The sequence below is a fragment of the Psittacula echo genome, assembly GCF_963264785.1.
Source record: "Psittacula echo genome assembly, chromosome: 5".
NCBI lineage: Eukaryota > Metazoa > Chordata > Aves > Psittaciformes > Psittacidae > Psittacula > Psittacula echo.
In genome coordinates this window covers 14,254,413-14,326,501 of record NC_137739.1, presented here as the reverse complement: position 1 = coordinate 14,326,501, position 72,089 = coordinate 14,254,413, and positions in this window count along the sequence as shown.

The following is a 72,089-nucleotide window of genomic DNA, read 5'->3' as shown; positions in this document are numbered from 1 at the left end:
TCTACAGTAACCATCATCAGGAGGACTGTGTACATGTTTACTCTAGCTGAGGTTCATGTTTAGTGTTTCAAGACTGCATGGCTACGGAGGCAAAGCAGTCTATGCATGTCACGTACAGAGCACTGCTGCCTTTGCATTGAACTTTTCAAAGCTCAGAGCGATCAGACAGTGGGCAGTGAAGTGATGAGTTAACACCTGAAGGAGATCACTTGTGAAACAGAAATTGGCTTTGAATTTACATCTGCCTCTGGCCAGTGATGGTGTGTTGGATGGGGGCCACCCATGCTGCCTGCAAGTGATTCGTGCAGCCTCTTCTGCTCACGAACTTCCTATGAATAGCTTTGTGTGCAGAAGGCAGTGTGTTACATGCCCAGGAAACATGCCGTGCTCAAAGTCAGCAGCTCGTGTCTGTATAGAAAGCAGAAATATCCTGGTGGTGGTGGGCAAAAGGTTTAGGTTCAGCTCTGAGCTTCTTTGAGAAAGGGGTTCATCTCATTCAGTGCATATAAAAGACTTGGGTCTGTCACCCCCCCCAAAGGGGGGTGCAAGGTGCCACTGCCCTCCACCACTCCAAACCCTTAGAAAAAAGTAATTTCTATGAATATCCATCACAAAAACCCAACACGCTTAGGGACTAGAATCTGGTTAAGTAGTGATTAGGGAGACAATAAATACGAGTGCATGGGGCATTGTCAAAGCCAGGCAGGAACAGTTCTGCTCCACTAGCAAATAGACCTGCAATATCTTCACCTTAAATGAGCTATGAAGTTGTCTGCCTCTCCTTCACTGTTTATTTTGTGTTACCATTTTCTGCACATGGTGCACTATTTTGCTCCTGAAGAGGTGTGTGTGATAAGCTCATGAATAACAAATGAGGATTTATGTTTGTGGATTGTGAAATAATATTAACGTGACTATTACTTTTAATCCTTGCTTTTGAATGATGTATTGAGCTGCAGGTAATCCCAGAGGGATATTATTAGGGTCTGAGTATTAAAAACGTCTCCTTCCTTTGTCTTCGCTGCTATTAAATGTGGAATTGAAAGCAGAAAAGTGAAGAAAGTAGGACAAACACAAGCTCTCTGATTTAATGTCATATTTTACAGTCTAAGAGCCCCACAAGCTGTATAACATAATGGGAGGTGGGGGCGGAAGAACGATGAGAAATTCTGAGAATCTGAACACAAGCTACCTTTTTTCAGGTAAATGATGAAAGTCTCTTCATGCTAAAGCTTGATCTCCAGTAATGAAGACTGAAATCAGCCGTTTCCAAGAAACTTTCACTCATTAAAGCCCCAAATCTTCCTTGCTCTTTGGAAATGAATAAATAAGTTTTCTTTGAAGCTTCTGGGTATCAGAATTGGAAGCTGAACTGAATTTTGCAGCCCAACACGTGAAATAATAGTAGAAAAATGTAAAGTGCTTGCAATTCTGTTGGAACAAAATTCAATAGAGTGTCTCTTCAGGTTTACCCTTTTTTACCTGACTGTGATAGGATGGTATTTCTTTAAGAGGATGGATCTCTGAAAACATTCTCCAGGACTGTAAGTATGAGAGGAAATACACAATGTCTGGGATGGTTTCATTCAAATACCACCCCCATCCTCCCCATATGTATTTGTAAGTAAATAGAAAATCTTTCTAACTCTGTAAATCTACTGTTCATTTTGCAGCATCAAACAAATATTGTTTGTTATGTTTGTATATTGGTAATGCTGCTAATAACTTCTATCTGTACATCATTGTGCCATCTCTGCCAGTAGATCTGGCTGGACAGAAGAGGAAATCAGAAGGCACAAGACAAAACACTTGATACTATTTTAATTCTCATTTCTCATTTGGATACACTTCTACTGAATATCTTTCCAGGCTGTCCATCAAAACCAGCTCCAGCCAGCCTGCAGGGGTGTTTCAAACTTCCTAGCTATAGGAATTGTACCAGGGGGTTATACTGGGCCACAGGCAGCCTTCTGTAGACACCAGCAGTGGTGGACATGCTCTCATGCATCTGCCCCGGGGGGAGCAAGGCTGCTCCTGGAGAAGGACAGGGAGTAGAACAGCTGCCCTCCTATGCACAGCCTGACACAGGGCTGGGCAGGGAAAGCAGGGGGATGAAAGCAGAGCAACAGCCATGGGTGCGCTACAGGTACTTGAAAGGACCAACCCCCCTCCTTTTCCAGAGCCAACTGCTGTCCCCTGTCCATGTCATGGCAGCAGCCTGTGGGCAAGAAGAAGGTGTTCAACTGTCAGGATAAGCTTCTCTGACTGGTGGGTTCCTGTTGTCTCTGGGGAAATGCTGGCTGCAGGGAAGCCTTCTGCAGGCTTCATCTAACTGATCCAAGCAGTACCATACTCCATCAACCTGCTCTTAATCCCACTAATGACAAACATAGAGGCCCCCCAAGTTCAACTACCCACTCTGACTTGCACAGTATCGCAATGCAAAATCCATCATTGAAAAAGTGAGCACAGACTCCTACCTGAGGGGTCTTCTAGCAAAAAGGTTGTAGATGGCTCAGCTGAAGGCAATGCTGGTTTGCAAAAAAACCGCATGAAAAGCCTACAGCACTTGAGAAGCTTGAAGTGTGTGGACACTTAAATCTGGTGTCTCGTAAAGGGCAGATCAGAACTGAAAAAACTGTGGTGCAAGGTGGGCTGGGAGGGAGCAGTGTTCATTGTTCAGGAGCAAAGTGACTGCAGGTCTGCAGCTCTTAGGTACTCAGGGCTCTGAGGCCAATAAAAATGACAGGTGGATAAGGGGTGAAGATTAGATCCCTTTGTCCTTTCTAACTTTACTCTGGGAAACAGTTTAAATTTCAGTGGGAATTCTTGTACTTAACGCTAAGGCAGTCCTGTCCTTGAAAGCTGGTAGACCTAATTATGAGAGGCTTACAGGGATGGTGAATAGTTCATCTTTGCTTCTTCAGTTAATCTTGCTGTATAATGCATGGCAAATATTGTCTTGTTTCTTTTAAAAACTGTCAGCGAGAGGAAATTCCAGAGATGGGAAATGCAATCTTTCAAAGGATTAAGAGAGAGCTAACTAACATGAACCAGATCATTAGCTTTGTATTTTCTGTTCCACCTTCTGATGCCCATATTTCACTCATGAGGATAAGTTGGAGCGACTCCAAAAACTAAGTGGAAATTAATTTCTCAGAGGCTGATCTGGATGTTAAGATGCATTTCAAAATCACTTGCTTTACAGTACCCATCCATTTGCCCTGAAGAAAGAAAAAATAGTGCTTTATTGTAGCAACATGAAGTACAAGTTAAAATTTATATGGGTGAGCCACTACAGGAGGCTTAGGGGGAACCAGCCAGCAACCCAGCACTGCTGTGAAATGCTGCGTCCACTATTGTGAGGGTGCATTCAACAGGGTTGAAAGAGATCCTTAAAATGAGGATTTTTAAAGGAAGCTGGGAGGACAATGCAAGGAGGATTGTGCACACTGTGAGTTCATGGAAGATTTTAAGATATCAAAATCAGGTTTTTTGAAGAGAGACCCTCTGTATTATGAAAAAAATCCAAGGTTTGACTTTGCTTTCAATGTTAAATAGGCTATTTAAGAACCTAATATAGGCTATTTAAGAACCTATTTTCAAAATGGAAGTAACATTGATAAAATGTTAAAGCTCTTTTCTTTCTCTAAAGCCTGAGTTTTATGATATATAAATTGTAATGAATCTAAAATTTCATACTTATGGAAGATTTAATTACTGAAAATAATTTTTTCTTGACAGAGAACTGCTTTGCAGAAGGTTCTGCAGAGCTGTTTTGCAGCTAGATTTAACCTAAGCAATTTCAATTGCTAACGAAAAAAGAGAGAGCAAATTAATCAGGTGTCCTTCGTTGTTAGAAAACATTCTCTTCTGAACATATCCTAGCTCCAGATAAACACAGCAGAATTAGGGAAAATTAGGGCTGTTATGAGATCAGATCCTAGGCTGAGCCTTAAATTATTTCCCTAATTTTAAGGCTGAGAAGTAAAGGGTAAAATACTGGTGCTTTGAGTTATGAATACACTTAGTGTCTTTGCTGAACTATGATATGAGACTAATGATGATAAATATTGTGAAAGTGATTAAAGCATGATTGCACAGAAATGCATTTCTATCATTAATATTAGGTAATTAAGGTCCTTACAATCTTCCTAGCTCCACTTACAGATAGGTAAGACAAATCACAGTGGAACTGATACCTTCATTTTCGGAGGTGCTGAAATCCTCTCTTCTGCCACTCTCTTCTGCGTGCTGTGATTATATTTAGCACCTTCAGATGTCTTGCTTAAAATCACAGGGCAGCTGAGCAGTGGCACAAGTCATCTGGTTTCATATCTAACCTGCAGATCATTTTGGAAGGGATTTCTTCTGGCATAGGACAGGGAAGAAAGGATCAAGTACTGCAAATACGGTACAGATCACTTAGTCCCCACACTTTGTCCCTTGATTCACATTGCAAGTAAAAGTATGCCTTGGGGTAAGCAACATGCTGACTCTGCAAAAGGAAGTGTCAAAATCGGTATGGATTTTAGCACTGACATTTCAGTGTGATGGACCTGTGAGAGGAGGTGCAAACCTAACTCAGAAAAATGCCCACTAAATAAGAGCTAAAGACTGAATGGGAGTGACTTGTTCCTTCCTGCTCTGGAGAGCAAGAAGGCAAGGTGGCTGAACTCCATGGAGAAATCATTAGCATGAATGCAGGACTGAAGTTTCCAAAGCTGCTATGTAAACCTTGTTCCTAAGGTTTAAGTTAATTTAAAACAGAAAACACAGTACCCATGAAAAAGCTTCCCTTTGTTCCGTCTTAAAATGTGCCTTTTCATTCAGATAAATCTATTTGCACTGGCTTAAAGCAGTAATTGCCTCTCTTCTGGTTCAGTGTTATTCTGGATAAGTTATGGCAATTATCTAGATCACAAATATATCTAACAGTCTTTTATATTTTCTGTAATTGTGCTTGAAGTTCAAATGCCTGATGTTTAATAAGGTCTATTTAATTTGTTCTAAGTAAAGTCAATGTCAAAAGTCCTCGTGACTTCAGTGATGAAGTTTCACTCCCTTAGACATGGTTCATCTTACTTCAGAGGAAGATTTTGTTTTTTCTTAATTCACTAGATGGTAGCAGTGTACAAATTGTGTGTTGTTGGGTTTCTTTAAATTCTAATCAGACTTGCATTCAGAACCTTCCTTCATTTCCCAACTCATCCTTTCTCAGTCTTGTACTGGGGTCTTGAAGGGAAAGAAGGCAAAAGATTTTAAACATCCTTCTGAAGGGATGCCAACATTGGTGCTGTCCTGCAGATGTCTTCTTGTGATGGCAGAAACCAGACGACATTGGAAAAGCACAGCTACTGGTGGTAAGGGAATGACATCAACATCTGAAGCTGAGCTTAAATGCTTTAGTCCAGCCAAAATATACAAAAATTGAAAAAGAAACATTACCTCTTCAATAGTTCTGTATCCCTCCCACCAGTTTCTACAGAATTCTCTGCACCATGTCAGGCAGCATGATTAAATGAATGTCCATTATGGCAGTAGTCTGTCTGGGGAAAGTCATGGTGTTTAGCAAGGGACCATCTAGTTGTCAAAAGGCAAGAGGACTTGGGCTTCCAAACTACTAACATGGGGTAGGATTGTTGCTGAGTGTAATCCATTTTTGTCAGCAGTGGATGTGCTGATAAACAAGAAACAGTCATTTGAAACCAATGTGGCAGTTTTGTACACTTCTGTCCTACCTGATACACTGCATGTGCTAGGGTTGACCTCCTGATCTACATGTTCCTACAGAAGTATTACCCATTTCCTGGGAGGGAGGAAGGGAAATTCGAACAAAATATTGGCAGTCTTTCTCCAGGAACAAGAAAGTGCTTTCAGACAGGTTGGTACTAACCCACGGCATTTCACTTTTATCACTAGCATGCCCTGTGCTTCAAATGATCATGGCCAGTTCTGGCTGGTGTTCTTAGGGAGCTGGTCACAGCCAAACATGCCACTGAAAGGGCTGCTTCCTGCCAAAGTGCTTCTCAGCATCTCTCTGGAAAGTCTGTATCCCTCTGGTTTCCCATCTATTACTCCCCACCTCTCTTCTCACAGTTTACTCCACTGTTCAGGATCTTTTGGTGTGGGGAGTTTATTAAAGTTATCAAGCTGCTAAGTTTAGTCAAAAAATAATTCCAGAGAAGGTGCTGTGCTCTTATGGCTTACTTCTTGATTGGTATTACACCTTGTCATCCACACAGGCAGCTCCTTTCCAAGGTTGCTTATTCCTGCCTGTGTGTGTCTTGAACAATCATTGTCAAGCAAGTCGACTGTCCTGGCTACTGCAGCAGCTGGAAGCTAGCTCAGTGTTTAAAAAACTATGCAGCACTCATAGCTCCATAGCTCTTAATTTCATTCCTGATAGCTCTACTACAATATATCAGAGGTGAACAATGGAGATGTGAAGTGGTCTATTAGAGGAACTTTTTAAGCCTAAAAATATATGATGCTAAAAAAGATGAAGATATCTGTGAACTGGTAGATAATGGCCAGAAGTAGAAGAGAGATGAAAAATACAACCCTTCAGTGAGTAGCTAGAACTGACTGTAGTTATCCCATATTCCCATGTGATCCTAGTGGGATGCAGATAGGAGCCGTATCACTAACTAAACCAGAGTCCTCCTGACTGAATCAGACAGGCTGGCACTGAGATCACTGTGCAGAAGTTGCTCTATAAAAAGCTTGCAGCAAACATTATTTTCTGGTGGTACGATGAAATAAATCCAGGGGACGTTTGCAGGAGAGTTTTCAGAAATTCCTTCAGGCAATGACTGTGAAAGAGAGGCTGTAATGTAAGTACACTGGCTTTGTGCAAAGCATGGTGAGATAGGCAGATTAACACTGAGGGGAGAAAGCACACTCAGTTTTCATGAAGATGCTTAAGTATCTGATATAATTTTGCCAATTTGAGTGGTTGAGTGGCAGGAATATACTGGGGTTTATACTTTATTTTTGGCAGCAACTGAGATACTTCATTTTAAAATGTCACGTAGATGCAAAAAAAAAATCCCACAACCAAAATCATTGTAAATGGATGTCATACCTCAACAGCTTGTCCATTTTATAGTCTTTGTATAATACCTTGGGTAATATGAAACAATGTCCTAGTCAGGGCCAAAAAAACCATCCTAAAATACGATAAAGATGATAAAAAGAAGTTAAGATCAGATTTCCATTTTTCTTTGCATTCTTATTTCATAATTGCTAACAAAACTTTCAAAATGAGGGTCCCAATCTAAAATTACATCAAGGAAATGATTCAGACCTGGAAAACAACAGGCTGTGCTGAAAATAGCAAACAGCGTATGCCTGTTCATGATGCAAGTATGTGAATGAGAGGCAAGCAGGGTATATGCTGATTCCTTGTCATACTAATTCTACAGCTATCAATTAGGAATTAATAAAATGTATAACACGGCTCTCTTGCAGCTATATTCCTGCTGGCTGCTGCTGTGGTGATACATTGCAATAATATGCCAGCGATGATATTCCAGTAATAAATGATGGTAATGCACCATCAGATTGTCATCACTCCAGTGATGTACTATTGCAATACATCATGAGGCAATGGAGTTTAGGCATTAGCGAAAGAGGCAAACTTCAGTATACGTACACTGAACACAGCGTATGACGGACTGCATGCACGTCATATGTGTGTTCAGCAGGAGCTGTATGTGAAATGCATACTGCAAATACAGGTTTTTCTTACTCATTTGAATACTTAAAGTCTAAAGTCTAAAGTGAATATGTGTGTGTGTGTGTGTGTGTGTGTGTGTGTTCAAACAATCAGAGAATAGAATCACTGAAGTTGGAAAAGACCCTTAAGACCACTGAGTGATGGAGCTGTTTGGGAATTCAGCTCTCCACATTTTCATCATCCTGCATTGCAATGTGAGTGTGTTGGGTGATTGCCTCTTGTAGTACTTATACACCAAAATGATATGTAGAGCCTTGGCATGATAGGCCAGGGTCAGCAGGCTTTCTATTTAATTTGTGACCGCTTCTTAGCTTGTTCCTAACATGGTGATTACTGCCAGAGGGCTCTCAAACTATTTTGTGAGTACCAACAAACTCTTCTGCAATAATGGTATAGTATTACACCTGATATGCATGCAGATGGACCAAGTAATTGGAGGGAAAAATACAAGATAGTTCTCATGCCTTATTATTACTTCTTATTTCTTTCATTTGGCACCTGTCTTCATGGGAAGCTTATACAGATGTAAGGCATCACAGCGGTGACATTCTCGCCGAAGTCTTCTCAGATGACATAATTCATAGATTAATCTCCAGTGAAAGTTCCTGAAGAACTGATGCATCCTAGCTCCCAAACAGTGATGTGAGTTTGGGGAGTCACACTGGGTCACCTGCATACACATAGGTTTAAAAAGAAGGTAAGATTTTACTTTGGAAGCCAAAGTGACAATACCAAGACATTAGGGTCAAGGGAAGAGACTCCTTCTTAGTTAGTAAAGTGCAGTTTCAGAGGTTCAGTTTTGATGACAACAGACCAGAGAATTAAGCTATGCACTTTAAAGATTTTTCTTAGCCTTTCTGATACTGAATTTCTCCAGAGGAATGCAGCACCAGCCAGCTCTGTGATCAATAAATATGCTACTGATGGAAAATGAGGGAAGGGCTTAAAGAATCATTAAAGGTCAGCCGATTAGTCCCTAAAGCTCATATGCTCAGCATCTGTTTACTATTTAAGAGTCACAGTTTGATACAGTAAAAATTCACCTGGGAAAAAAGGTTTGATTTTGTGGTTGGCTGAAATTTGTATCTCTGGAGAACATTGATTTCTCCAAATAACATTGTTCTCCAAATAACACTGGAGAACATTAATTTCTAGGAGCAGGGGTGAATAGCTTCTGCAAGAACAATCAAATTAGTCACTTCTGCTTCCACTGTTCTTTGATGTAAAATAAGTAAGATCTATTTAAGCTCAAATAAAAACCCCCAAACCAAGTAAAGCATGACTTGCAAAGCTTGGAGCACTGCAGTTTCATCACCCAAAATGCTGCTACTGTAAATTTGGTTCAGCTACAAAGACTGCATCTTTTAGTACATTATAAATAAACTTTTTAGGGTACTATTGCAAAAATCAATGCCATATGCTGGAAAAAAAAGCAATTAGAAGAGAAAGCTGGGAGAGGTGAGGGTCTCCAAGTGTAATATACATGTTGTAACCCAACAGAGCATCCAGAGCCACAGGGGCAAACTACGTATCCTGCTGGTCTTGAAACACTTTGTCTGCTTTATTAACTTCCAGTAGTGATAGTGGAACTGTAGCCTCAGATGGAATAAATATCCACCTTTAATATAAAGATTCCTAGTGATGAAAACTATCACAACCTTCATTAAATTGTTCTGCTTAGGAAGTGTCAATGTTAGCAACTTGAAATATATGTCTGGAATATACACGGTTTCGGTTGCTTAAAGTTGAGGGAATTTGGGTTCTGCCATAGATTACTTTGTGCAGCAGAGGTTCCTGCTTTCTTGTGGCTTTTACCTTTCTAGTTATATACTCTGTAGCCAAGTTATTGTGTATCTTTCTGTTGTGTTTGACCTTTTAGTACACCTATTGATTTATTTTGTTTTAAACTTTCTAAGTTCATAGTTTTATTTTGCAAGCCGTATAGCAATGTTTTCTTGAAGCTGAAGCATATTTATGAAATGCTCTTCCTATATCAACCAGGTTAATAATCTCTCTAAAAGATTAAAGTTACTTCAAGAAGATCTATTTTCCATACTTTGTTGATCAGCATGAGCAGTAGCATGTACCTTACAGCCTCTCTTAATTGAATTAAATATGAGGTTTTCCTTTGTTTTCCCAGCCTGATGTCAGCCTGACAGCCTCTGTTACCCCAGCCATCCTGCCCGTACTTTGTGATGAACTAAAAGGAGCTCGCATTCTTTAAGTTTTCTGGAACTCTCCCCTGTCCACGGGTTACTGAAAAATCAACATCAGCTGCCAGAAAAGCCCCTCAGCCAGCTGCTTTAAAATTCCTCAATGCAAATTACCCAGAACTTTTGATTTAAGTATGTCTAACTACAGTAGCTGTTGATTAATACCCTCTTTAGTTACAGTAGGAATAGAAAGTATATTACCATAATCATATAACTAATGCATCATCCTTCCTCCCCAGTACAGAACAGACATCTTTATTGAATTCTCTTGCATTGTTACTAAATAAAAAAGAAATATCTGTTGTTTCTGTTTGGGAACAGACCTATTGGTCTGTTTCAAGGCTTTGGGTTTTTTCACTCCAGAAATGCTTTGCTAAAACTGCTTTCTTATTAACGATCTCAACTGTACATTTTTGTTGTCAATTATCTGTCCTCTTTTCCTATCAAATTCATTTTTTACCTCCTTATCGGCAAGACTTACTTCAATGGCTGCATTCCCTTCCTGCTGTGGAGGTTTTTGATTTATTATGCTGAGCTTCTGTTGTGTTTTTACACAGATCCAACCTCCTTTCTCCTGTTAAAGTAAGATATCCTTAAGTAGTTCTTACAAAGCTCTCGTGTTTTCTGTCTTACTTCCTTTTTCCAATTGATTTTTCTTATAGTGGTGTTTTGCTTTATAAAGCCAACTTTCTTGAGGCCCCCCTGTGTACTGTACTGGTTCAGACTGCATTTTGCTTGCATACAGCTGGATTATTACCACTCATATATCAATAGTGAAGTCAAGGCTGGTCCTTGATGTAGGTATTTCCCCTTTATTCAAGAGCACATTAAAGATAAGCAAAAATCGCCATGGAAGAGATTCATTCACTCCTGGCACTCAAGTCTTCCTTTCTGATAAAGGTTCCTCGTCTTTCCTAGAGGGGAAGAACTGGCTGCTGAGTTAAACCAGGAGAAATGCCAGCCTCACCAGGGGAGTTTTACAGCTCCCTGTGGGATATGGCAACTCACTCCAGCTGGGCTCAAGCACAAATCTCCCCTTCCTCCTCCTTCCCCCATGGCAGGGCTCCCTGGCAGTCCCCAAAATGAGGACAGGCTGCTGTGAGCTGTCCTTTGCAAAGGCGAAGACTGCTAACCTTCTTCTTACCACCCATCAGATGGGGCCTGTAGGGTTTATGAAGGCATCATTCAGATCATGTGGGCTCTCCCCCGAAGTTGCTGGTGTTAAGGGGAAGCTCTCCCCAGCGAATTCTGTGCTGGGCTGGCTCCAAGCCTGTGCTGATGTTGGAGGCAAAGGATCAGAGCATTTTGCAAGTTTCTTTGCAGCACCCCTATTCACTCAGCTGCTGGCCGAGGGAACAAGCTGCTTTGAGTATTTGTGTCTGTGGAGCAGGTTCAGGCTGCTTGCTGTTTCAGTTCAAGGAAGAGAATGAGCTGATACTCCTCACTGCTCCCTCTCCTTAAAGACTAATGTTGTGCTCTCAAAACAATACCCCTATTTAGTTTGGTTTCCTGGACTGAAATGTCTGCACACTGTTTTCCTCACTTGTACTTGTGGATCTGGATCTTTACTCCTAGGTGCTGTAATTGAAAATGGTTCATGTGCAGCACCTTCACTAGGCGGTTAACGGGTCCAATGAGGGCTGAGGTCAGTACCTGTTCTCTTGCTTTGCAGAAGACCAAATCTGGCTTACATCTTAACTTCAAACCTGATCAGAGGAAAAAGGCTCTCAGAAGTTCTTTCCCAGTGTATAATCTCCTCTGTCTCTGAAAGTACTTTATGTGTGTATCTCCAGCAGTTGAACAGCAACTCAGGCAAGCAGAACAGCCAGCACAGGCGAAGTGCTTTTGCACAGGGACAGCTCAAACTTCCCATCCCACAGAAAGTCTGAAGGCAGGCTGTGCATCCAAATAGGACTGATGACATGGTATGTCAAGTACATTAACAAAGCTTCTTTAGAGCTGCTCTTCCCCCTCTTCATCCAAAAAAAGAAACAAAGAACTCCTATTTTGGAGCTTAGGCTGTAGGCTTAAGTACTATATATACATGAACTTTCCACATGTGATACTGTATTTTATAAAACCATGGCGAAGAAAATACCCTGAGTGCTTGCCAGATTCCTCCCCCTCAGTCCTGCTCCTGACACTAGGCACCTATTTTAGAGCTAGGAATATTCTGTCCCCATACCTAGGTTTTGACAGTAGCTTGCTTTTGTGATTGCAAGTGAGCCATAAAAAGAAAGAAAAGTTACAGCAAATTAATAAGGCTCCTCTGCTGAATATGGTATTTCTATTAAAATTTTAAAAGTTTGAAGTGACAGTAAATGCGGTCTTATTTTAGAATGGTTTCCATAACACTACACAACAGTTGCCAATGGCACTTATGCCTTCTCGTGCATACACACACAGCTATTTAGCTGACAACAGTGTTTAAGCCATTAAACAAGATAATATTGCAACTATTATGCAATGGTAAAGCTTGCTCTTGAAAGAAGTATTTGGTGTTTTAAGCTGAAAGTCGACATTTGTTCCATATTCATTTATATTTTCTTTATTAGAAATGTATAATTTAATGTAATATTCAAGGCCCTTAGGATATACACTCTGTTACCTATAAAACATTCATGCACACTGAACACTTTTTTTGGTGCCAGTTCTTGGCTTTGCGCATCTGCTATACAATACTGAGTATTCTAACTAACAACACGCCTTAATTGAGTTTAGGTGTTTGAGTCATTTATTTAAATTTAGTAGTGTGAATAATTTATTTCAATTTACATTTTAATTATTTTACCCACTTTTTGGGGAATAACCTCATTTTCTAGCTTCTAAAAAAATAATCGGCATATGTTTACTGCAGCAACATTCACACTTACTAAATTCTCTGAGAAGTTTAGTTCCAAACTGAGAAATACTAATGAATTATTCATACGTGAGGCATTAGTTGGAATTAAATTAGGATGTCCAGATCTAAAAGAAACCTGACCTTCTAGTACTCAACAGTCCTGAAAGCTCCCTAAGAAGTGATCATCTACCATGGCAAGCTGGACTAAGCCTCATTTAAGTATGGCAATATACAAATATTTCTGCAGTCAGTGTGGGTTTATATGGTTTTTATTTATTATTCTGTTATTATTTATTATCTGTAATTGAACAGTTTATTGGGACATCATGCATGGCATGGAGCTCCTTGTGCTCTTTGCCCAGGGATATTTATAACCTAAAAGAAACTTTTTTTGGTTTCCATGTATTAGTTTACTTTGAAAAATGGATTAAAAAAGGCAATTTTTCCCATGTAACTAATAGACAGTGAAGGTATGAGGCAGGCATTCCATTTTCAGCTGGTGCTCCTTGCACCCTGGAGCCTCAGGAGTGAGGAAATGGGTACTTACCTGTACATACAAGCATCCATGGGTACTTACCTGTACATAGAAGCATCCAACCTGTGGCACCCTCAGAAGGTCAACAGCGTGCCCAGAGCTCAGCTTCAGCTTACGCAAGCTGCCAGGCGGGGTGTTGGTTGTGTGTTTGCTGGGAGAACTGCAAGGATGTCCAAGCTCAAAGGACTTATGTCCTTAGAAACACATGGAGACTCTGGTGGGAAACCAGTGATGATTTATAAAGTATTGTTCACTGACAATGAGAGCCAACTGCTCATTCTCTGACAACTGTGCTTTCTTTAAAAGTGAGCCTGAAAAACAGAAGAACCCCAAAATAGACCAAAATAAATACAAGTGTCAAACTGATTAGAACTTGAAGTTTGCAGTGCCAAGCCTGCCCCTCATCAAGGCACACAGGTTGCCTGATCTGTTGCCCGCAGTGCCAAGGTAAGCAGCATGTTCCACCCCTGAGCCACTCAACATTTCCTTGTATTATGTGAATGACTCTGGAAGTGGCTAATTTTGTTTGCAGAATTATGTAAGACTTTAAAGGCTTCTGCTTGTATCTGAAATACAAGCCCTGAGCAGTTACCATGTAAAACCATAGGCAGGCATGGTTTTACCTCGTTCTCTTGCTGTTGCCTGAGCATTAGCCGCAGACCTTGTTCTTGCAACCACACCTGTCAATAGTTTAATTCAGTTCACTGGAGCTATTCATCAGCACAGGTACATCATCATTTGCATGGCACAGTCTTTAGGAGTCTTCAGTTTAACCCATGAAGTGCTGCTGCTGTTTTAACTGCTGCTCCCTTGCTGAACACAGAGACAAATCAAAGTTGCTTGTCTAGGGCACAGCTTGGTAACTTGCTTACAAAGAGCATCTGTAACAGTTGTCTCCAGTTTTTGCATGGGTTTCTAGTGCATTCAGCCTCAGGGTCTGATGAAGTCCTAATGTTAAGACATACAGTATCTGATTTTAAAGGAGCTCGGGATCTGAGAAAAGATTTAACATCTGAGTCCGGCTTTTACAGAACATCTCTCTCAGTGGTGGCTGCCTATATGGGTTTAAAGTGTTAACAAGAGAAACACTGTCCCATTTTATAGACAGCTGTTAGTGATTGAGATGGCTAAAACAAGAGTTTTATGACCAGAAAAAGATCTCTTCAACAAAGGGCAATGAAAACCACTCAGTATTAAATATGTGAGGATTTTTCTTTAGTGGCAAAGTCAATTTGTGACATTTTGTCATCTGTCCTGTGTGCAGGCATATATATATATATATATATATACACACCTCTGTTTCTCGAGTTGTCTTTTGTTATAAAATGTTGTTTTTCAAATACAGTGTAAATAGCAGCAAACATATGCATTGGTTTCAGCCTGAATGTCTTTGTTCCTTGACTTTCTATGTATACATATATACATATTATTCAGCACTGGTTGGTTTTGCTCATGCACACTTTTCACTCACACAAGTGATCTCCTTTTCCTGTCAGTCTATAGCTACACGAATGTTACTCTAGGTAAATAAATTTCACCACATTTTACTTTAAAATGTAATTTTTTCAAATTCACTTTGACTGCTAATTACAGTACATAATGGCCTGTCCACAAATGAACATCCTAAGAACAGAAAAAGGTAAGCTGGAAATATATCTTTATCTTTTAGCTTCAGCAAACTACAGCATATCTTTGTTTTGAATATCAACTGATTTGCTATTCAAAATAAGCCTTTTTTTTCAGCTGTAGAAAAATATCCCAGCTGAGCAGAAGTAGGCTGTGGAGGAGTCTGCAGTGATGCGGTGGGCTGTGATTCCGGTGCAGTGACAACCATCTTGGCTGAACCAAAGATTGGCAGCTTTCCAGAGCTAAAACCAGTCTGCAGCTTCAACCAAAGAGGTGGCAGTGCTGCTGAGAGCTGTGCAGCCTGGGACTTCTGTGCTGACCAGGTGGCTGCCACGGAGGTGACACAAAATCCATTTTGAGGTTGGCACGTTCTCTGCTTGGGAAAGGTTTGATGTTAGTTGTTGTGGGATGCGTCGAGTGCTCAGGCTGTTTTCTCTGCACATTCCGGCTGAGGGAACTGATTAATTCAGCAGATGGTTAAATACCTTGTTGAACCAGAGCCATATCGAGTCCCTACACACGGGGAAATAACTTGGGGACTGATTATGAAAAGCATGAGGCTGTGGACTTCTCAGAAGTGAGGTGTCCCAGAGCGACGTGCGGAGAATGATGGGGACAGAGCCAGCCTGGACACATGGCTGCTGCAGGATGGGCAGCCTGACTGGTGCTGCAGAACTGCTGGGAAGCACTGGCACACGGAGGACTGCAGCGTGTAAAGGGTGAGGGGTCCATCCGTGCTGCTGCAGCACCAGCAGGCAGCAGAGTAGGAGTACCCTGAAAGGCATCACACCACGAAATGAGCTACTGGGACCATGAGCTGCTGCAGATTCATGTCACTACAAAATTTCCTCCACAGTCATCTTTAAATGTCTGTTCCTCAAGCTATATGCTCTCTGACAAAGGAAGCTTTTCACTTGGATCCTTACAAACCCCTGTCCTAGAACACTCTGATCACAATAGATTTTGTGGATGTTGTAGTAATGATGGTGTGCAGCATGAGGCTATAGTGAATATGCAATACACATGGCTTTTCATAGGGCAAATCTACATGTATCCTAGAAGTAAGAGGATCAAAATAATTTTTGGACAACATGACCTCTGTTTTGAAGGTCACAAGCAAAAGACTTTCCTGAAAGCCTGACAGAACGTTTTGCAGATGAGGAGTAATTTTGGTCAGAAAAAAATCCATCTTTGGGCAAAGAGCTTAACAAAAATAAAATCAAAAGGTTTAAAACCAGCACCAGTTATTAGAAAAAAAAAAAGAAAAAGAAAAAAGAAAACACGCTCTTCTTTCACACAATGAATTTATAAATAAATACTTGTTTTTTATAGTCATCCAAGTTTTTAGGCATTTTGTGGACAACTCTGAAACTAGTTCTTTGTCCCATTGCTCTTACTGTCATATAATACTGCACGTGTGCAAGAAATGAACAAATGGTAAGACTGGGAGTGGTGGGCATAACAGTGCAGACAGTTTTGGCCTTGTTTTGAGTGTGAATGGCTTTTCATGTGCAGGTTTATTGGAAAAAGGGACTCATATGAGAAGATGTCTTCTTATTTGATGGCTCTGAACCTCCCACCTCTCCTCACCTTTGTTATGCTAGAGGCACAGTGGATATGCTGGGAGAAGGATCATGCCATACTTTTTCTCTAAGCTTCCACTGCCTGAAACAGGATATTAAATACTTGGCAATAAAGCAGGTTCTGCTTGTTGTTCAGTAACCTTGTAGCCTTCAGCTCTGCTCTAAAATCATACAGGAGCCGAGCATCTGAGCAGGGATCAATGATTTGTGTCAGAGAGGAAAGGAGGATATTAAAGATACCAGCGGAAACTAAAAAAAGATAAGCTGACCTTGGAGCAGCCAAATGTGTAGAGACCCATTGGTTCAACTTCTAACCCTCATTACTTGTCCCCTCCCATCACTGAATTTAATCCTTACACGACTCTTGCCAGCCTCTCCTTTGGTACTGCAAGCTGGTTCTTCATCTTGAGGAATGGCTCTTGTGCACAGGCTCTACTGGGTAGGGAGCAGAGGCTGGTGGTGAGATAAGACAGTTGGGGAAGTGCTGCTTTTCCATCTGGGCTCCAGCAGCCCTTGTTGGATGATACCTATCCATTGTGTGAAAAAGGTTTCCTAGCACTACTACAGCCAAGGAAAGTGTATATTTCTTCTCACCTTTGTTATTAGTCCAGCCCATTACTTCAGGGCTGTGTTCGTTAGCAGCCACCTTTTTGTAATGCCCAGGGGGAGCTTTGTTGCTGATCCTGATGGGAGAGAAGGCAGCAAGTGCTGAGGTGCCAGGGTCTGCAGGTCTCTTGGGTGGTGCTGGAGGTGCTGGTAGGGAGGACACCACCCACAGGATCAGCGCAGGAGCAGGGTTTGATACCATGGTTTGCATATTGTACTCTGTCTCAACTGTCAGCTACAACCACTTCTAACGGCCCTCCTTTGCCTTCCCATTCCTTCCTTATCTTTCTGTGAACATTTCCACACTGCTGTTAAACTTGCAGTACACAAGGTGCTGTCCCTGCAGAATGAGCACTGCCCCTCGGCCTCTGCATTTCATGTAATGGTCAAACCCATGGAGCAGATGCAGCTGACAGCTGGTTAGCTCTCACTGTACATAGCATCCCAGCAGGCCTGAAGATCAGCCCTTACACAGACAGAGCATTTCTCCTTTGCAAGGGCAGTTTCCTGTAGGTCTGCCTGAGTTAACAGAACTTGCTTGCACAGGCAGTGGCTCAGATGGGGGCAGAGTGGAGGTGCAGGGCAGCAGGTGCTGTGATGGGCTGCTTCAGCTGCAGCACTGCAAATGACGAGTGCATGTTTTGCTTTTCCTTGAAGTACGCGATTCACTGGTAACCTTCAGAAAATCTTAGTGCTCACAGAGGGCCAGGGAAGGTGAAGAATTACCTTTTTTCATTGAATTCAGAGGATCACGTGGGTGAGAACAGGTTGGTCTAGAGGATATTGCAGCCCTGATGCCCTGCAGGAAAGACGGAGGAGACCAAGCCAAGAGAGCAGTTCCAGACTGGTAGAAGGAAAAGATCCATGACCTCATACTGGTCTCTGCTCACAGGGAACAGCAGTGGCAGCACTGAGCCATGACGATTTGGGGACCACCATGATGCAGCAGTCTAAAGGATCAAATTTGGTCCCAGGTACTGCAGTGCAAATCTAGAACAGCCTATTAGATCTGTCCTGTTCTGCTGCTGTGGTGCAGAACAAACAGGAGCATGCCAGTCCCTGGGTGTAGTGACCCTTGGAGGTCCCTGTTCTCCTCTCTGGGTTAACCCTTCCCATAGAGTGCAGTGCTACTCCCAGCCCCTTTGCAGCTGAAGAACCACTAGAGAACCCTTGTGTGACGGTGGCTTGTGCTGCTGTTTGAAACAGAGCATCTTTTCCTTGCCCTCTTAGTTTTGATCTGGAATGATGACTCATTCTCATGTATCACTATAAAATCTATCTCGAATGCTAAATTCATTCCAATTAAGTACCAACCTTCCAGATTAGTCCAAGTGTAATAGAAGAATCATTAACTAATTCCAAGAATTCACATTCTCCTAGCCCTAGCAGAAAGCTGCAGGAGAGGCTTAATGCTTTTAAATCACTCCATGGTGCTCTCTTATTAAATGCCACAGTTTTCAGCCCCATATTGCATTATTACCATTGTTGTCCTTTAGGGGTTGATGTTAATGACGACTGAAAGAGCTTAATGAGCATGTGCCTTGAATAAGCTCTTTATACACCTTATAAAATAATTACTCACATTTTATTGAAAACTCCACAGTGCCAAGCCCACAGGAGCAGGCAGGGGTGCCAATTTAATGCGATACGCTACACTGCTTTACTCAAATGAGGCCTGATCCTACAGGAGTTCACCTTCACTGGCACAAAGGACAGCAGCATCTCACCTGCTGCTGCTGCACACAGGGCTGCAGGATACCTACTGGTCTCCATCCTAAGACACTGGGGGCTGACAACTAAATTTAAGGATCACAAAATGCCCTCTTAGATTGGAAGTGGTTTTGTATGCCAAGAGGAATAGGATTTGGGCTCTAACAGCATAAAGGTGCCTGATGATCTCCGATAAAAAGTGACTTGTCAATAAGTGTGTTAAGCAGTCTTTAAATAGTGCTGCAAAGCGCCTTTTCCTATCTTGTTCCCCTCCAGCATAGATGAAAATTGTTGAGCTATTAAACAAAGATATTCACAAGGGCCTGACTTTGGTGTCTCCTGGGATGCAGTGTGGTCTCTGCCTTTAACAACACACAGCAGCGCAGCTCTCGCAAGGGCTACAGAAAGTTTTCGCATAGGGGTGAATGACAAAGCTCCTGTTGAGGCAGTGACGGGAAGTTTCTCATCAGGTAAGTGTTCTGTGTTTGCCACAGGGAAATGGGTACACAATTCGCAGTAGGTGAATTGCTTGTAATACATTTCATTGCAAAATTTAAATCTGGAAATTTATTTTTCATCTTTAAGCAAAAAGCTTCTACATCTGTCATAAAGGAAATCTTCTTTGAGGCTGAACAAAATAAAAGATGGAAGTCCAAATGAACTACTCCCGTAACATGTTTTGACTGTTACAAAATAGCATTTCTGAATGAAATTGATATCTTTGTGAATACTTTATCAACCAGTGCCAGTTTTTTAATTATTATTAATATTGCAAAAATGCTTAAGGTTCTCATCATTTCAAAACCAGACTCTTCAACAAAATGTGCCTTTGAAAACTCCTTTAGTATTTACTAAATGTGCCCAAGACGGGCAGTAACAAAGCTCCTTGCTCTTTGTGTCTCTCAAGGCAGGGAGTCTGCGGCTACCAATGAGATCTGAGATCATTCAAAACTGGACCAAAAACCAAAGTAATGCTTCAGCATTCACATCCCAAACTCCTCTGTGGGCACAACTCTGAATTTCGTGTTAATGCAAGGTCAGTGCAGAGAATCATGGGGCACTCGAGGAAGGGAAAAGGCTGGCTTATTTTTTTCTCTGCCTTATGGACTAGTGTCATGCTTTCTACTTTTTCCTTTGCAATCATGGAGGTTAAAAGTGTGTTTTAAAATGTCATATGCTTGAATAATTATCAATTTCCTGCTATTCCTATGACACTTCCAGGCTTGCATCCATGGCTACTCCTTCCTATCTAACCAACCACAGCTTCTGAGCCCTCAGCTAAGGAAAACCTCCATATGATTGCTTTAGTCTTCGCCCAAGATCGGGGTAGGCTGAGGGGCAGGGAACAGGAAGAACCTTCCAGACTGGATCAGCATCAAGGGGAGCAGAAAGGTTTTTCAGCCCGTGGAGCATGACTTCAGGTTTCACTCATCCCTCTTCTGTAACATGTTATGGGACCATCAGAATTCACTGCAAGCTTCTCCCCAGCCACAGTGCTGCAGTTGTCAGGAAGAATCCACCACTGATGGGTAAGAAATGTTCAGCGCAGACCGCTGCTTAGTTACATGTCTTGCTCAAAGCAATTACTAGTTGTGCCTACAAGACAAAATAAAAAACCTCAGCAGAGAAAGGGGAAAAAGCAGGCTGAAAAAAGGAAGATAGAGAATAATAATAATAAAAAGGCTATTTGAGCAAAGCAAGGCACAAGCACTTCCTGTATTCCACCCCTACACTTTACAGCAGGAAGCCAAAATGAACCAAGGCAGGATGCTGAGGATGTCCCCTGTCTGCTCAGCGTCCAGGCACAGGGATATATGTCATGGGCAGGCACATGTGGACCATGAAGGCAGAGCTTTGTATGTGCTCAGTGAAACACTGACCTTTGAAGCCAACATCTCCAAACAGGGTCCTTGTGTGCATTCTGTGCTGGGGTTACAGTCTGGTGTCTGTCTGCAGGTTGTAATCAGGAGCTATATGAAACCATGTCATTAAGCAGGTGTGAGGGAAATGTACAGTGTAATCCAGTATAACACAATCATCATCGCATTTTGATTCCCCTGCCCATCACCTTCCACATTTATCTTCAGCGACCTCTTGATGAAACAGCTGCTTAAATTTAATTAAACAACAGCATTATATAAACAAGTTCTTTTGTTTTGTGTGCTGAACAGCATATTCATCTTCAAAAGCTTTTCTGTCAGAGCTGGCCTTGCTGCCCCTTGACTTGTCTTTACTCCAATTACCACTCCAGTTTAGCTGATTAATTTGTAGCCACTGGCAAACATGCACAGTTGGCAGGACATCATTCCATTCCAGTGACAAGCACTATAAAAGGATCATTATTTTCATTAGCATAAATAACTGCATGTTGATAGAACTCTGGTTTCTGAAAATAGGTTAAAGTCTTAACTGTCTTTATTCATTACCCAGATATAATTGGAAGTAAAATTATCACATAAGTGAACAATAAGCTATCAGTCTATAATGCTTAATGACTGCACTCAGTCCAGTAACAGTCTGCAATGATTTTTTTTTCTTAAAATTAGGCATTTTTATGTAAATGTCTGTATAGACACATACTAATTTTTTACAAACCCACACATATTTGATGGTATACAAGAAAAGTCAGTGGAAAATAGAACCACGCAGAGAATAAAGATGCTTTCTACTGCATAGTTTCTGTTTTCATAGGGTATATGAATATTATTTTTCCAGTCAGTGGCCCAGGTTGGATGCTTTGAATATTATCTGGCTGCAGCCTTCTGGTCTATTATGTTGCTAATAGTTTTTCCCTTACTGGGGTTTTAAGAGTTAATATTGCCTAACATGGTCCTTTGAGAGGAAAGGCTTACTCTTCTCCACCACGCTGACTCCACATGCTTGGTGGTAGTTTTATGCAGCCTGGTAATGCAACACCCAAGTCATGCTGGTTACAGCACTGGCTGTGCCTCCAAAGCAACTGTCCCCAGGGAGACCCTGCTCTGCCATGATTCCTTGTGCATGCCAAGACAACAACAACAATAGAAGAACCCAGCAATAATAAAACCCAGTCTTTGAAAGGCAGATGTTTCAAGAGCTTTTGACCCTTACTTGTAGCTTAGCAGCTCTTCAGATGAGAAAGTATATCAATACATGGAATGGGACCACCTAGATGGTTTTACCCCACTACCCTAGAGAGAAATGAGATTTCTGCTTGCAGCCTTTGGTTTTATTTCATTCTGAACACTTTACCAAGTCTATCATCCATCTATCTATCTATCTAATCTTATGCAGCATGCAGAGCCCTGTTTTGTAGCAGTGGTCTACTGTAAACTCCAGCAAATGTTGGACAAGCATGACTTTTACTCACTATACTGCCCATATTCAGGATTCAGAAAAGAACAGACCCTGAAATACACCACTTAGCATATTTCACTTGATTTTGGTATTTCAATTGCTACTGCTAGAAAGTATAGTTGGTAAAATAAATTTTCCTTAGTATTACACACACAGTGGGCACTGCAAGAGGGAAAGCCTTTGCTGCCACCAAGAAGCCTTGACACTGCTTTGAAGAGTTGCCCAAAACATTTTTGTCCTCAACTCATATCTCCGTATATGTCAGAAGATAACACTGAAATGTAGCTGGTTTATATAACACAGAAGAGCAAAGGGTAATAAATATGAGGCCAAGTGATTGCCTCAGTACTGAATATCATCCAGGATAAAAACGTAGAGTGAAAGGTGAAACCAAAATTTGTACTCCAACAAACTGGTGACACCCACTAGAGCCCCACAGGTACTGGATGGCAGCTCCTTGCAGAGCCTGGCCCTCCTCCCAGGGCTGGACAGGGAAGAATGGAGAAAGCTGAAGGACCTGGTATATTGTCAGAGGGTAACCAAGATGAAAATGTCTTGCAAAATGCCAATATTTCCCATCAGGAATGGGGCACAGGGAAGAGGAGGGTGGAAGGTCTGCTAGCACTGGTGACCATCCAGTTTGGGTATGGAATGGTGTGACTGGGTGCTAAAATGTTGTTGGGGTTGTTTTTGTGGGGTTGTTTTGTGGTTTTGGGGGTTTTTTTATCACTCTTGTGAAGTGATTATTTTGCAACAAATAACTCCTAAAACAACAAAAGCCAGCATTGAAACATGTCAGAGAAAGAAAAAAAACCCCACATATCAGTGAGGGTTTTTTGTCAGGTTTTGCCAGTGCTTAGAACAAATGCCCCAAAGTAAAGCCCATCACGCCACAGTATCCGTCTCTGCATGCCACCAGTCCTGCAGCACCAGCACACTCCTTGGACCACCTGGGGCTGGCAAAAACCACTGTAGGACAAAGCTGGGATTTGTGACGGCGGGGTCCAGGGACCAGCTCTGCCATGGGCATGGGGTCCTGCCCATCATCTGCTCCTGTGAAGAGCAGAAAGAATCCCCATCACCATCAGATAAGCAACAGGTGAGACAGTCATTGTGGCTTTGAGCTCCTGTGGCAGCAGCAGACCATGAGAGGCAGCAGCAGACTCTTCAGACAAGCTGGGGAACCTTCTGCCTGCATCCTGTTGAGTGTGAAAAAGGCTGGGAAATGCCTCTCAGCAACAGTGATATAGTAGGCCATGATGTTTACTGACGATAGCAGAAGCCAGAACTGCAGCAAACTGTGGGTACCTATTTGGGGAGGGAAGAAGAGGTTAAGGGCTGTTTGCATTAGACAACAACTTGCAGAGAGGAGCAAAACAGTTGTGGGTTTTTTAATTTTAAGTTACTGCAAAACATCCTTGGTGGGTAAATAAGTAACATTTGGGGCTTGACTACTTGGGATGTTGCTGAACTGGATGCACTGAATAGGACAAAAGGCACTAACAAGTCAACAAAATTCAGGAATTAAGGTAGAATAAGAACGTACCTATTTCATACGTAGGGAAAACTGGGTATTTAAGATGCACTGCAACTGCTGGCAAATTGTGGTGGTTTAGAAAATGCTACTGTACTTCTGAGAAACCCTGACAGGAAGTAGATTTAGTTTTATGGAATGATTTTTGCTTGCTACAACAGAGTTCACCTGGGCTGAGCTCCCACGAGAGTGGTGCTGTATGGACACAGGAAAGGAGCTTTGTGCAGAGCAAGGTGCCTGCCAGACTAGCACTGAATGTGCTCTACCATCATTTAGGGAAGTGCTGCTTTTGCAGTGGCAGCAAACTTGCAAACTTGCCTGAACTTAATGAAATAAAAAGACTCTATTTATTTTGGACTGATTGATAGGCACCTTTGAGTTTCTGCAAACATGAACATTCATTTACCTGAACTGTAAATGGTTTTATTTTACCGATTAGCATCTATGAGAAAAAAATGAAAAGAGACCAGAATAGGGTTTTTTTTAATAAAAGATAAATCCCACCATTTTGCAGTCTAACTGAATTCAATATCATATACCTGGAATAGAGGCTTTTATGTCTTGTTGAACTCACTGACTGGCCAACATGCCCTCAAAGGCACCTGCTCAATCAGCCAGCATAGTTTGGAGCTGCTTTGCTTTCTGTGCTACAAGCTCAAGCTCCAGGCAAGCATGCAGGCTGCTGTGCCAATGTTTGAGATGGAGTTTTTTTCCTGTTTCTGTCACACCATCATTTTCACAGGAATTGTCCCAGAAAATGCAACAAAAGTAGGTTTTTTTTCCCTTGCAAGAGCCAATGCTGAGGACTAATTCTGATATCCTAGTCCTTTGCTGGGCAGGGCATGCTTGTGTTTGCGTTTCCTTCAGCTGTTGATATCCTGGCTGCCAACATGGCCAAACTCATCATGGATCAGACTCACTGCTGCAAGATGGCTTGCTTGGCATGAAAGATCCAAAACACTGTAGGAGGCATCCGTTCTGTTGTCTAAGTATCACTCTATTGGCTGCCCTCCAGTAGCCTTTTCTGGCTAATAGAATATTGAAAAACAAAATTGTAGGGATAAAAAAAGCAATGTGTGTGGATGTGGTATTGTAACAACACTGACCAGGGAGAACACATTTCTAATGTAATGCAGGTGACCTGGAGTATCTTCTATTCCTGTGCCCATTTCCCTATATGTAATACAGCAGATTGAAACACTTTTTAGCCTTTTGAGCATGGATTTCTGGGCTGAAGGATCACAATGAAGTTTTATAGCCCTTTCATATGGAGTGTGGCATTTCTGACATTATTTGATGTGCAAGAGCAACTGCATTAGTCAAAGGCTACGCTTGAATAGTTATCACTTTAAGCCCATGCCCTAGGAGTATTATTCAGTTCCCTCATTATTTCCAGCCCTGCAGGTTATACCAAGAGTTGCTATTAGTACATTACAATCATAAAATGAAGGTAGTCACTTTCTATAAGGGTCAAGTTTACTCCTAGAAGCAGGCAAACTTCATTTTGCAGCTTGGATGGACTGGCAGTGCCCCACTCCAAGCTCTTCTGCTGCCTGGCTGTTGTGCATGCAGCCTTGCTCTGCCTTCCTGGGTCCAAGTCCCATTTGGACAATAAAACATCAAACAAAATCTAACACCTGGCTTCCAGTGTCTGTGAGCTGGTGATCCAGGGGTTGGTACTCTGGGGAATCATGGTGATTGATCACCAAATCTGGAGGAAGATGATCAGAAAAGAGAAATAATCTGTCACGGCACACGTCAAGGCTCTCTTTTAACCTGAGACTGTTATTCCTTCTCTTAGAGCTCATGACCCAGACTGCAGGTGGAGTAATGCAAACCACTCCTGTCCCCATGCCCCTGTGCTGTCAGCAGGCTGCTGCTAGGACAGCAGAGATGTAGGTCCTGGTGGCTGTACCACAGGGAGTGGAAGTGCTCCCATCCAGCTGTAACTTCCCATGTCCTGGAAAAACGCTGCTGTTTGTTTGACTAAATGCACCCTGACAGCTAGAAGGTAGGTAGGTTTATTGGCCTCATCTGAGTGCACAACTACTGCTGAAAAAGTCCTACAAAGATTTTAGGCACGGAAGAAACAGCCGAAATAATGAAAAAAATGTTTTCCAGGAGAAAAAGTTCCTTGACATCAATTCTATGTGTGTTACAGCAAGCAAGATCTAGATCCAAGCAACAGACAAAGTTAAACAGAAAAGAGCAAGAAGCACCATCTTCATCTAAGCCACATGTTTAGTTGGTAGAGTTTTGCTGTTGTGCTGTAGCACACACAGGTCCTGTGTCCACACCATGCCTTTCACTCCTTCATTACTTTTATGCAAAAGCAGTGAGATCACTTGCTAAAGCAGCTCACTTCACTAGCCAGTGAAATAGAATCATAGAATAGTTAGGGTTGGAAAGGATCTTAAGATCAGTTCCAATCCTCCCTGTCATGGGCAGGGACACCTCACACTAAACCATGTCACCCAAGGCTCTGTCCAGCCCAGCCCTGAACACCATCAGGGATGGAGCATTCACAACCTCCCTGGGCAACCCATTCCAGTGCCTCACCACCCTCACAGTAAAGAACTTCCTCCTTATATCCAATCTAAACTTTCCCTGTTTAAGTTTGAACCCGTTACCCCTTGTCCTATCACTACAGTCCCTGATGAAGAGTCCCTCCCCAGCATCCCTAAAGGCCCCCTTCAGATACTGGAAGGCTGCTATGAGGTCTCCACGCAGCCCTCTCTTCTCCAGGCTGAACAGCCCCAACTTTCTCAGCCTGTCATGAAAGCCACCAACTGAACAATGGCAGGACAAAAATCTTACTGCATCTCATTGATGGTGTTTCACCTCAGAGGCACAGGAAGGAATGTTAATTGGCTGTGTTTGTTACCTACCTTCAACAGTGCTTTGAAGCCTGGTCTTTAAATGTGGCTCCTTTCGCTTTAAATAAACCTTACACTTACCTTAGTTACAGTCCTAAGCAGCACTAGAGTATCATCACAACTGTACCCCATATAATTCTTATGTTTGTAAATGGCAACAGAGTTTCAGCCATACATTAGAAAGATTTTAAACAAATAATATGTTCTTGGATGCTTTCTGGGAAAAGACCGATCTTTCAGAAATCTCAGAACTGTGGCATGAACTCCTAAAGCAAAAACAACCTTTTTTTGACCCTGCCTTCCCCAACAAAAATTTATAGTAGTATATTTTAAAAAATCATAAATACCCAATTTCTCAAATATCCCCTTGCACAGTTTTAAAACGTGATTGGTGTTAACCACACTACTTAAAGTATTTAAATGCTGTGGTATTAGGCAGGTTACAAGAACGTAAATGGAATATCAGGATTGCCTATTTAATGTTACATACATATTTATTTATGGATATCTTTCTAAAATGTATATAGAGACTACAAATATTGTCTGACATATTTGTATACGGAGGTACCTGAGGGGTTTCCTTTGTTATGTTTTGGGTTTGGTAAGGCTTCTAACTTAAAGCATAGCCAGAGTGATTTTGAAAGGTAAAGGAAAGACTACTGATTTAGATCACTCTAAACTGTTGTTATAATGTCCAACAGGTTATTTTCCTCCATGGCTTATGGCCTATCTTCTGCTGATGTGCTTGTAACTATCTGTAAGGCATATTGTTTATGCTGAGGCCTTAATAAATCCTTCTAGGAATCAGGTATTAACCCCAATATCACACATGTGGATGAACCTCGATATGAAGTACAGTCCTTGCACTACAGGCTATAAAGCCCAGGTTTCAGGAAAGCTGTTCTTCAAAGGCCCAGAATTCCCTAACTGGCGCATATTAAGATTGGTGCTAACAGCACGAGGAGCAAGGAACAAACGGAGCATTTGCATTTCAAGCATTACTTCAGTTGAGCTAATTGACTCACAGTGCTAGAAGAGCTAAACCAGCATGAAGCTCTGCCCCTGCTAACGTGTGCATAGCAGGAGAGGACGAGGAGAGGCCGGGAACAGCCACACTGCCTAACGACCCAGGAGCAGTAAAATGATGTATGAGCACTCTTCTCATTTTCACAAGGCAGCAGTGGAACACTAACCTGTTTCCATGGCAACCCTGAAAAAGAATTACAGCTTTAAAATTGACTGAATGGTAGCCCCATGAAAAAGTAAAGGGCAGACCATATCTTTCTAAAATATAATTTAGTACTAAGTCACCTGAACAGTATTAGCTAAAAGGATTTCCGCACTAGACTTGGGAAGTGACCCATTTGGGATATGGAGTGTTAGGTTTTTCTAATGGTGCGCTTTAGATCTGAAGGGCCTGGTGGACACACCATAGCGCAGAGCATAAAAAGCAGCAGAAAAAAACCTTTCTACCTGAAATCCTGTATCAGAAAAACAAGAAATTATTGAGGTGAAGGGGAGGGGAAGAGCCTGATAGATAACTGTCACTTTTGTAAAGAAACAGTAACAAACACATGTGTTGAGCGGCTAGTACAAAAATACACTGGGAAGAGAAATGTGGTGGAAATTAAACAATCCTCTGGGTGAGAAAGGGGAAGATTCTAAATTTAGAGCAGAAATGTACCCAGTTAGAGTAGGAGGCCAGCACCTGTCTCCAGCATGATGCATCATCCTGCCCTCAGAAGGCTACTCCAAGCTAATGCTGAAGTCCCTGAACATTTCAGAAAGGTTTTTTGGCAAGAAAAACTCCCATTAACTTCAGCAAGAGTTGAGAGAAATGTTCAGGATTTGGTCCTCTGTGTGAAATCTGAGAGCTGGGAAGAAGGGAAGGGAGCAGTGACTTGTACATGAAAGATAACATTTTTTTACATGACAATAGTTAAAAAAATCAGATTTGTGATGGGAAGTAAATTCAGAAAAGCAGAAATGTAAATTTATTGACAGAGAGTTTGCTTTGCAAACAAGAGAAAGTTAGACCCTGCAAACTCCGTTGTACATTAGTTACAGTCTAAGCACTAACCAGCATTTGGAAAGCGTGGTTGTACCAGTTGAGAGAGGCAGATCTACAGCTGCTACAGACTGACAGCAGACAACCATACAGTTTGGGATTTGGTCAGGCAAATTTCAATGCACATTACAGAAACCAGTATTTTTTACCAAGAACTATGGCCAATGCACTTTGGGGAACAGTGTAATACCATGAGAACAGACTTTCACTCAGTAGAATGGCCCCGTTCAGCTCCTCCCACCCTCAAACATTACCGTGTGAGCTGTGCTGAAGCCCTGGTGTCCTTGCTCTCTGTCAATGGCTTACAAAGACCAGCTCCCTGTAAAACCACTTTGAAAAGTCTTGTTCAAAAAGTAAGTACAAGCACTGACCGTGGTTTTTAGAAATGGCCACAAGAAGGAATTATTTCTGTGTTTGGGTAAACACAGGCTTCAATCTGTAACCTTTCCTTTCCCCGTGCACAGAACCATGTTCACAAAAGCATTGCTTTTGAGCCTCACAGAACAGGGTCCTGATCCTCAGGAATGATCAACACAGTTAATCCCTTAGGCTGGCAGAAGAGTCTCAAAAGAAAACCTCAGCGGCAGAACAATGCACTTCAGGCACCTCGACCATTGCTGTCCGCGGGCCTCACTGCAGCACCCAGAGAAGCCTGAGGCTGCAGCTGGGTCCCCCACATACAGGTTCCCTTTGTCCTCTTCTGGGAACACTCACTTAAAACATCACATTAAGATATAGGTTGAAACAAATCACAGGTGTGCTTAATAATGTATAAAACAGCTTAGTAAAATTGTCATGAAAATTTAAAAGCTTGGGCAAAAAACCCCACACCTCTGCCATTTATACTGATGACAGTGATAATGAAAAAAATAATTATGTTTTAACTCACCCATCAAAAAAATTTATTCACCCTGAGAGAGTAGAACTGTGCAAAGCTGGTAGAAAGAGATACTTACCTGGAATTTATAAACTGCTCCTCAGATAAAGAAATACAGAATGAGGAGTCGCCTCATTTACATTCATTCAGCCGCCCTTAGCCACTGTTTTAGCCAAGTGGATGCAAATTCTTTGAAGTCATTAGAGCTTGTAAGTGAGAAGCCCTAAACCTGAGTCTGGTTTCACTGCCCAGGTATAATGTCCATACATCAGAGGCCATGAGGGCTCCTTGTGCACACCAATTGCCTGAGAGGGTCAATAGCACTGCTGGGCACTGCCACAGCGATGCATCCCATCAGTGCTCATAGTGTAAGGTAAGGAATTTGGACTAGGAGGAAAGAAATATGGTGGTGGTGGTACACCCTGCCTCACTTAATACTGCTTAACAATATTTCTGCTTAATAAAAAGTGAACAACTTTTCCTTACTTCAGTAGCTACATGGCAGATGAAAAAGTAAGACATTATATTACAATTACTAAACTGAAAAGGCTATTCCAATGCAACTGTTTCTTGCTGGGTGATGTCCAGCCAGAGAAGTTCCATATCCTGAACTACAGCTTTGACAGCAATTGGATCTAAGAACAGAACAGAAGAAAAAAAAATAAAAGAGAGATTATTTACTCCTGGAATCACATGCTGGAAGACCCTGAAGGAGGAAAAGGCAGCAGGGGAATTGAACAATAAGGGTTATGGCAAGGAGATCATACAATTTCACAAGGTAGATGTTTCTATTTAGAAACTGTTCTGTATCACAGGAGAAGTGCAAGGTGGTCAACTTGGCTGGACATGGCAGAGCAGAAGTGATTCTTAAAGAAGGACATAAAGAAGAAAGCATGGCTTTGTGAAGATTACTCTGATTAGGGCACCTCTCTTTTATAGGGCAAAGCATGGGGCATCTGCAACCAGAACACACAAGTAGGCATTCAGCCTTACTGAAGACAGCAGTGTAACAAGAGAAAGGGTACAGAGAGGACATCCCAAGCCGCGGAAGGCTTTGCTTTGTGGACAGTCACAGCTTAGGGAAATAGAGGTACAGGTAAGGACTTGTGGAAAGGGTGCTGTGCTATAAGATGTATTCCTTGGCGTGTTTATGCCTGCTCCTCCCTTCCTAAATGAAAATGAAGCAGTTCCTCCATGAACTTGTCTGGCATTAGCCCCTGACATCACCAGGGTAGGCCTCCATGTAAAAAGATGCACATATTTAGCATTTAGCCACCTCAGGTCTAAATTCCAGCTTTTTATTCCTATAAAATACGCCATTTGCCATTGGAAAGTATGAGAAATCCACCAGCAAACTGCTCCTCACAGAGTCCAGCAGTGGCCTTTGTAAATGACTATGATTGAATCTACTCTAAATGGATTTGGAAGAGCGTGGGCTGTTCAAAAAGAAGTGATCAGGGTGCAATTCGCTGGGCCTGCCTTCAGCCTCAGCAAAGGGAGAGGGGACTCCACGGAGGCAAAAAGCCCCGACGAGAATTTGAATGAAATAAAATTGCCACATTCCCCGTTCCATTGGCTTTCCTGGGGTAGGTCTGCAGAAAGCTTGATCTAAATGCCAGAGCAAATACAACTCCAAGACCAAGCCCGCTTCGCGTGGTGCTTCTGTGATGCCCATCTTTCCCAGCATGCCTGTTCTCGGCTCCTGAGAAGCTGTGAGGAGGTGCTCAGGTCTCCACACTGCGGAGTGACTTGCAGAATGTGTCTGCTGTACCTCTGCCCACCGCTGTGTCAGCACAGGGGTTTGGGGTCCATTTTCTGCCCTAGACATAAGGATGGACTGGGGCTAACACTGCGCGCAAGGCACCCTCCTCTCCCATGCTCAGCACTCCTGGCCCTTCACCCCACCTGAGCTGGGGGCTGTCCTGTGCACACAGCGCAGAGTTGGGAAAGAGGCCCCTAACTGCAAATAGCTATTGCAAACCCCAGGTCAGTGCTGAGGTATGCACAGCAGGAAAGCAACAGGCGTTTGGGGGCTTTTACTGTCAGATGCCTGCAAATGCTGCCCCTGTGGCTGCGGGGAGGGGAGCTCTAAGCAGCCCCTCGGGCCACAGTGCTAGATGTGCTTTATCTGCATGCCTGGATAACGACTTGCCCAATGGAGCCTTTAAAAGAGATTATGGATGACAAAGCAGGAATCCAAGGTAAATTTTTGGAGCTGATGAGTGAAAAATAGCTCACATCTTTACATAACCCCTGAGCACATTTAGGAGAGTCACTGGGGTGCAATAAGCACAATTCCACATTATGTCACTTTTAAGAGCAAAACTTCACAATCCTTGGCAACTTCTGCATCCTAAAAAGCAGGATTTTAAAGTTACTGCGCACAGAAACACCTCTTATATCCAGGAGCCCATTACTGTTCATCTAACTCACCTCCTCACACGACTTTGGGTGAGACACAGTTGTCTAGAGCACAGCGAGGGCTGTGGCAGGCTGAGGGAGTGGGAGAAGGATGAGATGGGGCTGGCTCAAACTTGGGTGAGTGATCAGCACCCCAGCCCCGGCAGGGCTGCCACCCCCTGGGTCTCCTCACCTGGGGGGCACCAAAACGCGGTCCCTCTACGAGGCATGCTTGCATGGACTTCGCTCCCGACTCCTCAGGCGTGGTGTTTACAGGAACTAAAATCAATTACATATTCTAGAATTCTTAATTTTTAGGCAGCAGCTCATCCTGCACTAATTAGTGCAAATGGGAGGGTGGGGAGAGGGTGGGGAGAGCAGAGTTTAAACACTGCAGTGACAGATGCATTTTATAGGACTTAATGATTCATTAAGAGACACAATCATCTTTTCAAATACTTATCACCAGCTACTATTCAAAGACTGTCTGTTTTCAGGGTTGTACTCATCACAGGTCTGATCCAGAAACCATTGAAGATATTGCAAAGACTTAAATGCCTTTGATGCAGGACAAAGCTGACATGTTAAGAAATAAATCTAATTAAATCCCTCTTATATGGATATGTATATGTGAATACAAATATATGAAAAGTTCTATAGGGTGGATGTGGTATCAGCTCAAACCCAGCTGTCTTCTGTGATTGTTGATGAGCCATTGGTTAAGTTTCTGCTTAGAATAAAGCAAGATTTCCAAATAGCACTTCGTGCTTTTGGCTACCCCGGATACCCTGAGAGATGTTCCAGCAGATGGGATGGCAGAGGGTGCTGAACATCCACCTCTTGCACACCAGGACACTGGTATACCTCATTGTGACTTTTCAGACATGAATTCAGTTAAAACCCTTGAATTAATTTGAAGATTTTAACCTTATTAGAGCAATGTCTATTATGTTTCTTATCTATGCTTCACATGAGGTTCTTGCAGGCACCAACAGAGCACTCTGTAAGGCACAAAATCCAGAATCCTCAGAATACAGCTGCTCTATTGATCAGAGATTTCAGAGCAGAAACCCAGATCTTCTTCAGTCCATTCTAGTTATCATCTTACTTTGTCTTGCCAGTAGGTTGTAGGCATTCTGCATGCAATACTATCATCAAGCCTGTTTATACGAATTACAGCAGAGGTGATGTCTTAACCCTCTGGGTATCCCAAACACTACTGGGGCTGTAAATCAGAGTCTTTCAAAAACCAGAAAGATAATTTACCCAGCAATTTGATATAAATGACGGGAAGTTTGTCTCTTCCATTCTATTCTTTTTAATGGCCATTCTTAGTTGGGACACCAAATCCACTTAGTCCAGTTTGCTGTCTCCAAGAAAAGCAAGCAAGAGGTGAACAGAAGAGAAAATGAGAGCCAGAGGTAATGGGTATTACATGCCATCACATAACTTGTCTCATAATTTCCAATAAAAATACAGAGACTAAAGCCAGCTCAAAGATAAGCTGCTATCCCACAGCTGCAAACTGTCAGCTTCACCACAAAGCAAGCATCCTCCCAGGGTGGAAATTCCACACCCAGAGCCTGCCTTGTTTTCTGCGTGGCAGCTGGGCCCAGAACAACCGTTGGCAAATGCAACATAATGTACATAAGCTAGTCTTTCCTCCAACTTCATCTGCAGTGATAATTAATGAATCTGACAAGCACCAGACGCTCTCTCTTTGCATCGCCTTTGAATGATTTGCCACACAAAGGGTACATCACTGCCTGAACACCTCGCCTACCACCGTGGTGAATATTTATGCAGATTTGTCACCATGAGCTAGCATGATTTTGCAGTAATCATTAATCTGCTATCTAGTGTTTAATTGCTCTTATCTGCTGCTGCAGAGAAAAGGAGCACTTCATTAGGCAGAAGCAGTTCACTGGCAACATCTCTCCTCAGCTCTGGCCTGGAGTCAGACCCCACTCCCTCCCTTCCATGGCTGCGGGGATCCATGGTCTTTGGATCACTTGTGCTGGAAATCTGCTGGATTCGGGGGGTGTCTGTGTGGTGTCCCCCACACTGGGGCTGTGGGTGGTGCTGTCACTGGTGGCGGCAGGCTGCAGGACAGAGGTAGTACAGTATTGACCTCAGTGCTCTGGACAAACATTTGTCCATCAGATATCAGACAACATCAGCCAAGGCCAGCCCTGTCCCACCCTCTCGGTGTCCCCTGGCCGGAGGACCCCTCTGCTCAGGGCAGCCTGGGCCTGGACACCATTGGATGCTTCCCTCAGCCTGGCCATGCATCACCCTGACACTCACCTTCCCCGAGGACTTGGCTTGTGGCAAAAACAGAACATGAGGGTCTAGGTAATGGGATTGCCTGCCAGTTCTCGTTCTTCACGCTAAGAATGTGAAGTATGTGCCTGCCAAAATAACAATACCTTATACACAGATACAACTGAGCCATCAGATAGGAAAAACCCAGCAGCTTCCTGGTGAGAGATGCGAATACAGCTCTTCTGGAACAGAAGGAGCAGGGAAACTTAATATCTACGTAACTGAGTTTTCTCTGCTGTGTGCTCCAAATGACACCTTTTGCTCAGAGGCCCTTAGGCACAAAGAGTCATCGTAGCTGGGATGTGTAAAATAATATGTTTAGTTTTGGGGTAATAATATGTCTTTCAAATGAGAATGGCCTATTGCTGCAAGCTTCAAAGAAGCAGTCAGTGCACTTTTTAAAGCCCAAATAGGCATTTCATGATGCAAAGGATAAATCTGTCAGTAAAGATACTCTTAAGTCAAGTAAATACAGCTGTTCTCTTACATGAAGAGCTAGATACTACTATTGTGGGGAAAATTCTGCCCTCTCTTAAAAGGGAGCAGAGAAAAAAACAGAAAGGCAAAATGGTGGGGAGTTTTTTCTGCACCCTGCTGCAGTGACCTGCAACCAGATATACATCGACTGGGGATGGGCTCTGGCACCAGCCCTTCAGCACCCGCAGGGTTTGTGGTGGGGAGGAGGATGTGCAAGCTGCTGTCTCCTCAAACATGGTCTGCTTGCTGCGTATATGCATCAGCTGGTCTTTTTGAGCAGCTCCTTTGCAAGCTGCTAATTCCTCAGGTCTGTGTCAAACAGGGAAACACAGATGTGTGAGTCCTATATGCATTCATGTGACGTGCAACAGAAAGAATATAAGGGGACAATTTAACACTAGCTTAGTTAAACAACAGTCATAAATGCAGACATAAGTAGGTAGGTGCTGCACAAGTCCTTGACTTAGCACAGCCAGCAGAGAAAGAGACATCCATATATCCCTTATTTTGTAAGTCGTCTAGTTTGGACAGTAAGAAATAAATACCACTTTTTTCTGAAGATATTCTTTTAGAATTCCAGGCCCCAAATGGGAGTCTTATTACAGGTGATAAACAAATGATTCCCAGAACTCATCTTAGAGGGTCTGAACCCTGTTGCTTCAAGTGGAGAGATGTACAAAGAACTGCAGACAACCTTCTGTTCAATACCAGACTGCAAGATCAGCTATGACACTGCAGGATCAAAGGTTTGTCTAGCTCAGCAGCCTGCCACTGGCACTGGCCGACAAGCGATGCTGAAGACAGGCTTCAAGGGCAGGCAGGTCCTGAGCAACCTCCCTTGTGTGTTATCCGCCTTCTAGACAGTGTTCCTAACTTCCACCTCCCAGTGTTTCAGCGTTTTCTGAACCAGCATTGCCTTCAGACCACAATAGCTATTATGCAGTAACATCTGTACCCTTTATGCATGTGTTTGACTTCCATTTGAACCTATTTACAAACTACAGAAACAGGCTTATCCTGTTGACTCTCCCTTTGCAGGGTAAGAGCAGTGTTTCTCACAAGGACTACAGCATCCAGGGCTCCACTGTCAAGCCAGGAGGCAGCAGGTGAGACTTGGGTTTTGGCATGCTCATGGCCATGCTGCTTCTTCCTTCACAACCAGTTACTGCCATCCTGCTGTCCCCCCAGTGCGGGAGGAGGAGATAGGCAGGGCTGATGGGGTGCTTCATTTGTAGAGGAGGCTCTCAGGAGTAGGGTTTTAGCACATGTTTATTCTGCCTATAATTGAATGTGTTTCAGTGCTGCAGGGCTTTTTCCTCCAGAACAACTCTGGAATAATTAAATAACGAGAGGAGACAAGAAAGCTGTGGAGTTAAGTGAGCTTTGGGTATGTGCTGACCCCATACTTCTGTGTAGCCCCAGTACTCTGTAAACTGGCTCAGCAGCTGCCCAGCCTGCAGTAGCAGGCAGGTGAGGACACTTTAAATTCTCACCTGAGACTGGTGCTCCCAGATGATCTGATCTGCTGATGCTTCAAAAGCAAAAGAGGAGATAATGACAACTCACTTCCATCAGGAAGCAATTCAGCCCATATGGGTTTGAATTGTGTCTGCAACAAAGAAATCACATCACAAAGTGGCTTTATATGCAATGAGCAACAGAGGAGCTGGAAAATAATGAAACCCTATCTACTGCAACCGTTTCAGGCATCCTCTTTTACAGAAAAGCCCAGGTAATAAATTATCATAAGTTTTATACTGAGATATCTTGTAAATATTTAACCAGTTACAGCTCTTGCCAGCAAACTAAGAGTGGTTAAAATCTCCAATTCCATCTTCTTCATGTGCTCAGTGGACTTTCAGTTGAACTAATTCCTACTGGGTTTTATTTCCTGTCTGTAGCTTCCACCCAAAGATAACAATTTCTGAGAAGCTTCAGAAAAATCAGGATAGTGGTTTTTGAGTTATGTGAGGGAAGGGGAAAAAATATGCTTTTCCCATATGCTGTGATTGAAATGTTGCATTTGCATAAGTAAGTCAAAACCAGCTGTAGCTATAAAATTTTTAACTTAGCTTGATTTATTGCCCTTATTGAGGAAGGAAAACCAAAAGCTGTCTCAAGACAATCCATTCAGTGGATTTTGAGTTAGGATACGAATGGTTAGGTGTGGCATATGTGCAACTGCAGTATTTTCTAGCGAGGTTTTCTCAAAGCTCTTGAACAAGAACATTTTAGCTTGCATGGCATGAACAGATCCAGGACTCCTAACTGAGATGACAGCATTAATGGATACTCAGCATCAGTTTTCTCTTAGAAATAATACTAGTGCTTAGAGTTGTTTATTCTTCAGTAGTGTTCCGATGCCTCACAGTCATCTGGCTGTGAGCTGCAATGATATCTTTACTTGGATAACAACAGTAATAGCCTAGCTGGCTTCTGTGGCACCACTGGTAGAGTCAGATGCTACTGAAATGGACCCAAAGCATCAGTGTGACCCATCAAGCACCCTGCCCCAAAGATCTTATGTTGTTAAAAGCAGATACATGGAAGAACAAGGAAAATACAACAGGGAACAGAGATGGATGCAGAGACTACAGTGCACTTGAATGACACTTCCTGTACAGGAACCGTTTAATAGTGGCTAACTACTTTCCAAAGTGAATGTCAATATATAGGCTTAAGAACATCCTGGCTTTTCACAGGAAGAAGCATGTTTTTGACTCAGATTTTTTTGTTATGGGTTTTGATTTCAAGTTCCCTTTCACCTTCTTGTCTTCCATTTTTCATCTTAGATGCAGTAAGATAAACTCCCTTGGAACTGGTGTTCCTTCCCCTTCTTCACGTACTGTCAGAGGAATCACCCTGCAAGTAAGCGTCTTGCTCCTGTCTTCCTGGCATTGCAGTGAGGTAGGAAATGGAGCTATACTTTACTGCACAGCAACTGAAATTTGGTCCCAGCGAACTAAGAGACAAAAATTTCCATGCATTTTGATGGGGGGAGCAAAATCACACAGAAATGGCTGAGTCACTTCACTTGTCACTGTAGAGTGCTTTGAGTTCCTTAGGGAGGTTGGTTTATTAGTGCAGCGTATGCATTTGTTTATCTGGGCACCAAAAGTCTTGTCTCATTTTTTTTTCAGCTATACCAGTTGGTCTAATATGAAGGATATCATTGCTACATACAAACCCTGTCTCACCTATGTCCTTAAAATCATTGAAGCTGCAGCAAGATATCAGTTTGTTATCAGTAGGAGTCAAAGGTTGACACTGGGATAATACTGAAAGTAGGGGTTGAAGAATGTTATGGCCATTCTCAGCAGGAAAATTATAGAATCACAACTGCATCTTGCCTGAGAAATCTCAGAAAGGGAAAAACCCCATCACACAGCTGTTAAAGAAAATATTAGGTTAATGCTGAGCTGAATGAAACCATACTGAGTTACAACCACTGAAACATGGTGCACTTGTCCTTGCAGCATGTCAGACTTTGACAGCCCTTGTCACCTTCGTGCCTCAAAGACTTCTTCTGCAAATAAAATCTTGCTGAGGTTTGAGAAACAATTGGGGTCTGCGTGAGAAAATTTGCCTGCCCTCACTGTGGGTGCACAGGGCACACACAGCTGGTCCTGGGACTACAGCTAGAGAAACTCTATTTGGCTTTCTGTTCCCCTCCCCATGCTCTGCAGGTTTTGCTTTTGCTGGCAAAAGTTGTTTTCTCAGTGTCAAAAAATGAGCCAAAGTCTACAGTGTAAAATGATTTTTTTCACCTCTCTCACCTTTCTGTGGCAATTGGCAGGATTTGCAGGTTTCACATTACGTGTCAAGCTGCTTCCAGAGGCTCCAAACTCTCAGACTCTTAAAAATCAATGAGCTAGACACAGCGAAAGCTCAGGAATTTCTTGCTTCATCACATACCACAGAGCATATAACAGTGTTCTAAAAGAAACACAACAACACATGTACAAACCTACCCAAAATTACAGCTTCTCTATGTTTTGGAGGGCCTAAATTTTGTGGAATGTGACAACACGTCTGCCTGTGTTACTGCCATATCTCATCAACAGAGGTTACCAGTTAGGAGCTGTATGTGGGGAAGAGGTAGTACACATACCCCTAACCTTTCAGCTTTCCTCAAGATTTAGGGTATGTGGCTTGAGTGGAAATGACGGAATCTGACAGGAATAAGTGTGATACCAGCATTTAAGTTGCTATGGTCAGCATAGAGGACCCCCTTGTCCTGGAGAAGAGCTCTAGGGAGGATCATGGAAGCAATGGTGATAGTGGGAAAACACGTGAAGAGAAGCAACAAAATAAGAAAGGTATTACTGTAAGCTGTGGAGTAGAACCAAGTCCACTTGCCTCCAAATAATCTTAGGTTGATTCCAAACCCGAACATCATAGTGAATAAAAGTAAATGAGCTCTACTCATAACGCTTATCCCATAGCACCGAGCCTCATGGAGACCCAGATCCCAAGGGAGAAAGGTGCAGGTGGGTGCTCTCCTGCCTGAAGGCCACCCCCTTTCTGTACCCCACTCAGGAAGGAATTGGCGGTTTCCTATCTACCTCTCTCTTCTGGGAAAGGACAAGATAATAAGCACACAAGTGACTTGACTAAACCCAGCTAGCAGACAGGAAAATGTTTATTCATTCACCTACAAAAGAAAACCTGAGCAACCTACTCAAACATTTCAACAAAATCTGTTTTCCTCTGTTGATAATGAATCCCTCTTTATTTACATATGGAAAGTAGCACCTTCCAGTAAAGGGGTGGAAAGGGAGACTAATCTGAAAGTGTCATTTTGTGAAGGGCACCAGTAACATTTGTGACAGTTTAGTTTTTGACCATCTGGCAACGTTGAGGGCTAAGCTAATGTATAAACCTTGAGAGACCCCATTTGTAGCAGGAACTGCTTTAGACTTCAAATTTTAATGGAGTGAGATCTGAAATCAATGCCACCCTAATAAAGCAGAATGGATTTGGGCCAGGACACAGTGCTGTTTATACTGGCTTTCTCTGAAAGGCCAGAATTACAAATAAGAGACTGAATCTTTCTCTGCTAAATTAAAAAAGATCTGTTGGTAATTATTGTAAGCCAAGAGAAAAATCTAGACCTCTCTAGAAACAAAGGAACACGGCAATACAACTGGGAGGTCATTAGCTTAAGCTCTGCAATTGCTGTCTGAAGGGGCTTTGTTCCAAACCTATCAGGAATTTCTTTCTAACAATTCAGCTATTCAAAAAGTGTCTACTCGGATATTGCAGAAGTCAGAGTCATACACAAAGAAAGGACACAGGCAAGATAACATGAAATTTAGCAGTGAATCCTAATAGGAGTCCAACGATTAGCATATAAGGAATAATTTAGTGAGGTAGCCAGTCTAGGTGTGGGATGAAGAGCCTGGAGCTGAACTGCTAGTGCTGGAGCAAGCCTATGCCCTTGCCTGCCTCAGTTTCTCCTTTGCAGAACAGGAACCACAACAGTAACCTTGTGAAGTCCTTCCCTTGACTCCAGCACACACCACAGATGGAAAGTGCTTGCAAAGGGAAAGTGCCGCTATTTTGGGATGAGGGAGGTGAGGCACCGAGCAGCTGAGCGACTTATCTGCAGGCACACAGCGAGTCAGCGGCAGCTCCAGAAATAGCACGTGGATCTCTCGGCTCAACGGGAACAGATAATGCTTAATACAGAATTTAAAGCAGCAATTAAGGGAGCACTTTTTCCAACTTTACATTAAATGTGGAATCCCCTGAACTCCTCAGGAAGTAAATACAGCCCAGAGTGAATCAGGGGTGCAGACGTGGGGCCTAGAGAACTGCTTTGGATGAACAGTGTCACTTGAAGTGTTTTAGCAAGCGAAAACCAAAGTCAGTGCTGAGGATTAAGATTTGAAAGCAAGTGCTGACATACTGAGGTCCTTGGAAATTTTGTCTGTGAGGAAATCTATTGTATAATTAAATTTGCAGTTTCCTTAGTGGGACCATCATTTCCTTCCATGAGCAAAAAGATAAATTTCTTAGATATTCTGTCATGGAGCCTTCTAATGTAATGAGGCTTGACAGACTGAATAAGTAACTCCACAGCTTTTAAGAATAATCTTTTTGATCGCAGAGATTCCCTGAGATGATAACCTTCCTAAAGACAACTAAGGAGTCTACCAATGAGCTGAGAAGCATGGTTTCGCCAGCCACAGAGGAATTACAGTCATGACCTTGTCCAGACTCTGACAGGATTTTGGCAACGACTGCAGGAATTGGAGGCTCGGGAGGAAATGCAACCTTCCTGGTCCAAACGCCAGTTGATCAGTAATTCAGTACAAGCCCCCCGGCCGTGCTGAGGGGTGCGGATGCCGGCAGCACATTCAGATGAGAGGAGAGCGGTGGGATCATCGGAAAGGTATCCCACACCTGAGGCAGCCTGAGAAGAAATACAGCTTGCCTGTGACAAAGTACCTCTAAATCATCTTATTCTTTCTGTGAGGCAACTTAGCCAACAACTTCAAAAAAATTAACCTATTTGCATGGTAGAAGATATCAAAGATGTCTGTATTTTGCTTCCTCTGGTTCCTCCCATATGTAGGTGCCATTTATACGGATGGCTCTGCTGCCTTCCAGGCACCAGAGCAGTGTTTGTCCTCATGTTTGTGAGAACCTCACTGGAGTTTTAATTCTAATTTATTCAGACAAGATGAGCAGCCTTAAGTCTTTGAGTGAGAAGGTTTAGCAATGTAGGTTTTTCTTGTATAGGAATTAAATACAACCAAATTCAAACCTGAATGCTGTCTCCACCAACCTAACCACAAACATGAGTCAACAGCAGTATACAAATCACCTTTCTCAAGGAGTATATAGTTATGGGATTACAAAAATACAGGGCATGGGATTCCTACACTGGCCTTTTATTTCAACAGCACTTCACAGCTACAGAAAGAAACCAGACTGCCTGCTTTGCATCCCCTCTGCCTCACCTCTCCCTGACTCACTTTAAGGTCACACCAAGAGACAAAGCAAATGGATGAATATATCCATGTTCCTCCACATATAGAGCAGCTGTTACGAAGTATTTTTCTGCAAGCACATACTAGAAGTATCTGTAAAGAAACAAGCTATAAAAAAGCCCATTTATGCCAGGTTTTAAACCAGATTAGGTCCAGATTCACATATCCTTTGGTAATGCTTGGAGAAGCCTCCTACTCTGAATTGACGCTGTTGTTGAGAGAGGCAGCTAGTGCGCTTTCGGACATTTAAATATGTCTTTGGCAGAAAATGGAAGAATATCAAGATCTGTCAAGTTTGAATGTCTTCTTTGCTGTAGCTGGAAATCATACTTCTGCCTGCATTTCATTCTGCTAGAGGAGGAGGGTGCTTTGCTCACTACAGACAACCTTTTGGGGTGCAACCAAGCTCTGGTGGTTAAATATCCCACTACTGATGTTTGCACTTATGGTTCAGTGTGTAAGGAGCCATGCAGAAATGAGTAATTTCTCTTAGTGAGCCTATCCTAAAGGAAAGAAGGCAGAGTTACCTGCTCATAGTGTCTTTTCCTACAGTGCAAAATCAATCCTGAATCAGCCTGCACTGAACTCTGATTACATGATGTTCAGCCACAGGCTGCCTCATGCAACCCTGCACCAGAAATGCTCAATACAGCAGCTGAGAAGAGACTTTCAGAAGACCCGATACCCAGCTTCTCAGCAGGCATTTTAGCATCTGCATCCAGCTGACATTAAAAGGAATTCAGCCGCAGATACATTTTAAAAGCTGGGGCTGAAGTGTTACAGAGCCGCTTGCATAAAGCAGCCAGATCTTGAGAAAATGGGACATTCTCTCTGGAAACTAGTTTGAACATCCAGCCAGTTTTTTAAACATCTGAATGTGTTCTGCACATATGATAAACACCTTCAAAGCCATTTTTCCCCTTTTGACATCTGCTTGGTAGCTTATATGAAATAAACAGTATTTTTTTTCCTGCTAATTAAGTTCATGTAACAGATTTTAGTTAAAATAGAATTCTTTTAGGAAAACAAATGAAGTTACTTACATGAATTACATGACTGAATCCTAGGAGTAAATACTTCGTTACATCTGAATAGTGTTTTCTGACAGCGCAGTGGTGCATTGTCTTGGCAGGGGTACTTCCACAAATCATATACTGCAGAATGTAAAAAAAATGGTTGCTGGTATGTTACCATGAGATTCCTTGGCAAATCTACGTGCAAGAGAGCTACTTCACATGCCTTGGCAGCTACCTAGCGATAAAGAATGAAAAAGAGATTCACAAGAGCCCTCAGGAACTTCAGAGGGACAAGCGGTCCTATGATCCCTATGGAGCTACTTGGGGATCAGGAAAAAAATTGTCATCAAAGTTCTGTAAGCCAGAAATACATTCCAAGAAAATCTGAAACATTTCTGCAACCTCATCCTGCCAGAGTGTGAAGCGCTCAAATTCAAGCCCAAATCCCACAAAACATGAAAGCATGGATTTGAACTGAAAGAATACAGCAGCTTCAGGGCTGTGGAATGGGCACACAGTTTAAAGGAAACCATATGATGCCTTCTGCCCATAGCTAGAGAGCAGGAAGTATGGTTGTCAAACAGAACACGAAACATTTCTAACAGCTACTAGCAAACATGTGGTCACTCAATCCCTAATTAGACCTTTGGGCCTTATAGCACAGATACAAGCCAAAATATTACTGAATTTTGAAGAAAACTAACAGCCTTCTTTTTTTTTTTAATTTATTTTCTGGACAATGGATTCACAGTTACATCAATGGCTTGCAGACCAAGGTGCCCTGAAGTATCAAGCTATTGCAATATGAATCCTAGCTTCCAGCTGACTGTGAGAAAACCTTGCCTGTACTCACTGTCTTCCTATGTCTTGGCCAAAGGCTGAAGCAGTATTAGAAGGACCATTCCAACAATCCAAAGGACTACTTTCACACTCTCAGGAGGAACAAAATTTCAGTATGTGATCCTTGCATGCAATGCTCCACACAGCTAGATAGTTGCAGTAATACTATTTTCCTAACTTCATTTTGAGTCAGTACCGTCACTCCCATTAAGGATCCTCATCGTAGTTAGGAATGAATAATCTGCTATTATTGTACCACAGAAGTAAGTGCGTGCCATGGTATGCCAGATGTTAATGGCATTGTTGTATGGGGATATATTGGAGCATAATGGCACCTCCCTGGCTCCACCACCAGTTGGCTGTCCATATGGTGGTGGCACATACCCCATACTGATGGATGCTCAGCAGATGTTCCTCAAGAGCTAAATAATGCAAACAGGGGCTGGTGTGATCAATATACAGCCCTCATAGTTCAGGCACTGCTCACAGCCAACAAATGCAGTATATTGGAGAGGGGAGAGGTTGCAGTTGTAAAAAAAAGAACAGTAGTTAAAAAAAGGGGCAATAAGCCCTTCCCCATTTTATGGAAGTAGTTACAGGTGCTGCTGAAGAAAGCTGTAGTTTGTTACCAAGCTTCTGCACCTTCATTAAAAAATATTTTGGAGAACTTTCTTATTTAAATTAAATGTTTCCTTGGCCTTCAGGAATCTGTATCTGTCTGCCTCTGTCTGGCACTGTCCTCAAGACTGTGTGTGTGTACGCATTCATAAAGTGCTTATTCTTTCCTCTGAAAATACTGGGCCCCCCAAGACCCTCCACTGGAGTGACTGTAATTTCTCTGTTCCTCTGTACTGCTCAGATGGTTACATGAAACTGTCAGAATCTGGATCTTCCTAGACTTATTTTTATTGTCACAGTTAAAGAAAAATCACCTCTCTGCTCATATCAATATTTTAGAGGATCTTCAGTGGTTGAAATTAGGTCAGGTGCAGCAAAACTGCTGGTAGTTGAGGTGAAATAAAGATCAATAAGGTTACCTGATGCAAAGACAGCACAGCCAGCAGCAATCATAATAGCACAATATGCATCAAAATCCGCTGTGTATGTGGGAGTCGCAAAAAATGGAAACAAATACTAAAAGCCACACAGAAGATATAATTTATGGTTCATGGGATGAGACAGGAATGCAATTTTCAGAAAAACACCACTGAAACCAAAACAATCTAAAGGAAAATGCATTAGGTATCAGTCCATTTGAAAGGAAATGGCATAAGAGCTGCCAACATTGCCCTGTACCTCCTCCATTTTGATACAGCAAGCAGCCACAGGGAAATAAAAGTTAGAACTTAATATCCAAGGTCATTAGTGTTCTCAATAACAGATTATCCTCAAAAACACGTTAAAGGAGAAAACTGTTTTAAATATAAAATTGAAATAAGCCAAAATTAGCCCATAAACTTGAAATTAAAGTAAAAAAAAAAATCTTCTATGCATTGCTCACACTTGTTAGAAAGAGCAAAAACTGTAAGGGGCTTAATACTTAATGTGAATTAACTCAGCCATGTGTATTACATAGCCCAAAATATAGAAATGGCCATCTAAATTGATTCTGGAACTAGCAGGCCTGCAGCAGATCCGCAAATGATAATGCACGTATTAATAGATACTTTCACTAATTTCACTAATGACCAATTTTAACGAGAAATTTGGATTTGCAGATGAACAGAAACAATCCCATTCCATCATTTGTACACGTGCAAAGAATTCAACATCCCAAGACAGAGACTGAGCCAGCTGCAACGCAGACTTATCCCTCCAAACCCACATCCAGTGCAGCACAAAGGGTCATTCACTGCCCTCATGGAGCATCTTCATAGATTTATGTCTTGCAAAATGCTGCTTGGTTCCAGAAAATTGATCCCTGTCAGCTTTAAGAATGAGGTAGCTAATGACACAGACTTGCGGAGCTGCTAGGGAAGGAGTAATAGTAAGCTAGCTGACAAACTGCATGCAGAGTGTACAAAGAACTGCAAAAAGCAGCCCCTGAGCTGCGTGCAAGCCACTGAGCTTGTGCAGGCACAGCAGATGTGCCCTGCTCCCCCATGATGCTGCGATACTGCAGGCTGCTGGACTCTGCATTGCCACAGGGGAAAGAACCTCTGAGAAGCGTGGTGTGGCTAAGCCTGATGTATGAAGCAAAGGGAGGGATTGGCTGTGTCAAGAAAGAGCTCCTCAGTCACCACCTCACCCCTGACTCTGTCAGTTGAGACCTAACCCTTTTGCATGCCAGCAAGCATGCAAAAGATAACCCTTAATTCAGGGTCCCGAGGAAAGCCACCAGATGGGCTCCAGGGACTTCTGAGAAGAGCAGCCTGGTGCACTGGCAGAGTGATCCTGCAGGCAATACTTTGATTACTACAAGGCACTGTTAAAAAACCACCCCCAAACCAAAAAAACATCCAGTGTATAAGACTGGCTTTCCTAGTTACCACACAGACATACAAATATCCTGACTGATGTCCTTTGCTACCATTTTAATCTTGCCTTCCACCACCCCAAAGATTCAGTGGGCACCCCAGAGACAAATGAATTGAGGAATTATTTCAGCTGCAACACTATCTCTAGGGGCTTAAAGCAGTTTTTTTTCCTAAATTTGACTTATCTTGCGACTAAACCAGCTTAACAGTGAACACATGCAGAGGCTCATTATCTCTGCCTCTGGCTTCAAAAGACTCTGGGAGTTCCTTGGACCTATTCAAAACATCTTCCACTTTCAAATGCCATCAAACATTATTCGTTAACTGTAACGTGAACATCCAGACACAGTCTCCATGTCTGATCTTTATGGCCACCAAATTGTTGTTTCCTTTCTCTGCCCATTCTCTATATTGTATTTTTATGTGTTGGGTTTTTTGTTTTTGTTGTTCTTTTTTTTTTTTTCCTTTTATCTCTGCTTCCACATTTCCTTCTAATGAGGATGTTTTTATGTCCAGCATCATTTTGTTCATGTTTGAATAACTGTGCCTTCCTTGGCATTCAATAAACTACCCTTGAAGGTGTCCATGTTCTATTACATTAGTGTGACTTGTCAGGAACGCTGACAACCATTGCAAGCTTTGGAAAAAAAGCACATAGAGAGAGTCAGAGAATAATTCAGGTTGGAAGGGACCACAAGAGGTCATCTAATGTAACTTTCTCTAAAAGCAGGGTCAGTTAGCTTTCACCTAACAATGCTCCCACCCCCTCACTCCAAACTTCAGAAAGTTAACATGCAGTCTGGCTTGAATTGACCCATGATGAGTTTTTCTCCCCGCTTTTTGCAGATTCCTACTTTAGAAGTATCAAGCAGCATAACTTCCTCCTTTAGTTTTCTAGATGAAAACTTAACCTAATCCAGAATGTCAGAAATGGAAGAAATCTGCTAATAGTTCATAGTATCTCTGATACAAAATAACCTGGCATTGCCTTTTCCCCACACTGTACCCATACAAGATGTTATTTTAGCCTTTTTTTTTCTGCTTAGGCATCTATCAGCATTCCTGTTTTTCACATCCAGGTTCATGGGTAATTTCCTCAAATTACTTAGACTCTAGCACTACCCTAAGATAGCCAACACTGTGTGTCCTTTATACTTCCATCTGTGCTTGAAGAATTTGACAAAGTCCCAGTGTTTCATCTGTAAAATGCTCCGGTAGAGCTAGCTACTCACCAGCCTTTCACATAAGTGCACATCATGGTGCAAGCTTTCAGCAAGAAACCCCATGGGAAGACATATTTCAGAGAAATGTAGGGGTCTCCACTCTTCATGCTTCCCACGTTCATCCCAAAGATTATTCCCGTAACTATGAAGTGTAATCCTATAAATCAGTAGAGAATTTGGTCTCCAGAGCTATGCCATCTTGTTTTATGTATTACCTGGAAAGGCTTTCAGCTAATTTCAGTTTTATGGAAAAAAAAGAAAAAGAAAAATCTTCACAGGCTTCATATATTGACCTAGTCACTGACATATATCTTCTACATCTTCTCTTTTTTTGCTAGATGGTAGTCTGGTTTCCTCCTTCCCTGAGAAATAAATCAGTAACTAAACTTCCTTTGAGAGGTGAAGTGTTAAGCTTTTTTACCCCATACACTTCGTGTGATACCAGCTTCACAAGTGGGACACTTGCACACTCACACACTCACACACAGAGGTGTCCCGAAGACACATGCAGTCCAGAGTAGTTTTTGTGTACAAGCGAAGGACTGAAGTTTCCTTCTAACATGATCTGCATCCTGTCTGGGTGCTCTTGGCTCCCAGGGAAACCATCGTGCTGCTCTCTGAGGCTGCTGCCCCCACAGCTGGTGATCCCCTGGGAAAGAGCCTCGTACCTTGCTCAGTATCACTGGGCATGAACTTCAGCTGAAGCTGTCAGGGACAGCACTATGCTAAGCTGCTTGTTGACACTGGTAGTAAACCATCCTCACAACCTTGCAAAAGTTTCTACTGTAGACCATGCAGCACAACGTACCAAGACTGCACGTTCCAAGATCCAAGGACTTAGGTTCTTTCTGCTTATCTGCATGGACTACTCATATTTCTAGACCTTCTTCAGTGGAAGCTCAGTGCAATGCTTTCCTCTCCTAAGCTGGCAGCAGAGGAATCAGAGAAGACCTGATGTGTACTGAGGGGGGATCCTCCACAGATGATTTTTTGTCCAGAAAAAACAGGAAGCAAGGGTTTGCAACAAACTTCACGATGTCTCTTAGAACCCGAAGGCATCACTTTCATTGGTATAACGAAAGATTATTATTAAACAGCTATGAAACAGCTGGCGGAGTAAATATTGAAAACAGAAAGGATAACAAGTACACTCTAGGTGCAGGTTTTCACATAAGAAAGTTCAAGTTTTGTTGGTTCCTGTTGCTGCATAGTAGAATAGAGGAGATCAAAATAAGGGCAACTCCTTATGGGACTAGTACTGGAATTGAAGGTATGTAATGTAAAGAAGTATTTTTGTATAAATAGATTCTGCACTCCAATACAGTCAGAACTGTAACCTGTGAATGATGGAAGTGTATGGAAAAATAAGTCTAACAAACACAATGAATGAGATCAGAAGAGATGCTCTTTGCTGGGAGATCTGACAGTATCAGATGGATGCCAAAATCCCCTCCAACTAAAATGACCTGTAGCAGGAAAGCAAGCAGGGTGCAGGTAGCCCTGAAGAGGCCCTAGCAGACTGTTCAATGAATTCTGTTACCCAGATGTTCTTCTGTAGTTCTCAAAAACCTTTAAGGCTCCTGGTCAGTAAAAAAGTTTGGAAAAGATTCAAACTTCAGCTCTGCAGTGTCAGCATATATTGTTATCTGTGCTAACTAAAGCACAGTGTTAGCAAAAAAAGGAATGCTGTAAAACCATGCCATGAAATTCAACTTTCATTCTCTCTGTATGATTTCTAGATGAAGCACTTAATCCCCCCCATCCCAAACCTTTCTCTTAAAAGTGTCCCTTACTGGTGTCAATGGGGATTACACAGTTGCCTGGGAGCCGTTTATATGCCACACTGGAGACCCAAAGTTTGATTCATGTGAAAGGAACTGAAACTTTCAAGTGAGAAATTCTCTCAAAAAGGGTGTAGATAGACAGGGACTGAAAGATTAGTTACAAGGAGTCCTCAGATCTGGAAAGATGCTAAACCCCAGACTTGCTTTTCCAGCTGCCTGACTCAATGGGATATAGCAGTTGCACCAAGGTCCGAGCGCTTGGCTCAGCTCCTTTAAACCAAACTGAAAAGCAGAACTGGAAATCTTGCTACTTGCTTGCTCAGGGGAGCATGGTAACATCTGTACGAAAAAAACCATGGTTTAAAAACCAAACAACTCTAAACCTTCAAATTGCCACCAATAATGAAAGCATAACAGCACCTTGCCATGACTGGTGCAAATCCTTTGATTGAGGATTTTCCTGTGCATTCACCTCACCAAATGCTGTCCTTTGCTATATGTACAATTTCCACTCACTTTCCTGTATGTGGCATTTGTATGTCTTAATCACTGCTTTCCAGCTGAGTATTACATCAGAGCTAAAAAAGGACATACTGTGATGGGAGCTAAAGAACCTTGTACCACCCCAGTAGCCTCCCAAATGACAGCAAGACCACACTGCTGATATCACGAGGACACAGGCACGTAAGTAATACCACATCTTAGCACTGAGGAGTAACTGTCAGGCCACAGCTGCTGCAAGTTCACACAGCAGTGCATCTTCACATATCTTCATAACCATACAGCAAGAGACATTGGAAAAAAGGGCCAGTTAGCAGTGCTGCATCGTTCGCACTATGAAACCAGGAGCCCAGACCACCAACAAAATGTGCTATTTTGGCTTATAACCAAACTGAAGTTAAGGCACCTAAAAAACCCCCAGGGACTAGCCAAACATAGCCAGAACCTATGTTCTCCATAGAACCTTCATCTGAGGAAGAGCTACAGAGGGATGCATAATATGATGGCAATAACAGTGTTATAGTGTTTGGAGACCTGAAGCATGACCACCCCCTACCCCTTTTCCCACACATCTTTTTACCGAAATAATTGTGCACTGCAAGCCTTTCCGGCAGATACCAGAGTAGTCTTCAGGCTGGTTTTATGGTCTTTACTAATCTTAATCTGTTTTTTACTTTAGAGATGGCAAATAGCGTTTACCAACAGCCAGTTATCTCACAATTGCAGTACCTAATGAGCAAATCGATATAACTTTTAAAGACATTTTCTTGCTTGTATCACAACTAGTTAACAGAAGACTTTTGGAAGAGGTAGAAGCATATCGAGAAATACATACAATGCAGAGGTATCTGGCAGGATTGGAAGAAGAGATCAGATACGCAGGAATAGGGCAGCTATCTGAAGTATGAGGTTTATATTTGACCAATCATTCCCAACTTCCTTTGATTATCTCAAATGGCGGAGGAATACATCTAAATAATGGACAAAGGTTTCTTAAAATTCAAAGTCTGTCTGCACTTGTGTCTTATTTAGAATTTCTGTAACCCAGCACAAACCCTGTTTTACTGCAAGGCTTTACAATGAGTAGGTTGCAAATGGAGAGAAGTCCTCGGTCCATCAGTGTGCATGTGTGCTGGTGTTGTGGGGACAGTATTACAGTTTTTTAGTTAAGTTCCTCCCTTTATGAAAATCCAAACCGTTGTGAAATAGCACGTTGTAGCAAAGCAGAACTTAATGGCACTAATTTCTCGACTCCCACTGCACACAGCAAGTATTGGAGGCCAAGAGGTTAACGTGGTCTGGAGAGCCAGGAACACAGCAAAGGGAATTTCCACTGTCTTCACAAGAAGCACTGGTCCAGTGGGGGTTAGAGTTAATTTGATTTCCACCCATTCCAACTATATGTTCCAAACATAAGAGTCAAAAAACGCAGTGAGAGCACTTGCACACTGAATAACTTTGGAAATGGGGTTGGCTCACAGGTGAGTGGCAGCAGGCACCAGGGCAGCACAGGCAATATTCCTGACTGGTGGCACGAGTGCTGCTGGGTGTGCAGGCTCCCCAGACTTACCCTCACTCTGCTATTTCACAGTACCTGAGCAAAGCACCACACAAACCAGGATACATACCGTCACAAAAAGAAAGGATCTCGCCCTTCTGCACCAGGAATTACCGGGTGATCTCGACAGTCCAGCTGTGGACTTGCATGTGCAGTGTTAATGTGCCGTAAACACTGCAAACAGCACATTAACTGCCCCATTCTGAAAAAGAAGGCTGCTACCACATGCCAAGGACTGTGTCTTCAGATGATGTAAATCTGCTTAGCTTCATTGAGCCGTGGTAATTTACACCAGCTGAGGGACGGACCAAAGGCATTTATTAAGGCTGCAGTGTATTTAAGAACCAGCACAGATCAATAGCTCAACAAATACTCATTTCACACCACTACTTTTCAGAAAGGAGGTCAAATGGACCCTTACACATTTTTTTTTTTTCTAAAATTTCAAGTACAGACCAGTGAAAATCAGTAATTAAATCCCCTTTGAAGGAAGCACCAGCCATGAAGAATAGGAAAAGAGCTGGTACTGCACAGAAGCAGTAGTTCAGGCTCTCAGATGGCATTAAGGGCTATGATAGAGCATGACTTACCCCTTGAACTGTCTTCTGAGAAGGCTGATGTTTCATCAGTGAAAGAACAGTTGGAATGACTGTAACAAATGAATAGTTCAGTATGTTGATCCCAAAACAAACCAAATTGAACTCTGGAAATTGAGAAATCAGTACCTTTCCCTGGCCATTTTTCATTTTAATGTACCTGACTTCAGTCAGCTTTGTATTGGTATAGCTCTGCCTGGTTAGAAGTAAAAAATATAGCAGCATCACAGGTAAAAATATTATCATGAGATTTCCATCCTATCATGCAAACCAAAGACAATGTTAAGATTTTAATAACATTTCCAAGTGTACTGACATTGGCAAATACAACACGACAAACCTGACCTTGGGAAGGGATGCAGCACTTACTGGGACGACAGCACACACAGCCCACAACTGAGCAATCATGCCAAACCTTGGGACAACCTGGATCAACAGTCTGCCTCATCAGAGTGACACAAGGAATTGTATAACCAAAAGGCCTCCCTCAGCAAAAGGAGAAGAAAGAGCATTGTCTATTTGATGCTAAAAATCAGGGGTGTCAGCAATGGTAATCTCCTGCAGCTATAGAGAACATGTGAGTGATAATTTTGTCAGGCTGTATTCCAAATATGGAAAAATATTTTTCTTGCAGGTTGATTTTGAATTAATATCACCACCAGACTCTGTTTTGCTGTGTATTGGTCTGTTCTCTCCACCCTGTTCAGATAGAGCCCTGGCAGCTCTCCTTACAGCTTACAGCAGTGAGGAAAAAAGCCATGGGGCTTTAAATTTTTAAGTTGGTGTTTTGAAAATACGGCTGTATGTATCAGGCTTCTCCTGTTTTAGAGGCCCCTTCCCGGAGAGTCTTCCAACAGAAATATCATTTACATCAGAAAGGCTTTTTGGCAGTTTTTCTTTTTTTCCTTTTTATAACCATGTTGCAGTGAGACATCAGTTTAGGCAGCCAGCTCTGCAATAAAACTGACAACAGGTTTATTCTCCTGCTCCTCATGGGACCGATAGGTATTTCAGAAAAGAAAGCAGGGGGGAAGGAACAGCAACAACATGTGTGTATGATCTGCTTTGTCCCAGCATACCGCCTCTGCTGTTTTCAGAATGATTCTCACTCAGAAATCCAATGTTTTTCTTATATTTCTATAGATATTCTATTCATTTTTGACTACTCTGCAGGGGCAGTATGTCTAGAGCTGAAGTACTAGGACGACCTATTGACTTTAAAACTGCCAGGATTTCACCTTTGGGGTCAAACTGCCCATTGCCTTGCTCTTGTCACAACTATGGAGACCACTGTGAAACAGCAGTGCCCTGGAGCTATTCTGCCAGACAGAATCCCAACAAGCACATTGCAAAGTTTATAACACCAGAAAGGCAAACCAAACCCTGCCTTTCCCGTTCATTGTGGAAGGGACTTTCTTCTCAGAGGATTTTATCTCAGAAGGAAATTGCTGAAACCTGGCCTGGCTGCTGTGCCTGAAGTCACTCAAGTTCAGCCTCTGCTCCCAGCCCAGGAAGGAGAAGTGGCACTGGGGGCAAAGACTTTCTTCTCACTGAGTGCACAAAGGGTCATTTTTTTTTGACCACAAAAGGATAGTCTTCCCTTCCTCACCATCAGATAATGACTGAAACTCCTGAGCATGCAGTGATGGTCTGGGTTTCCACTTAACCCCATTTCATTCTCCGACATACAATGGTGAAAGAAAACCAGTGAGCAAAATACCTGAAAGGCTAGAAGGTGGATCTTGAAGATGGTCCAGAAGGTCTCATGGCCATGCATGTGCATTAGCTTCCACACTACCTGGAGTGTTACATCTCTCTGACTGGCTGTCTGTGGTGCAGACCAGCATGCTTGGAATAGATATGCTGATAGATCAGAAATTTCATCCTGATTTAGTGGATTTAGTCCGAACAGGACATAACTAAATATTTTTAAAAAAGATTAATCCATCTTTATTACATAGCATTTATCATCTCTAAACCCTCTCTAGACTGAGTATGCGTGTTGGGGGGTATATGCAGGTATATGCTTATTTAGAGAAAAATGCAATTTTAATAGTAGGAACAATATTCAGGTTTGGCTAGGCCTGAAAAAGTTCATAATCTCTTTACATGACTCCATGTATTCCAGTTGCGAACAGCCGTTCTGCCCAGATGGTGGCGCCTACAAATCACAGATTACTTCTACATAGTGATTAGGTAATTCATTCCTGGCGGGATATACATTGTGGGGTTTATGGTTTAGTGCAGAGGAAAATAGAAGTCTCATTATATTGCAACCCCTCAACCACCAAACCTCCCCAGCATTGCAACCCCTACCTTCCTTTCCCCAGAAACCACTGACCGTATCACAGTGCTGTGTTAGCTTTTACAGCTACCTTCGATTTAAGGAGAACAGTACCAGAATAAGATATAGAAAAAGAAAACACAAAGGGTTTAGACCAAAGATTCTTCATCCCATGGGAAATACATAATTCAAGGTATTTGTAAATGTGTTTGTGATGTGCTGAAAAGCTGAACTGGAACAAAATAAATAAACCCAAGAAACTAGACCTGAGAATCCCAATCTTTGATGGAAATCAGACAGGCAGGTTTAGGTGTATTGAGGGGATTGTAGGATTAGGGTCAGAACACTGAAAGGTTGCCCTGGTCAGTGATAGCTTCATATCAAAATGAAGCTGAGTGTTTTGTGCCAGCAGCCAGACTGACTATCTTCTATTCGATATATGTTATATATGTTCTATTCAATAGAAGCTTATGTTCATTTTTTGGGGAGAAAAGAAGGAACTAAAGCTATTGAGAAAATAACTGTGTGGAGGGAGACAAGGTTAATTAATTCTAAGTGAATCACAAATGTTTCAGGGATTCAAGGTCTGCACACAGAGTAAAAATAAAAAGCTTTAGACCTTGTGTCTGAAAATCAGCTCAGTAAAACATCTGAGTTTGTATTTGCCTATCTGGAACTGGTGCTTTCAGAAACAGGGCTCTCTCCGAAGAGTATTTCAAATAAATGGGGATACCAGAACTGCCAACATGCAACAAATTGGTGAGAAAATCCTGTTTCCTAATAAGAAAATGTTTTATTTGAATTTTGTGATCATTGCTAATAGAGGTTCAGGTTTAACACACCATTTCCTTTAAATGTATGTGTTCAGATACCTGAATGTTAATTCTGACCTTTGTCTACTAAGTACATCTAATGTTCCTCACATATTTCAGTCACCTATAAAAAATTACTTATTCCTTCCAATTCTCTATGTTCAATGTCCTTCTAAAGATGGCCGAAAGAGGGAAAAGAATAAACAGCTGAGGAGCAGGGATATGCAAAACTGATTTCAGATTTGGGAGCAATCCTGCATTGTCTAGATTGTACCTTGCAGGAGAATAAAAATACAAAACCAAACAACACAAAAATAATAAAGCACCCCAAACCCAAACTTCATGAACTTCTTTTGGCCAGGGAGGGTTTTCCTAGCAGCCTTCAGGTCTGCCATTTGCTGACCCACAGAAGTACAATCTCTTCTGAGTCTTGTTCATAGAGGGAGGGTCAAGAAATCACTAAATCCCCTGAATCTCAAGCACCCCAAGCCTTCAACTAGACACTTGGGAACCAGTAACTATCAATTAAGTAAAATTCCTGGCAATAGGTGAACCTCAAACTTCTTTTACAATTGTGCATGACCAAGAAATGAAGACACATTGATGCTACCCATGCCCCTCTTCCTCCATACCTCCTCCCACTTGCTTCCCACGCACTGCTTGGCTGTCTCGTGTGAGGACACTCCTTGCCTGCATTTGGGGCCATGGTGTGAGCCCTCCCCAGGCAGCCCCAGCTAAGTACAATCACTGCTACATGAGCCCCAGCCCTCCGTGCTCCGTGCACAACAGCACAGCATCCCCATCTGCCCTGCTGCACCAGGCCATGCTGTGCAGGAAAGGCCATCCTGCTGGTACAGCTGTGCCTGGTATTTGTATTACAATATTGCAAACACTTAGCTATGAGTTATAGCTCCTCAGAGACTGGCTGACTGCAGGTAACATGCATAAAGTAAAGCAAATTCACACATTCTTGTCCTCAGATGATTTCCAGCCTGAATCCTAAAGAATCTAATTTCTTTCTCAGCACAGCCAGTATCTGGTGGCTGTTAGAGCTTCACTGAGACTGGGCAGCAAGAGCAAGTATTTCCCAGCTTTGCTAGTTGGGTTGCAAATAGCATTTGGCTGAATATGATTTTGGTTTCAAGATATGGAGAATTGTCTTCATATGCTTGAAATCAAGATTCTCAGAATATATGAAGACAATTGTTGAGTTTATGCAGTCATAAACAAGGGAGCGCAAATAGATTCATCAGGAGTGACAAAGCCAGGAGTATTTCCAGCTATCCTGTGTGACGTTTCATTAAGTATTACAGACAACTTTGGTTAGAGAAACCCTGTGCTTAAAGATTAACATATTTTTCTCCTAACAGTGACAAATGTTGTACATATACCCTCATCTGTCTTGCAGAAGAGTTGATACATGTGCAGTGAGGGCTATGACTGTCAGTCATTTTGGATGGGGTTCACATTTGCTAACTTATCACCTACAAACTGAGCACCTACAATTACCAAGCAGGCTTTCCTAACTCTTGTTTTTCCAGGGCCATTAAAAGTACCACAAGCATCACAATGCTGAGGATTTAAAGATAAAAACAAATAGCCATAAGGAATGTACAGTTTAAAGCCACAACCCTGTAAATGCCTTAGTGTGAATTTCTTTCACTAACATAGATAGCAGAGCTATCAAATAAGTTATTTTCTCATCTTAAATGCTGAGAATAGCTTATTCTCAAAACTTAATCTTTGACTTATTTAATATTTTTTTCTCTTTCCATCTAAGCTTTGGGGATGCACATTTTTGAAGAAAGAAATAGGCTATTTCAGCAACTAGAAATATTACCGTTTGGGTTTACAATTAATTCTGAAAGACAAATTTAACCAAAGTGACTTAAGGGGTAGAATCAGAGTTCTGTTTGGAAGAGTATGATGAACATGTGAAGCTGTGCCAAAGACTGCCTTTCATCAGCTCAGTGCGGATCCAAATTCGCTGGGAACTCCAGAAGAAAGATGATCTGTTTGATTAGCAAAAGAAATGGGGAAGTCCTGCTTGGTATTTGTTGGTGTCTCTTGGATGACTTCAAAAAACCCCCAAACAACCCATGAGTCAATTATGCTAAGGTTGGTAGCTGTCATAAAAATATGTTAGGCTGGAGAGGATACGAGAGGATCATTAAGTCCATGCGAAAGCAGAGTTTAGAAGTTATTAGGACTATTATTGGGAATGCTCAAACACCAGTTTCTTGCATCTATTTCCACAAATACATGCAGGAATTTAATTATCTTTCTCTTTTAGGATTTCTAACCTGTCAATAGGTTTAGAAATTTCTGGCGGAAGAAAAACACACACACAAGCTAATAATCTGTAGAAATTCCATAAGCATTTCTATAGAAAACCTGACTGTAAAATTTCCAGCCTTTGTCAGGAGGGGTGAGACAACTTTTAGAGTCTGGCTGAAAAAAAAAAACCCAACACTTAAAAGATTTCCAAGTTCCCAGTACTTTGTAATATCCAGGCTCCTTTACTCCCGTCACTAAAATCCCTAGTCACTAAGAGTGCAAATGGTATCTGCAGAACTGAGTACTCCCTGTAGTTAAGTCATGTACACAACTGCTGCCAGCAGTGCTGATGGCAACACACAAGCAAAGCAAGACTAGGAAACTCACATCCAACTATAAATACCTGCATTAATAGAGGGGGATACCTTTATTCTGTTCTGCCTACATAGAAAATCAGCAATACTGGACTCCACAAGCCAATCGGCTATTCCAAGAAATCTCCTGTACTGTCTTGCAGCAAGCAAATACCTGAAATGCTGCTACTGGGCATAAAGCTGTGAACAGCTTAACATCCCTTAGGTGGAATATTACTGAAATTAAAATAGGTGATACGAGATATTTAATTTTTCAATAGCACTGACATTCCCCAAGATAATGAAACACACTTCAGGATATGCTAAGGTAAATACAGAATCAGACATCAGGGTCAGCAAACCAAAAACATTCCTCTAACTCCCCAAACGTGCTGCAACAGAGCTTACGTTTATTTATACCCTGTCAGAGGCTCAAGCAAGAGATTCAGATTTTCTGGAATTTGTGATTTGTGTGCCGAAGGCTAATTTATTTTTAAGAATAAAGAAAAAAACATCTCTAAACCCCTCAAGGTTTTATTTGATCTACAGTAATCCTGTTCTTACCAATCACTGTGTTCAAACAAACTTCAAGCATCCCACAAACAAGCAATGCTCCTCACACTCAAACCAGCAACCTTTCCTTGCTGTTTTAAATCTGATAATAAACCCAGCTTCAACTGCAGTGCACAGTAAGAGGGAGTAGGAAAAAGATCAGGCATTTCCTACGACACCCTCAGCACATGGGGGCAGCCAGCCCTGCAGTGGCCCCCCAAAAACCTCCAGAGCAGCAGCACAGAAATGGTTACTAGAAGGTTTCTCAGCTAAGAGGAACAACAGATGTATTTTTACCTCAGTTGGCTCCACAGAGGAAATCTGGGAATTCAGAAACTAAGAACAAAAGGATAAAGTAGAAAGAAAAAAAGCCTCCACAAACCAATAAAATACAGATTGGCTACCAGGAAAAAGTTGCATAGGAAGAAGCTAGAAGTCTGGAGGATGACCTGTTGAAGAGGTGATGTTTGGTGTGAAAAATCTCACAGACACATAAAGCTGGAACTGGACGAGACAATGCCCTTGAAACTGTAACTGTAGGAAAGGTTTGTGCTTGTTTCTTCTCAGCTGTTTTAGTGCCACTAAGGTAGGATGGCACACAGGCAAGGATGATTTAGGTCTTCAGGAACAACTGAGATAATGACCCTTATATTTGCATGGTCAAAACACTAAAGCCTGAAGATTTCTCTTGTTCAGAAAACTCTTATTATTACCAGTAACAAAGTGTGAGCCAGAAAGAGCACAGCTTGACACTGAGATGCCCAGCTGAGCTGCTGGATGAGCAAGGGAACACCCTCTCTTTACACATAAAACAACAAACTCCCCGCTGAAGACTTCTGCAAGACACTAAACACTGTGGTGAACAATGGCACTTTTTCAAAATCCCTTTTCCAAGGTGAACTGAGTTTTAGCAGTCCGACAACAGCAAGAGCACAGCAGTGCTCATGAATAACTTCAACTACTTGCACAGCTGGAGTGACTGGCCTCAAGATGTGGACTGATGGACTTGCAGGGTGCCCAGTCCTTTCTGCCACTGCTGCATGGGGCATGGAGGGGTCTTTCCATGGGCTGAGCAGCAGTGGCATACAGGACCGGGTGAATGCACACCCGCTATCCACGTGCAGGGCAGTCCTGCAGGTACCAGTGCTGCAGACAGACTCACTGCAGAGGCTGTGCTGTGATGAGCACTTGAGGCACAGGGCAGGTTCCTCCATGGCAATGGCACCAGTCCCTGGCACCAGCACCCGCTGGCAGGAACAGTGCCATTTCAGAGTGAAATGGATGGGAAATACGAGGACAAAAGTTAAGTTTGCAGCTGCAGACTGACTCTTTATGTGAGAGATGTTTCTTTTCTGGCAATAAAAGTTGCTCCTAAAGAATTCCACTCTTTTTTTTTTTTTTCAGTATAGCTGCTGCTTCTTAATGGGGCAACAGACTATGCTGTCTGTATTAGTCAGCAATAGATGTAAGAGAGTAGTTTCGTCTGGTGATGCCAAGCCTCAGTGTAATTTCTGCAGACATCCTCATCTGAAAACACCTTGGGTGACAGTTGGCCAGGCACGCTGGCATTTCCAGCCGAGTCCCTGCTCCTCCTCTTTGAATTTCAGCACTGCCTAAAGTCACTAAATGAGACACAACCCCCTCTGCAGTAGCAAATCTACAAACTGAGTGAGGGCTAGTCTTCTTATGTCTAGATAAAGCAAATAAACGTGAAAGGGGGAAAGGAGATACAGATAGCGTGGCCAGAGGTCACATTCCAGTCTGTGGTAGGACACAACCTTTTGACACACTTTGCCCAGGACTGAAGGGATGCTGGAGTCTGAAATGCTCTTCCAGCCCTGCATGAGTCCTCACTGCAGCTCTGGGGTGGTAGTGGCATCCTGATGGTAACAGCTCTGTTGAGCTGAGTCCTTGCCGCTTTCTGCTCTGGTGTTCAGGTACCTCTTATCAGCATTACATCTGCTAAACTCAAAGGAGAGGAAACACGCTGTTCTCACACATTTCTGTGAGTGCTGCTTTCTTAGCCCCATCAGTGTGCAGCCACTGCAGCATGGATTTTACTTTAGAGAAATGACAGCCCAAGTCAGGCCTTTTCTAATCTGATTATTCCCCTTGAAAAGCAAACGCATTTCTTTTAAGACCACAGAGAGCACTCATCGAAGCCTCTTGGCTTTCACTTGCTGCAGATCCTTTGAAAGACTAACTCCTGTTAATTAGAAAGAGATAAACAAACTCAGACCTTGCAAGTGCAGGTCTTGCACTGGCCAGGGAAGAGGCTTTGGAAGTTGGTTTACCAAACACGTTTCCGAACCATCACTTGAATTAAAGCAGATCCCATTTATTTTACATGCCTTCTGAAAGCTGTGTTCCCAGTGAAAAGAAAGTAACATATTGATAACAGCATGCTCTGCCACAGGAGAGAATTGAGAATCACCCGTGCGTTGCCTTGAAAACAAACAACCCCCAAACAATTGATCCGCTACTGCTAGTGTACAGACAGTCTATTATGGATAAAAATACAGGTGGAAAAAATTCTTCAGGGATGTGCAAATACCTTTATTTAAATTCAAGCAAAGTAAAACAAGCTTTGCTCCTATAAACAGAAGCAGTGGATATAGACACTCTTCTCTCAAGTCTTGGCGGAGAAAGAATGCATTTCCAGGCTAGGGGAACCAGAAAACTGAGTGATTTCCCTGCCAAAGCTGGGATTTCTGAGATGGCTTAACCTGACTGCCAGGAAAGGTGGAAGTGCATCAGAGACTACTGTACAAATTGTTGCTTTGGCTCCCTGTGTGTAATTTGGACACAGCCCCACAGCTGAGCTCTTTATCCAAGCACCCAGCAGCACTGCAACACCTCTGCTGAAGCAGAAGCACGGCAAGGAAGCCATGTAGCACAGTGACAATCACACAACAAGCCAAGGTGGGCCTCAGGATATGTGGAATGTTTAATTAAAAAATGTGAAATGTTTAATTACAAATACAGGTTGACAGGGCAATCTATGGAAAAGACACCAGGAAGGATGAAGGATCATCTATGCACGTGAAGGGCATGTTGTGTGCATATACATAAATACACGCAAACACATATATATGTGTGTGTGTGTTTGCATGAGAGAGTGAGAGCAAGATCACTTCAGCTCCTTGCCTCCATTTCTAACACTTTCTCTCCCACCCTTTGCTGTAACTGTCCATGTGGATGTGGTACTTCTCAAAAGAAAGCCTGATACTTCTGCATGGCACACTATGCTAGATGAATAAATATATTAGCCAGACTTCTAAAATCCTTTTTCTGCTCTGGGCATACAATATAACGTTCAATTTTAATCTGTCCACTGCTCAACCTTCCTTTTTACATTATTGCTTTGGGAATCTTTACAGCGTTCTCAGTGGAGCTAAAAACTTCAAACAGCAAAACCAGACCATCGCTGTAGAGCTCTGCCACTTTCTAACTGGCATCTCTGCCTAGAAAAGACCACAAAATACCTCAAATAGAAAGGAATAATGGCAAGAATTCACTCATTTCCTTCCAACAGAAAGGGATGAAACCGAGAACTTGAATTTTGAGTAATCAGGTAAATGATAATAACTAAAGTACTAAATATGATTCCACCCTAAATGTTGGGAAAAAAAAAGTCAGCATTTTGACTTTTCTTCTCCATCATGCAGACAGTTACCAACATGTGCTGGGTTGACCTTGGCCAGCTGGCAGACACCCACCCAGCTGCTCTCCTATCCCTCCTCCTCAGGAGGAGATTTTGGAGTCTGTCTATGGAACAAACTGTTCAGAGAAGCCTGTACTGCCTAGTAGTACCCAAATTATATACTGTGTGAAAGACTCCTATGCAATGGCAGAATAGGGTTACCATAAAACATCACCAGTATGTATATGGTCAAAAACCCTTCCCTGTGTGTAGTCTGGGTGATACAACACTAAGCTCTGCGTTAGTGATTCCTCTGTGAACAATACAGTGGCTTTGCATTGGAAATTGAGCTTGAAGCAGAGTTACTTCAGACAACAGAGAAGGTTTAACCCATTTCTCAAGGTGTTGCTGGTTTCAGAATATGTAAAATCTCAGCAGATGGAAATTACTTAAGTTACACAGCAGATAGAATGTCTTCAGTGTTGAGGACAAAAAGAAAACGCTACTTGCTAAGTGAAAAAGCCATTGGCAGAGTGGAGTCGATTCTCTTGTATCCCTAAATTATTTGCAGTTGATTTGTCTTTTTCTTTCAAAGAACAGAAAATCAATGTAAACCAGGACCATGGCTACAAATGGAACCAAAAAAAATGTACCACCTTGGTTTTAATCAGGACAAGAAACTACACAATCTGCCAATTTTTTATCATTACTATTTTCAGTCTTTGATTTTTTTTCCCAGCAACACCAGCATCACCAAGCAATATATGGCATTAACTGGTGAATGCTTATACTTGAACGTGGGCAGATGATATATCTCAACTTTCCTTGCTTGAACTCCATTCCATCTCTACCTCTGCAATATCAGAAACATTAAAATCCAAAAAGTTATTGCATTAAATTTAATATAAAGAAAAGGCAAGTTATTCACTTCAACTGAGAAAGCAGGGTCCCTGATGAGAAATCACAAGTCAGCAAATTCTGGGATGACTTCCAAAGGCACAAATAGGTGCGCCAGGGCTCATAACCATGGGAAGTTAAAGGTAGTCAACAGCTTGACTGCACAGCTCTATTTAAACAGTGACAGCCCCACTGAGGTGAATTACCACTCAGGTCTGAAGGAGCTGACAGCCATTTTCACTCTCCGGTATCTCTACATCATCTCTTTCTCCAAATACATGAATACACTATAGCTTCTCCTGGCCTTGAAGAACAAGTTGTTCCTTCAGTGGGAAAACCAGGAGGCACCGCAGGCAGCCAGGGCTGCAGTCACTACACTCTGTGACAATCACCCACACCCTGGGAAATGGGGACACAGAGAGGTTAACACTGCTAGTCTATCCCTTGTGGATACGCAAAGACTGCAAGGATACCTTTGCTACTATTCGTATGTATTCTTTAATCATGACATGCCTCATACAAGGTGCCTTTTATCCTTGATGCAGAGCTCTTTGGAAAAATTCCTATATTCACTGTTTGAAAACAGAATTTTTAAATAAGGGATGGGAAAAACCAAACAAAACCACCATAAAACTAATAAAAAGCCCCATTCCCTGCCAAATCTGCCATGTCTGGCTAACAGTGAGGTCATTCATTGTTTTGGTTCAGACAAATTCTTTTCCAAAGCTATACTTTACACAAAGAGACTTCATTCAAATATGCAATTAAATATTGCTTTCCTGAACAGAAGTGGCCACACAGAGCATGCTGTCAACACATCCCTGCAAGATTTCTCCAAGAGTTCTGCAGAATAATTAGCTTTGGTACCATTGCACAGTAGTTTTTATCTATCAGAGTTTTATCTTGCCTTCTCTCAGTGGTGAGTCTAAGAGAAATTCTGAATGTTTGCCTCATGGGTCTAATCATCTTATTGACGCTCAAAGCATTTAAAAGTGATCTGCAGCCCCTTCACTCTTTGACATTCCAGTTCTTAAAAAAAGTCAGATATTTTGGCAGGTGCTTAGCTCAGACTTGTACTTTAGGCTGTGAGGCTTTTGCCTGTCTAATTAGCTGTGGCAAAAAGCTGAGAATGTTGACAATCTGGGGATGTGAGGTAATAAAAAATAGATTATTTACCAGCAGCAAATTAAGCCCTCTAACAACCAGTGCGATGAGTTGTGCCCCTCTGACAATTCCCTGTAGCAGATAGATACTACTGTCTCCATCTGTCTATCTTGTGCAGTGTACCTGACGGCATGTTTCTCATCTATTTTCCCATGCAAAAGAATTGATCCACCAAAGCCTTCAGACACTGAAGAAAGTAACCTTTCTGGTGACAGGAAGCAAAATCTGTGTGCTTCCAAAGATGATTTTCCCAGTTTTCTTTGGGGCAGTGCAAATAATTGGCCAACACCACCAACTGCTATTTGCTACTGGAGATGCAAGGCAGTTGCACCTTCTTATCTGGGCTGGCAGACAAAGGCATGGAGGAAAAGGCAACTATGAATTATTGATGAGGTCCGGCTCATCAGAAGCAAGGAGCTCCATTACTTGGTGTGCTGTCTACTCTGCTCCGTGGCAGCTTTTGTTTGGCTCTGGCTGTGAGGATGCTAAGGCTGCTATGAGGCCAGGGGAACAAACAGCAGCCTAACGTGAACAAAGACAGAAAAGCCCATATCAAAAAAGTTAGGAATGGAGGTGACATGACTTCTTGCCTGGGCACACTGTGAGTGATGCAGAGAGGCACTCAGGTGCTACAGAAGACTCTTCCACTTTTAAAACCCAGTCTTAGAAGGTGGCTAGCGAAAACACTGGGCTAAAATCCATGGCTCATTAGGGTAGTTATTTTTATTTCCCTCAGCCAACTGACAATCTGTCTTGGCTTTACTCCTTTTTTTAGACCACACTACTTTTCAAATTCCTCTCCCAAACGTATTTTAAGGAATGTAGTTTTGGAATGCTTTTCGGTTTACTCAAACTTGGGATTCTTGCACCATATACTATCCTTTCACCCATGTTTCTTTAGTAAAGGATTAGCCAAACTAGCACAAGGCACTGAACAAGCGTTCAGGTCCTGTAAACCAGTGCAATTGTCTGTTGACAAAAGAATGGCAGTAACACTTCTCTGGGTTACAATACACGGTATTGTACTATGCCTTACTGCAGAAAATGCTTAAAGACCCTCTTTGGATCTAATCTGTGGTCATGGATTTCAGGTTATGTGCTGCAAAGAATCCCAAAAGTCCAATTCTTTGTCAATGTGCTGTTATTGTAAGAATATTATTATTTTTCTTAAAGAATTTGTTAATCAATATTGATGGAGTAAATTAAGTTGTTGAATTCATACACTTCTTTCTTACAAGAATCAGAGATGATAGCAGACCTTCTCTTTGGAGTGGTCACACCAATGATACTATAGCACCTCAGTAATGGTTATATATATATGGATATTTTGCTCAGCAAAGACTACGAACTGTGTAGCTTTTTCAGATACACCAGTTCCCTCATGTTTGACTTGTTTCATTAGCTACAAATGCTAAATATGATGTCAAGGCTCACTGAGAAGATCACAAAGCAATATTTATTTTGTAACAGTTAGGGATGTCTGAATGAGTCGAACAAACTGACACAGACAAGGTAAACCCCTTTTCACGCATCTATGATGAATTCCAGCAGAATTTTCTCCAAGATCTGGTCTAAAAGTTATCCAGCTAAATCCTTACAAGGATGGACAAGAAAGCAAACTGCAGTTCCTCCCATCCATGTAAAAGGGCTGGAAGTATCAGAAATCTCATGAGTGTGATTATTGCCAAGAGGCTGTCAGTTCAAATTTTAAAGATCAAAGACAATAAAAAACATTCTGTAACTCTGTTTTTTAAGCAACGTATAAGGAACAGGTAAATATAGTTTAACTTAGCAGGTTTCAGAAAAGGACTGAACATTTCTGTGGAACAGAACGTCTACAGAAATAAATAAGACTGCTTAGAAAAAGCCTATGATCAGACTGTGGGCACAAAGCCCACATTAATCAATGCAAGGCTTAATACTGACTTGTATAAGCTTTGGATTGGGTGCTAATGGGTATCAATTAAGACAAAGCTTTCTTTATAGCTAGGTTATCCATAATTTCTTGCCTAGTAGAGGTTGCTACACCTCAAATCACTTTGTCCTTTTTAGCAAAGAACCTGATGAGAGCCAAATCTTGATCTGCTGAACTTGGAACAGAAAGACCCAAATTCCATTTTATAATATACAGCATTTTGTAAGATTTGCTGAACCCACTGTCTCACTGCTGATCACAGTTGGTAGTGACTGTTAAAAGCACAGAGAGCAAGTGATCATGCAAATTCCTTTTCAATTTTCAGCTTTTCCTTCCTGAAACTACTAGAAAAGGCTCAGAAACTAACTTTCCAATAATACAATTAATTTGAAAGGAACTTAAGGAGCTCTGTTTCATAAGGCTTTTAAAAGAGTTACTGACAGCGAACTTGGCAACTTTTTAGAAAGCTTCAACATAGCGAAAGAAGAAAAATAAATTAAAAGAACCCTCTCCCTATGTGCAGCTTAGTAAGAGAAAGAAAGTGTATTCCATTATATCTCTTTCTCCTTCCAATATCCGTCACTATGTTACACTGCAACGAAGAAGCCAAATACTGCAGCAAATTAACTGTCAAGGGGATTTTATCAATAAATAATTGAATTCAGTTTTCAAGAAGGGCCAAGGCTGGTACATTTCCCCCTCCAATCACAATGGTGTCTTGTTCTCTGGGCTTTAATAACTACTGCATGCTGCTGCATCGCCAAAACTTAATTGGGGAGGCAAAGATTTTGAGCTATGGAGCAAATTTGGAACTAAGGAAAATAAAACAAAACCCCAGAAGAGAAAGGAAAGATGTAAAGAAGTTGTATTTTTATTCTGTATTCTTATAGTTCCACTGTGCATGTTCATCTGTTCCTAATGCTTTCTGAACCTACTGACTGATCTGATTCATATTTGAGAGGCACACACCTACTTGATCTGCAAGTACAGGATACTTCACTGAGGAAAGAGATCATGCAAAGGGGAAAACTACGGCATGACACACCATTAACTAGACACAAGGAGTTCAGACACAAGGGGAAGGCATACAGGGTGGGCAGAAAGTAGAAAGGCCAGCCCCAAGTACAGTGAAAACTTGAGAAGGAGCTTATATCATCCTGGACACCAGGGAATCCAGCCAATGAGATATAAATCTATTGGAAAGCAGGCTTCATTAGTTGCACTGCTCATGGAGCTGCATGTTTACAATTTGGGGAGAAATGGTCTGAAACTGAAGTGTCAAAGCAAAAAAAATGATGGTTTAATGCAGGGTTCAAAATAAAAATACAGCTTCTTAAAGGTCCTTGATACAATTACAGCCATCATACATTTAGTGTAGTAGGTATTCACTAATCAGGATACACAAAGCAACCAAACAAAAGTTTGGTTTAAAACAGGACACTGTTTTAAATTGCAGCAGGCGTGGTCAAGTGTATCTATGCGGAAAAAATCCTGTCTGGAGGGGCTGCCTGGGCTACCAGAGAAGGTGCAGCACCTATGCTACAGAAAAGCTCAGACCAGTGTCTGGGTTGTTGCAGGCAGGGCTGAGCTCGTTTTGAGGCAGGGAATTTAGAGTCCAGTAAAAAGCAAGTGGGAACTTGAGAAGAAACTTCTTCTCAGTGAGGGTGACAGAACACTGGAACAGGCTGCCCAGGGGGGTTGTGGAGTCTCCTTCTCTGGAGACATTCAAAACCCGCCTGGACACATTCCTGTGTAACCTTATCTAGGTGTTCCTGCTCTGGCAGGGGGATTGGACTAGATGACCTTTTGAGGTCCCTTCCAATCTCTAACATACTGTGATACTGTGATACTGTGAACAACTTCATTATCGTGGCTTTTACCTCATTTAGGCAAATTTTAACAGTTCTGTCTGTCTCAAAGATGCTGCCTGATCATTTCACCAGATGCCTTTCCTATTTGCTTTACAAGAAGCAGCAAGAAAGTAGCTCCTGAAGAGTTATTTGTGACTCTGCAGGATCCAAAAGATTGTCCCTGTAAGAAGCTTATACTGGCACTTCTGCGGAAAATTACCTGCCCAGACAAACACCAGATTACAGACTACAGCAGTGACTCTTTATATATCAAAAAGTCAAACACATTAGTGGAAGTCTTTGGGTGGTGATGCTCTGGAAGGAGCACTAAATCCTGCTGACTTTGTGCTACGTGGCTTTTAAAAAAATGCCGTAATTCCCTGGTAGCTGTTGAATTGGCTGATGGCCATCTTTCTATTTAGTATGAGCAGTTTTGGACAAACTCCTTCCAGCTGGTTTATGTATTTGTGTGCTGGATCCACACACACACCAATTATACTCATGTTCTTACTTCTGTAGTGGTGTTTTCCTGTCCATTTACGGCAGGTGGTCTGTGCTGGCACAGTATCAGCAGTAGGTGTGTCACTTCTGGTGTGCACCCTGTGGAAATAAAGACACCCTTTGAACCTAAAGGAAGACAAAATCATTCTGACTAAGTTTTCAGATAGTCTCAGATACCCACTGCAACAGCATTCATTAATATTAAATGTGATTGCTTTTAATACATATAATGCATCTTAAAATAGGTTGCACACTTACATAATTAACATCAAAAGATATGCAGAACTTAAATGCTAATGCTTACACTAAGTGCCAAGATCAGGAAAAAGAAAAAAATATCCCAACTAATTTAGGAGGCTTCAAGGCTCAAGCTTTACAGCACAAACAATTTGTAGCAAATGTCAAAAGTTTTCTTTTGTGTGCAGGTTTTTCCAGAATGGTTTCTGTAGAGTCGCTTTCAAATGTTAGTATAGGCCACAGTGTCACAGTCACCATTTCTGATCCAAACAGGCCACTGCTATAATATAGCAAGACTACTCTGACCCAAAAGATCTGGATTTCTAATGGCATACAGCTCACCACCAGTCATCTCTGACAAACCAAACATTTTCCCTAGGCAACAAATTTGTCCCTCTGACAAATCAAACAAATTCCCTATACAACCATCAGTTATGGTGCAGAAGACAGTTCCCCATAATGTTTTTTTGGAGCTTCACAGTATCACAGCTTGTACAGGCAGAGCAGAAAGCAAGGCTCATGTGGAAACTCATGCCTCTTTTCTTGCCTTGGACTATGAGAGAGGGTAGAAAATATTGGTTTAAAAGGGTCAAAAGGAGGGATATGCCTTTGGCTCCTAAGGCACAGAAACAACTTGCACACACCCCCACCTTGGTTTAGGTGTGTTTGATCTGGTTCCTGTCCTGTACGTGCGAGCACTGCTTTCTGTGGTACCAAGCAAGACAGTGAGCTCTGGCTGCAGCTTCCTGAGGGCGCAGAGATGAACCTATTCCATGGCTGCAGTCATACCTTCCCTGCCACTGCAGTCGCTGTAATGTGCTTTGGCACATAAACACCGACAGGTGCAATGCAGCAAGGAGCCCTGTGCAGCACAGTGTGTCATGAATCAGTATCCTGTTTCAGGCCTGAAAGGAATTAAGAAATAGGCAAAAGAACAACTGATAATGCCACTAAGTAAATTAGTCAGCAGGAGATGAAGCTGCCATCCTAAATCTTGGAAATGTTTTTTACTCTCCCACATACTCGGATGCAGGAGAACACCTGAAGTCAGCTTCACATGGGGCAGGGACGATTTTAAAGCACTTTTGTGCAGCACTGCTCAGCCAGTGAGATGCTACAAACAGCAAATGCAATGCACAGCATTCCCCTTCTCTCACTCCTTTTCCTCTTCCCCTTTTGGGAAACATTAAGTGGCAGTACAAAGAATTTCTAAGCAACTGAAGTGAGGCACTGGTTAAAGAACAACTACAACAAACACCAAAACATACTGCTCAAAAGGATTTTGAAAGAAAGAGCCTTAATTTGATCAGAAAATTTCTCTAAATCCTTTAAGCTGCTTTGAAAATCTCAGTCTCCATGATACGGTTTACATCTAAGATAACATGGTTATTCTGAAAATAGACAGAATACAATCTCACCAAAAGAAAGAGGAGTAGGAAAAGCCAGAATTCCCCTGTAGAGGGAATTTATTTAGAGGGCAAACTGAAAATCAGAGGCAGTGGTTTCAGTACGGGAAACGCTTTGGAGCAGCAGCATCAGGCCATGGGCAGTACCCAGATAAGCACCACAACAAAAGGGCTGTTCTTGGGACCAAAGCTCATAGCAGAGTTTTAAGCTTTGCTCAGATGAGTGGCTGAGATATTTTAAAGCACCTGCAACTCCACAGGAGACTCTGGATTTGGAAAGAAACTTTATTGCCATAAGATTATGTCACTACCTAAGACAATTTAAAACAAACTAAGTCCTGCAGCAGGAATTCAAATGCTAACAAAAAACCCCCACGAGTTTTATTTATACAGATACCTGCTGTACTGGCACTGTGTGCTACAGTGATCATATATCATATACTGGAACGTAGCAAGTACATATGTATCTCCCTACCTACAGCTCTTTGCATTTTAGACTCTGCCCATTTACGTACCTAACCATCCTGGTGACAAAACCTCAGCTTACATTTGCATGCTTCTCAGGTAGGAGTGAGTTCACTATTCTTTAAATGAAAGAGGGGTAAAAAAGAAAAGTGGCCAAGTGTTATACAGAGGGTGATATTGAAGACGTATTTAAAGCTAATTTGGAGTGTGAAATAACCAGGGTGTTTAGTACTAAAGTTCCTTAGGGGAGATAGAGAACAGTACAAGGAGAGATTTAAACTTGTGTTGGAGGATTTATTAGTTCTTGAAAAAGATGATTTCAAAGAAACTAGTAATGAATGAAGGAGTAATTACATACTGAGTTTGCAGAGAATAAACTAATTATAAAAATATGGTATGTTATAGGCCATCTGCCCCCCCCCCCAAGAACCAAATTGTCAAATTACTGAGCCAGAGATGACACATAATAATTACACTGTTACTATGCAAGATTTAATACTAAATCTAACCACATTTTGCAATAACAACCATTTCTCTTTCTTGTTTGTAAATGAGAGTCGTTAAATGCTATCATGAGATTTGATGTTGCTTGTCAATATCCCAATGTGTCAGGATAGCTTCATTACCCATCTTTTTTGGAATGAGGAAAAAAAAACTAGTGACAAACCCAATGGAGGCATATTTCAGTGCTAACGCAGGAAATAAGTGAGTTTCACCACCATTCAGAGCACAAAGTAGTTACTTGATAATCTCAGCCAAATTATTTTGGTCTATAAATAGGTGAAGAGACATTTAACTGAATGCATCAAGCTGGCTGAGTGTCCCAAATAACTGTGCCTTGCCTTTGGGCTTTATTTTATGATTTAAAAAGACAGATAAAACTTAGTCTGTGTTTCCCTTCAATCTGACTGTTGTTAAGAGTCCTTCCTTTGAGAATTCCCACTTAAAATCCAGTTCAAAATCTAGTTTAGGTACAAACATAATAAACCCCAGCATTCTGGTTGGCTTAGGACTATGAGCTCCTTCTGGAGGTAAATACGTTCAGAACCTGCAGTCCTTTTTCAGCCACTGGAAGAAAGCTGTAGTGGTGTATCATAGGTAGGAATTAAATGGTTCAAAATGGTGAAGGCTTCATTTTACCTTGAACTAGTTTTGGCTGTTACTTATAGGGTCTTTTTTTCACCTTTCATGATTCATTATGAACCAGTAATTCCATAAACTTCATAAATTCAGTGCCTAAAATTATCCTACCTATGATTCAATTTTACTACATTCAATGTTTTCTCTGGGACTGTAGTCTCGGGAGGCTTTCAGTTCCTATTGGTGAGTTTTGTCTTTCCTGAAAAACACACAGGGGATATTCAAATAATCAGTAACTATTGCTAACATAAAAAATGGAGGGGCAGGGGGGCAAGGTACAGAAAGCCAAAGTGGACTGTTTCTCTTTCAGTTGTCACGGCTGTAGGCACCACCTTCTTACATAAAATTGTGATTTTGCTTTGAAGCTCTGTACAGGCACGAGCCTTTCGCCTTCTCAGAGCAGTTTTTCATGAGCCATTCACATTTTCCCTGCACCTAGTAAAGCTCTAAGCTTCCAGTGAGCAAGGAACCCTATCAAAGACAGCAGGATCCTCATGGTCTTAGAGCAGAGTTGCTCATCTGCCTTCTTACCTCCAAACCCTTCAAAAAAAGGCATCTAGATTTTGAAATGTGAAAAAATATCGAAACCAGGTAATTTTACTCATCTGGTTTTAGTACCCTGAAACCCCAGGTCTGCAAATTTGTTTTGGGGCCAAAGGCTACTAGGAGAATGTTTTCATTGGCTTCATTAGCCTTTAAATAGGAACCAACCATTGGCAAGTGCAAGTAAAAATGAGAAGTGAAGGTATTTTTAAGCAATGTGGTTTAACACTAAAGTACATCCTACTACAGCTAAGTGAGAGTCTCCCTCATGATCTTTCCTCTCTCTCACCAGTGATTAAACCCAGTAA